Source organism: Lonchura striata, chromosome 5 (assembly GCF_046129695.1).
Source record: "Lonchura striata isolate bLonStr1 chromosome 5, bLonStr1.mat, whole genome shotgun sequence".
In the NCBI taxonomy this organism is placed as follows: Eukaryota; Metazoa; Chordata; class Aves; order Passeriformes; family Estrildidae; genus Lonchura; species Lonchura striata.
In genome coordinates this window covers 23,826,076-23,892,852 of record NC_134607.1, presented here as the reverse complement: position 1 = coordinate 23,892,852, position 66,777 = coordinate 23,826,076, and the positions used below count along the sequence as shown (strand labels likewise).

General features: G+C 49.2%; 6 protein-coding genes across 11 annotated transcripts; 3 read left to right on the top strand and 3 right to left on the bottom strand.

Annotated features, from left to right (window-relative positions):
• The first annotated feature begins 1,107 nt into the window (after positions 1–1,107).
• Positions 1,108–6,778, top strand: LOC110483808 (extracellular serine/threonine protein kinase FAM20C). The gene is made up of 10 exons (XM_021553969.3): positions 1,108–1,899; positions 3,358–3,533; positions 3,621–3,699; positions 4,194–4,286; positions 4,472–4,587; positions 4,883–5,063; positions 5,179–5,288; positions 5,966–6,047; positions 6,163–6,222; positions 6,304–6,778. The coding sequence occupies exons 1-10, from the start codon at positions 1,421–1,423 to the stop codon at positions 6,536–6,538; spliced, it is 1,611 nt and encodes a 536-aa protein (XP_021409644.2). The 5' UTR covers positions 1,108–1,420; the 3' UTR covers positions 6,539–6,778.
• A 1,914-nt stretch (positions 6,779–8,692) lies between these two features.
• On the top strand, positions 8,693–19,834 carry SUN2 (Sad1 and UNC84 domain containing 2). The gene is made up of 18 exons (XM_021554059.3): positions 8,693–8,783; positions 9,169–9,326; positions 9,863–10,035; positions 10,182–10,316; positions 10,507–10,602; positions 10,794–10,887; positions 11,075–11,145; positions 11,401–11,528; positions 11,871–12,092; positions 12,171–12,248; positions 12,336–12,379; positions 13,444–13,609; positions 13,695–13,922; positions 15,286–15,370; positions 15,450–15,565; positions 15,711–15,878; positions 16,276–16,368; positions 16,484–19,834. Exons 2-18 carry the CDS (start codon positions 9,199–9,201, stop codon positions 16,595–16,597), a joined length of 2,139 nt encoding a protein of 712 aa, XP_021409734.2. The 5' UTR covers positions 8,693–8,783; positions 9,169–9,198; the 3' UTR covers positions 16,598–19,834.
• Positions 19,835–21,094: 1,260 nt separating this feature from the next.
• On the bottom strand, positions 21,095–40,191 carry GTPBP1 (GTP binding protein 1). 3 transcript variants are annotated; one of them, XM_021554057.2, is made up of 13 exons: positions 39,979–40,191; positions 34,673–34,784; positions 32,253–32,433; positions 30,852–31,200; positions 30,272–30,395; positions 28,222–28,336; positions 27,619–27,763; positions 27,294–27,476; positions 26,359–26,494; positions 25,653–25,831; positions 24,959–25,156; positions 23,802–23,843; positions 21,095–23,362 (listed from the first exon to the last, which is right to left on the bottom strand). In XM_021554057.2, the coding sequence occupies exons 1-13, from the start codon at positions 40,171–40,173 to the stop codon at positions 23,270–23,272; spliced, it is 2,052 nt and encodes a 683-aa protein (XP_021409732.1). In that variant the 5' UTR covers positions 40,174–40,191; the 3' UTR covers positions 21,095–23,269. The 3 variants fall into 3 exon arrangements, with proteins under 3 accessions (XP_021409732.1, XP_021409731.1, XP_021409733.1); XM_021554056.2 differs by having other exon boundaries at positions 21,095–23,843; XM_021554058.2 differs by lacking the exon at positions 23,802–23,843.
• Positions 40,192–40,871: 680 nt separating this feature from the next.
• On the top strand, positions 40,872–51,454 carry JOSD1 (Josephin domain containing 1). 4 transcript variants are annotated; one of them, XM_021553965.3, is made up of 5 exons: positions 40,872–41,002; positions 41,565–42,359; positions 47,426–47,554; positions 47,665–47,859; positions 49,067–51,454. In XM_021553965.3, the coding sequence occupies exons 2-5, from the start codon at positions 42,175–42,177 to the stop codon at positions 49,164–49,166; spliced, it is 609 nt and encodes a 202-aa protein (XP_021409640.1). In that variant the 5' UTR covers positions 40,872–41,002; positions 41,565–42,174; the 3' UTR covers positions 49,167–51,454. The 4 variants fall into 4 exon arrangements, with proteins under 4 accessions (XP_021409640.1, XP_021409641.1, XP_021409639.1 ...); XM_021553966.3 differs by having other exon boundaries at positions 40,872–41,028; XM_021553964.3 differs by lacking the exon at positions 40,872–41,002 and adding an exon at positions 41,147–41,197.
• A 243-nt stretch (positions 51,455–51,697) lies between these two features.
• On the bottom strand, positions 51,698–53,614 carry TOMM22 (translocase of outer mitochondrial membrane 22). Its single transcript, XM_021553967.2, has 4 exons — positions 53,452–53,614; positions 53,234–53,352; positions 52,818–52,935; positions 51,698–52,406 (listed from the first exon to the last, which is right to left on the bottom strand). The coding sequence occupies exons 1-4, from the start codon at positions 53,560–53,562 to the stop codon at positions 52,332–52,334; spliced, it is 423 nt and encodes a 140-aa protein (XP_021409642.2). The 5' UTR covers positions 53,563–53,614; the 3' UTR covers positions 51,698–52,331.
• A 116-nt stretch (positions 53,615–53,730) lies between these two features.
• Positions 53,731–57,003, bottom strand: CBY1 (chibby 1, beta catenin antagonist). The gene is made up of 5 exons (XM_021553988.2): positions 56,858–57,003; positions 56,115–56,221; positions 55,321–55,426; positions 55,121–55,236; positions 53,731–54,283 (listed from the first exon to the last, which is right to left on the bottom strand). The coding sequence occupies exons 2-5, from the start codon at positions 56,190–56,192 to the stop codon at positions 54,203–54,205; spliced, it is 381 nt and encodes a 126-aa protein (XP_021409663.1). The 5' UTR covers positions 56,193–56,221; positions 56,858–57,003; the 3' UTR covers positions 53,731–54,202.
• Between the last annotated feature and the right edge of the window lie 9,774 nt (positions 57,004–66,777).

The window sequence follows — 66,777 nt, the reverse complement described above, 5'->3', positions numbered from 1 at the left end:
CTGCGGGGCTTGGTGCTCGCCAGCCGGGCTGGAAACTCTCCTCCTCCTCGCTTGCCCCGGCTCTCCTCGGCCCTGTTGCTAGCAGAAGGCTCGGAGCGCGGGGCTGGCTGAATCTGGGGCGGTGATGGTGTCAGCCGGAGGCGGTTTCCAGGCAACTGTCGCGCCTGGGACACGCGAGCCAAGAACACCGGGGACAGCGCGTTCCCTGCGCGCCGCCTGCGAGGGGACCGAGGCACACACGGGAGGAGAGGGCAGCGCAGGGATGGCAGCAGAGGAGGGGGTCTCCAGCATAGCCCCTCCTGCCACTGATCATCATGCCCTCCCTGGCTGGGAGTGAGCATTTCCAAGCTGGCTGCTGGTGCATCTCACGACAAGGAAAAACTACATGATGTATGCGATTTCACATGCCTTCTGCATCCTTTGGAAGGGCAAAGAGAAAATAAACACTGTGCCAGACTGTACCACAGTCCCCAGACTTATTGCAGGTGCTCCTGTGCTTGTCTGTCCCTTATCAAATACAAAGCTCCATCCCTACAAGTCATGGACCATTTTTGTGCACACATCCCAGCTCTGTCCCCCTGGGTGTCACTGCAAAAGTGAATTTCTTGCAAAAAGAAATGCTCTTCCCTAGTCCTCCCCAGTACTTGGTGGGTCCTACTATCCCTCTGTGCTAATGCCCAAGGTAGTATCCCCACTCTTGCCTGCCTGCCTCCCCTACCTGCTTTAGAGGCCCTGGGAACATCCTTGCCCCTGAAACTCACTGGCGTGGTAGCCCTTCCTTACACTGCCAGCCTGGCATTTCCCCTCGCACCCATGTCAATGCTGACATCCCCTTTGTTTTATCCAGTCTGAGTGACTTTTGAAAGGGGGCTTGAGTACAACTGATTTTCAACGGGTCAGGGAGGGTGATAAAATTGATATGGCTGAGCAACGGAAAGAAAATTCTGGATTCTGAGAGTACAGCTATGATGAACATGGTGAATGGGGCTACATAGTGCTTGGCAGGGTGTGTGCTGCAGATGGGCAGGACCATTTGAATGTTCTGTATTCAAGGAAATGTTCTGCAGCCCTGTGCAGGTGACAGCACAGAAAGACAGGACAGTTGGGAGTCATCTGCAGCCATTGCTGTCCCCGAGCCAGCATTGCAGCTATTGATTTGGAGCTTGCCCCATTCACTCTAACCTTGGCAGTGCCAGCTCGACCCTTATCAGCGCTGATAAACCCTGCCACAACCTCCTGTCCCATCCTTGTGGTGATAGATCTTTCCTGCCACTCTGCCCGTGCATCAGTTGGTCTTTTGCTGCAATGCTCTAAATCCTGGAAACCTCTCTCCTATTTTTGCACAGAGGCTGCAGCCACATCAACATTTTTAACCCTGTGTTCATGCCCATCCCTTCCTGAGTGTTTTGTGTGAGGAAGGATGCAGTGGCGGATGCAAATGCTGTTCCAGAGGAAACTTAAAATCCGCTTTCTCTTTCTTCTGTTCTTGGCCCTTCTCGTGCACCTGGTGATGGATTTTGCTCTCCCCACAACCCACAGGTCCTGTGGCTGCGATACTAAAGCATCAAAAGCCATGGGTGTCCTGTCAGGCAGCTCCATGCCAGCCAGCCTCAAAAAGCTGAGCCTGCGAATCCTTCAGGATTTCAGTGGAAGCAACGGTTCCTTGGAGAAAAGTTCCCAGCCAGAGAGAGCGGGGCTGCACCTAAGGGCTGGAGAGCCAGGGGTCCAGCAGCAGCATGAAGAGGCAAATGCAGGGTGGACCAGGGGATCAAAGCTGGCAGCACTCTTCGAGCATCCTCTTTACAACATCCCTGTCCCAGAGGTGACAGAGAAAGACAAGCTGTTTATTGTCAACCCCATGGAGAAGTTCAGTCTGCGCAGCAGCAGGAGTGATGAATGGTGAGGAGCAAGCTTAACCCTAATTTGCAATTGGGGGATATGTGGGTTTCAGGGGACAAGCAGCAGGGACCAAACATAGTTCCCTTCTGTAGATCAACATCCTACACCAGAAGGGCCTTGATTACTGAAGATGCTGTTCTCATATCTCAAATCCTCTCCTAGCCCTGAATTTTTGGGCTGCTACCCATAAGCTTGTAGCACACAGCAAAGCTAAAGCAGACTCTGGAATTATTAATGGTATTATGGATATCTATTAGGTGATCTCCTCAGCTTCTTCCCTTCCCAAATGCAGACTAGCCTGTAGTATCTCTGTCTGTATATGAGAAAGTCTTCCCTCCCTCCAGATTTCTAAGCAGTTTTATCTCCCTCTCTTGGTATGTTGGAGATGCAAAGCCTGAAATGTAGGTACCATTCCTATCCTGCATTTTGCACAATATTGCCTGACCTTGTTAGGTTTGGCTGTATGGTGAGCTCAGAGCTGACAGCTGTCTATTTTAATCTTTGAACTACTAACCTCTAATTAGGAGGGAAGATATTAAAAGCTTTAGCATTGTAACACATAGCAGCTTCCTTACGGAAAGCACACCTTCCAAAAGTGGTGCCTGCTAGAACTGGGAGAGAATAAAAGCTGGCTTAAGAGCTGGTTTCCACAAATGGGCATTTGCCTTGTCTCTGAGGACCAGCTCTGGGTAGCCTTGGGTCTGGTTTGATGAAATCAATGCACAGTCTGTGTTTTCCTAGTGAGAGACATGGATTTGGGTTAGAGATGCCTTGGCCCAACTGTCCCATTGCAGTTCCAATGTGTGCTAGCACACAGGTGGGGCAGATCCCCCCGGGGGCTCCCTTGAATGCCAGCAAACTGCAAATTTGCAGGATGCGCAGAGGCAGGGATAGTGCTAACACAAATCTATCCCCCTGGAGAAACCCACCCAAGGGGAATGGGTTGTTGAGGATGGGAGTTCAGGTCAGTGGTGGGGATGGCTGGGAAGCCCATGTTTCTCCACCCTTGTTCTGTGTACACACGTGTCCCCAGTAAGCACAGGGAGGGATGTAGCAGACTATACTCCTGGGAGCCAACCCCTTAGGTAAAAACAGTGAGATGATCTGTTCCAGCAGGGAAATAAGTGCATGGATGAGAGAAGCAGGATCAACCCAAGGATTTTCCTTGGGGGATGGAGGGAAGACACTGTGTTCAATCCAGCCATGCTGGTGGGTCTTCCTTGCCACCAGCTTTGGGTGGGATCTGCCAGGTGCCAGGAGCCCCGTGGAGACCATATGGGGCAGGCAGTTCTGCAACCATGAAACCTGGAAGCCCTCCAGGGCTTGCTCTGGACTTTCTCCCCACCTCACCCTCCATGCACTGGCTCCCAGGAAGGGCCCGGGGACACAGGACCCATCCTGTCTCAACTAAAAGCTGTTGTCATTGTTGTTGGGGTGGTGGTGGCTGTCGGGCTGCAGGGTCAGCAGCAGTAAAGCCGAGACGCTCCTCCCGACAGGGAAGACAGCCTATGACACCTACCCCACCTGGCTCAAATTCCACATCGGCATCAACCGCTATGAGCTGTACCCCCGCCGGGACCCCCTGTTGCCCACGCTCCTCCAGGACTTGGCCACACAAAGGATCATCAGCTCGGGTACCACCTCCCTGTCTGTACCCCTGTCCACACCCCTACCCTGCTGCCTGCTGCCTGCCTCCCTCATCCCCATGTGCCTCCTTTCAGTCCAGAAGTCCGGCGGGACCCAGCTCAAGCTCATCATGACGTTCCCAAACTATGGGCAGGCCCTCTTCAAGCCCATGAAGTGAGTAGAGCCTGGGAGAACCCTATAAGTCATCCACATGGTCCTCTTAGGTACTGAGGAGTGGCCAGAGGGGACCATGGAGGAAGAAATGGGGAAATGCTTCATGTGCTGCCTCGCTTCAGCACCTCCATACATACCAAACCTGAGGTGAGCAGAATGGTCTGATTTCCCTTTCCTTCCCTGGTGGTGCTTGCTGCAAACTGGATGCAGCTTGTGATGGGGTAGTGACCTCCAGTGGTGGAAAGAAGAAGATGGTTCATGAGGACCATCCAAGAGCCTCCAGTCCATGAGGGCTTCCCCACCCCTTGAGTTGGTGGCAGGTGTTGTGTGGGAGCCTGGATAGGGGGCTTGGAGCCACCCACTCATTAGGAAGTGACTGGAGGAGACTGGGTCTGGCTGTGTCTCCAGTGTCACAAGGGAACACAAGGTGAGTGGTGGTTTGGAGTGACCCCATCCATGATGATTGCCCCTCCCACTGTCCCCTCTCCTTCCAGGCAGACCCGGGACCAGGAGACCCCCATTGATTTCTTCTACTTCTCAGACTTTGAGCGGCACAATGCAGAGATTGCAGCCTTCCACCTGGACAGGTGAGCATAAGTTTTGCATCCAAGCCTGCCCCCCCATACTGGCAAAGCACCGGAGAAACTGCTCCTTCATCCCACCTGTCGCTCCTTGTTGTGAGGGATACCTGTGTCTCCTGTCAGTTTTAATAACTCACTACTATTAAACCAGCTGAGGTCAGTAAGAAATTATTCCAAGTTCTGTGTTTCAGAATCCTGGATTTCCGGCGAATTCCTCCAGTTTCTGGCCGTTTGGTCAACATAACAAAGGAAATTCGGGATATCACCACAGACAAGAAACTGGCCAAGACTTTCTTCATCTCCCCAGGTGAGCTTTCATGCTCTCCGTCCTCTCCTGTGGCCACCTGGATGGAGCTCACCTGGTGCTGGCTGCTGCTGCCCTGGCTCCCCCCGCACTCAGACAAACTATCCCACTGGGGATTGTTCCAGCTCCCATGGGTACCCTGCACAGGCCTTTGCTCCTCACAGCCTCCCTTGCCATTGCTTTGCTGGTGGCACATGGCCAGAGTGCATGGAGCATTCTTCCCTGGCTGTTTGCTGGACCACTCTGCCTGGGGGTACCTTCCTTCTCTTTGTCAACCTTTGTTTTGTCACCTGGCCAGCGGGTAACCTCTGCTTCTACGGGGAGTGCTCCTACTACTGCTCCACCGAGCACGCCCTCTGTGGCAAACCAGACCGGCTGGAGGGCTCCATGGCTGCCCTGCTCCCTGACAAGACCCTGGCCAAGCGCCGCTCCTGGCGCAGCCCCTGGCGCCGCTCCTACCACAAGAGCAAGAAGGCTGAGTGAGATGGGGCATGGGGAGTGTGGGGATGTGGGCCAGCAGAGCCATGGGATGGGAGGGGGCTTCTCCACAGCCACTCTGATGGCCCCCTTGCCCTCCCCGGCCTCTGCCACCAGATGGGAGCTGAACCCCAACTACTGCGCTCAGGTGCGAGAGACACCGCCCTACGACAGCGGCCATCGCCTCCTCGACCTCATCGACATGGCGATCCTCGATTTCCTCATGGGTGAGCCCCTCTGTGCCTGTGCTGAGGGCTGTGGAGGTCCCTCAGGACCTAGAGGCCCAAATGGCTCCGTGTCCCGTGGTACTATGTCCTGTGAGGTTTGTTGTCCAAACTGTTGTTCAGGCTGCAGTGAGCTGCAGTCTTACTTACACTGAGAGCACAGGGCTGTGTCACTAGGGCATTTCCCAGGCAGAAGTCAAAGGTCAAGAGATTCCAGGGAGATGCCTGCTGAATACCCTGGACATGGGAAGCACCTTCCAGCACGCTCTCACATGCAGCCCCGGCAGAACCAGAGGTGGAGATGATGCTAGCCAGAGCTCTTGCTGCCTCTCCTGTCCCTGGGCCATTTCTTCCTCCCTGCGCTGTTCCCTCACCAGCATCTGACTGGGAGAGTTTCCCATCTCCTCATTCCTGACCATCCAGCCATGCCTTTGCCATTACTTCTGCTCCATTTGCCACTGTTGTCCCTCTGTGGGGCTGCTGGGATGAGGAGCCTGGAGGCTGTGGGGTCTCTGCTCAGTTCCCCTGCACGGGCATGGCCACCAGATGGACAAGTTAGAGGTGCCTCCAACCCTTTTCCCTGGGCTCTGGGTTTCAGTCTCACACCAGAGGAGTGCTCTGTGTCTTTGCTCCCATCTTCCAGCCCACAACCTGACGCCAAATTTGTTGGCCCGCCACAGGCAACATGGACCGGCACCACTATGAGACCTTTGAGAAATTTGGGAATGACACTTTCCTGCTCCACCTGGACAATGGTCGCGGGTAAAGCTGGGGATTAGGGGGGAAGCAATCACAGCAGAGGGGTGGGGGGAGACCTCCAGTCTTGCTGAAATGCCACCCTGAAATGCCATCCTTATGGGCTTCTCCCCACCCCCAGCTTCGGCACACACTCACGCGATGAACCGTCCATCCTGGCCCCTCTCCACCAATGCTGCAGGTAAGGGGCTGTCCCCACCCTGGATCTGCTGTTGGGGAGAGGCTCCTCCTATTGAGACCTCTCCCTCCTCATCTCTGGCAGCATCAAGAAGTCGACGTACCTGCGGCTGCAGCTGCTGGCCACCCAGCCCTATCGCCTGAGCGACGTGCTGCGGGAGGCGCTGGCCGCAGATCCACTGGCCCCTGTCCTGGCTGAGCCCCACCTGAAGGCATTAGACCGGCGCCTGGAGAAGGTGCTGGTGGCGGTGGGACATTGCCTGGCCAGGGCAGCCCACCAGGAAAAGGTGCTGGTGGATGATGTGGGGCCATGGGTGTGACGGGGGCTGGTCCCCTGCTGTATTGGGCTGTTTTGGTGTGCTGCCGAGGGTGATGTGGGGGTCCATGTGCAGCTCTGATTCTGTGTAGCATCAGCTTTTGGTGGTGCCAGAGCTGGTGGCGTGATGAACCAGGAAAGCAGGTTGTAAGGATAGGTGGGACAGGGAGGGAATTTAAATAAAAAGGTTGGCCTAGTGAAGAAGACACAAGCTGTGATCTTCCCCACCAAGGCTGCTTTCCCAGCCCTGGCCTGTTCTTGCATGCCTGGACGTGTCACTTCAGCCCTCCAAAGTCTTTTAGGAAAGGGTAGGGATTTTTCCTGCTTTTCACCAGCAAGAACTGCCAAACTGCTGGCAACAGCTGGCAACAACCTCCTTCTGCCCTACCCCCACACCCAGCACGGTGATGCCCTGGTGACCCCCAAAAAGAGAGCTGAGACTCCCCACTGCTGGTGTGGGGAAAATGAGGCAGAAGCTCCCAGCTACACACCACTTATCTTTGCCCCAGTCTTCCCACACCCACTCAAAAACTCCCATGGCTCTGACATCACCACCTCCTCCACAGGACCAGGGATGGAGCAAGGACAGACCCCACTCCCCTCAGAACATCTTCCCAAATCCCCCAGGAACTGCCACTGACTCCCTTCACACCTGAAAAAGTGGCTCCTGAGGGGGGGATGGATTGACCTGGGGCTGTGCACCCTACTTAGTGCCTGGTGGCTCAGCACCCAGCTTATCCCCTGAGCCTCCCAGGGGGGTTAATCCACACAGGGTTACGTCAGCTGGAGCAGGTGCCATTGTGACAGCCACTGCCACTGTGCCCAGGTTGGGACATGGGATTGCCATCTGCATGGCCAGAGATAAAGGTGCCACTGGGGAGGGGAGATGTGCTCTGTCCCAGCCAGACACTTGCAAAGGGATGGGAAGCCATGGGAGGGGGTGAAAAAGGGCAGCTGGCACAGTGGGAGATGGAGCTGGAAAAGCTAGGCAGAGATTTTGGCTGGAACAAAAAAATGGGCTCAAAAGGAAGGAAAAAAAAAGAAAAGGGAGACAAAGAGGATCTGTCTGCGTTACACAACGGGGCTGGGGACACTGAATCAGGGTTTGTTGCAGTGTGCCCCCCCAGTGCTAACAGCACGTCCTCCCGCCACTGCCCTGGCTTGTGCCCCAAAGCCCAGTACATGGAGGAAAAGGTTTCAGGGCTGTTTTGCAATAGGCTCCTTCCCTTCTGTCAGCTTCCTAGTGTTTTTAACTCTTTATATAAATACTTTTTTGCCCTATAAGCAATGCCAGAGGGACCATTCCTGCACCCTGCCCCACAGAAATAGCCTAAACAACCGTGCCCAGACACAGGTGGCCAGTTGCCCTGACTCTCAGAGCTCCCCCAGGCAAATCTTTTTCGGAGACACCGTCAGATTTAAAACGCGAGGTGTGTGTGGGGGGGTGGCTGGTTTTTTTTCAGGCTGGTGAGTTTGCACAAGGTCCGTTCAAGGTCCCATGGGAGCAGCCCGGTTTGGCTCACACGGCCCTGACGAGCCTGCCCAGCCACCCGTGGGGAAGAGCAGTGGCAGCGGGGTGTCTGGGGCCAGTGGCCCGGGGAGCAGCAGAACACGCCTGCCCAGTCGAGGCGGCGTGGGCACACGGGTGTCGAGTGGGGCTGCCCACGCCGCAGGGATGGGTTCGACCGTGTCGCCGTGGCGGGCGCTGCGTGGGGTGCGGGGATTTCTCGCCCCACCAGGACCAGCAAACCAGCCACCCCAGAAAAGCCCAAACGGGGCAGGGGTGGGGTGCAGCCCTGCACTGGGAGCTCCCATTTTGGGCTAGCATCACCCACGCCCTCGGCTGGCAGCGTGGGCTGACGGCTGCCCGTGCTGGGCACGGCTGCGGAACCCCAGGGCTGAGGTGTCAGGGGACCAGGTCCCAGTGGGCAGCAGAGTGCGGATGGACTCTCACCACCGCCCCCACCAAAATGATGAAAATAAAAGAAAATTTAAAAAAAAAGGAATATGGCTGTGGCGGTAATGATAATAAATAGCAACAATGATGATGATAAAGAAGAGCTCCCCAGAGGCCGGGGAAGCGGCGGCTGCCCCCTCTCCGCGGCGGCGGGCGGGGCGGGGCGGCGGCGGGGGGGTCCGGGGGAGGGCGGGAGGAGGGTGCCGCCTTCCCCCGCAAAACAAAAGGGAGCGGCGGCGAGAGCGGCCGGGAAGGACGGCGGGGATCGCTCCCCGCTGCGCGGCACTTGCCGGTGGGTTTGCGAGGGGAGCGGCGGGCGGGCCGGCTCCGTGCCGGGGCCTTGGGGGAAATGTGTCGGGCCGGGGGCGCGGAGGGGCCGGGGGCAGCCGCTCCACGCGCGGGCGGTCCGCGGAGGGGAAAGGAGGCGAAGGGGTTTATCGGCCTGTACGGGGGGGCGGCTCCATCCCGGGCACCCACGGCCGCCAGCTGGGGACGGTGCTCGGCGTGGGCCGGGACCCCTGCCACAGGGGTGGGGTCCCCGCCAGCGGGATCCCGCTGGCTGCGTCCCTCCAGGGACCCTGCCGCTGACACTTCCCTGTCTCCCCCGCCCTCTCCACACCTCCAGGGACCCTGCCGCTGACACTTCCCTGTCTCCCCCGCCCTCTCCCCACCCCCAGGTGAGCCGAGCTCCCCCCCGTGCTGCCGCCATGTCCCGCCGCAGCCAGCGCCTTGTCACCACCCGCTATTACCCCGGGGACGAGGATGCCACGACGAGCGGCAGCAGCACATCCCTGCTGGGTGGGACACAGCTCCCCTTCAAGGAGACCACCGGCAGGTTAGTGGGGAGCACGAGTGGGGGGTTCCCCCTGCCCAGATCTGACAGGGGCGGGGCATTCCATCCCGCATCAGGGACCAGGCACCTTCCTGCGTGGGGCGTGGGAGAGCTCGCAAAAGGGAGCGTGACGGCGAGCCCGACGCGTTCCGGCATGGCCGCCTTGGCACTGGCTGTGCCGCTGCTCCAGCCAAAGCCCCGCGGGCCCGGCACCGAGCCTGCCGCGGGTGGCCGGCTGCCAGATCCCGGCTCCCGGCTGGTGGCGAGAGGAGGCGGGAGGCAGGGAGGGAGGAGGGAGGTGCGCTGCGAGCGCCGGCCGGAAAACCGCAGCGGTGCGAGCGGAAGCGATGCCCGGGACGGGCGGGAGGCCTCGGCGCAGCAGAGCTTGCAGCCTCCGAAAGCTGCCGCCATCCGGTGTGGAGCGAGTGATGCTGATCGAGGGATTGGGGTGAATTCCCCATTTCCCCCCATGAGTGCACTGTGACCCGCCCCATCCCGTAACCACAGGTGTCTGATGAGCCGGTTCTTGCCTCCCGCAGGACGATCAGGAGGAAATCGAGTAGCACAAAGCGCCTCTCTCCCGCCCCCAGCACCCAAACCTCCTACTATAGCGAGTCCATGATGAGCGAGTCCTACCTGGGGGGCAGCCGGGGCCTTCCTGCCCTGGGTCGCTCCATGCTGGATGATGACCTGGACAGCAGCACGTACTGGGGTGAGCCTTCCCACTCTCCTAGGGCAGCTGGGGACCTTCCTGGACACTGGAGAGTGTTGGGGCAGCTGCCCAGGCTGGCTGACTGGGTTGCCCCTTGTGGAAGTGATGGTGGTGATTTTTCAGTGGAACTCTGTGTTTTGGGGCAGGTGGAGAGCTCTCCACCAGGAGAAGAAGAGGCACAGGGGACACCGAGTCCAGTAAGATCAATGGAGTGCTAGAGAGCAAGACGTATGACACCTACACATCTTCATCTGGGTACTCCTCAGAGGATGACTATGCTGGTAGGGATGCACTAGTCTGTCTGCAATGGCAGGAATGCAGGGGAGGCATCCCCAGGGGGACCAGTACAGGGCCTGGCTGTACCCAGTGTGCTGCCAGTCCCCACTAGATGCCACCCCCAGTGCAAAGCCTTTGCTGTGGGCAATGCACTGAGATGCTGTCTGCATTGGTGACTTGGTGCTTCCTTTCCAGGTCACTATTACTCAGGCCAGAGTAGCTCTGGGTCAGGTCTGAGAACTGCAGCCTCCCGGGTGGGCTCCTTCCTCTGGCAGGTCTTCACCTCCCCAGGTGAGTGGAGGGCTGGCAGGGGCACTTCTAGCCAGCGGTGCTCTTGCCAGTCAGCATCCCTACTCTCCAGGTGCTGTGTGTGCTTTCCCCTGCTTGGGTGGAGGGGTTTTATCCCCTTGTGATGCCACCCTTGGGCATGGAGGGGACATGTCTGTCAGGACTCCTCCTGAGGCTTGTTTTTCTCCTCACAGTTCAGTTAATGGGGTGGCTGTTCTCGAGGCTGGCAGGGGCCTGGCGCCGCCTCACTGGCAGAGCTTCCCACCTGGACAACGTCCCCTTCTCCAGGTGAGTGTGCTGGTGGGGGGACACTAGGATGGGGGAAGCATGGGGAAAACCTGCAGGACCCTGGAAAGGGGAGGCATATTTGGGGTGGTGGGTGCTTTGTCATCTTTGTTTTCCCTCTGGCTCCCATGTAAAGGTGATGGAAGGTGGCTACAGTCCTACAGTCACCTCTCTCTTCTCTGTGCTCCAGGCGCTACCCACGTCTGAAGAGGTCCCTGCTGCTGCTGCTGCTCCTCCTGCTCCTTGCTGCTGCTGCCTACGGTGAGCCACCTCCCTTGATGTGCTGCCCTGAGATCTGGGGCAGTGCAGAGCCTCCTACTGCCTTAGCTGGGGGATGGGATGGCCTGGAGCTCAGTGCTCATGGCTTCTCGTAACCTGGTCCGTCTGCATCCACGTGCCAGTGTCTCCTGGTAATCCTTGGAGATGCTGATGGCTGAGCCTCTGCATGTCCACCATGTCCACTACTGTGGCCATTACCAGCCTGTGGTTTTGACCATCTCATCCTTCTGTGCCCAGGAGCTTGGTACTTCTACCCGTATGGGCTGTCGACATTCAGCCTGCCTTCCTTCCCATGGTGGGGAGCTGGAAAGCTTTCCTCCTCTTCTGATCTTCCTGGGGCAGGGGACCTGACCACGCTGGACCAAGTAAGCTTCAGCAAAGGCATGGTGGTGGCCCAGGTGGGATGGGTGCCTTGCAGGGAGAGCTGGGACGGTGTGATCCATAGCTGAACAATTGCTTCCAGGATATGAGGAATAGTGGAGAACGGGGGAGATGATGGCTACACACTGGCTCCCCCACCTTGTGGCCATCTCGCTCTTGGGGTGTCCTGGGGATGGAGCAGGGGGAGCTGCCTTCTCCTGGGAAGCAACAGATGAATAAGATGTCACTGAGTGGGGAATGGGTGGTGAAGGCCCCCTTTCACAGGGGTCCTGTGCAGCAGGCACTTCCCTGGAGGGCTGCATCACACCCTGATTTTGTCACTGCAGGGGGGACACCGACTCCTGGCTCGCTTCCAGTCCCTGGAGAAGCGCTTTGAGGCACTGGAGGCCGAGCTGTCACGGTGGGAGCTGCGTCGTGGGGCAGCAGCAGTGACAGCAGGGGGAGAACCACCCCCGGGGGACATCCTTGCACTGCTGGAGGGGCTGGTGAGCCGCCGGGACGCGGGGCTGAAGGAGCATCTCCACACCGACATGGCCAACCACCTCCAGGTGAGTGACACGGAGAGTGCAGGGAGTGGGGTGGGCAGGGCCAGGCTCTGATATTCCACCCTGTTCCTTGTCCTTCAGGGTGAGCTGGATGTGCTCCGAGCCCAGGTGCAGAGGGATTTAGACGGGCGCCTGGGCAAGATGGCACAAGCTTCCCAGGTAAGCAGATGAGTGTGTGGTGGTACCTGGACAGGACACTCTCAGCAGTGGTGTCACGGGTCTCACCCCTTCCCCTTTTCCTGGTAGGAGATGGAAGCACGCTTGCTGGAGCTGAACTCGGAGTGGCAGAGGTAACACTGGCTTTGGGGCAGGGCCATTGCTCTGCTGGGGACAGCCAGGCTTAGGAGGGATTTACAGGCCTGGCTGGGGACAAAGGAGAGCTCAAGAGGCATAGTCTGGGGGGGAAAGGATGGATGGATGGATGGATGGATGGATGGATGGATGGATGGATGGATACCTATGTGGGTGTCTGTGGGAGCCAGCACTGTGCCCTTCTAGCCAAAAGGGCCAGTGGTATCCTAGGTTGCATTAGGAAGGGCATTGTCAGTAGGTTGAGGGAGGTGATCTTGTCCCTCTGCCCAGCCTTAGTGAGGCCACCTCTGGAGTGCTGTGTCCAGTTGTGGGCTCCTCAGGACAAGAGAGACATGGAGCCCCTAGAGCAGGTACAGGGGAGGGCTGTGGGGATGATGGAGCGACTGGGGAATCTCTTCTTTGGAGAAGGGCTGCCCTGAGAAGAGATAACTGAGAGGGGACTTCATCAATGTCAGTGGCTGAAGGGAGCATGACAAGAGGTTGGAGCTAGGCTCTTCTCAGTGTTGCCAAGCAATAAGATAAAAGGCAATAGCCAGAAACTGATGCACAGGAAGTTCCACCTGAATGTGAGGAAGAACTTCTTTACTGTGGAATGACCACACGCTAGAACAGATTGCCCAGAGACGTTGTGGAGTTTCCGTCGCTGGAGATAGTCCAGAACTGTCTGGATACAGTTCTGTGCCATGTGCTCTGGGATGATCCTGCTAGAGGAGGGAGGTTGGACCAAATGACCCACTGTGGTCTGTTCCAACCTGACCCATTCTGTGATTCTGTGGCTGGTGGCAGGGCTCCAAGAGCAATGGCAGCAAATGACCTTTGCCACTGTTGTTTTGCATCACTGTGAATGTGGTCCTTCAGCTGAGGGGTGAGCTGAGGATGCTTTCCCATGGGATGCAATAGAAGAGGTCATTGCCACTGGAATTAAAACTATATCTGGAGATGGGATTGACCATAGGTGATGTGGGATGAACCTCTTCCTCCAGTTTGCAGAGGGGAACTGGGCCTCTTGGCTCGAGGTTTTGTTACCTTTCTCTTGGCACAGCTCGGTACAGGAGAGCCTGCGAGGGACCTTCCAGCAGGAGGTGGGCAAGCTGGAGCAGGAGGTGGCAGCGCTAAGGAGGGAGCTGGCAAGCCTCAAGTCAGACCAGGAGGTGATGGGGAAGCATGTGAAGGGGATACTGGAGCAGCTGAAGACAGTGCGGGCTGATGTGAGTCCCTGGTCCCCAGCCTGTTTGGCAGAAAGGCCAGCAAGGGTCCCTGCTTGGGGGCTGAGCCCTGTCCGCACCGTTCCAGGTGGAAGCGCAGTTCCCAGTGTGGATTGGTAGGTTCCTGTCACAGTCCCAGCAGGATGGTGCTGCTGCCTTCATCCTCCAGCGGGAAGACTTGCAAGCAGAGCTCCAGGCTCTGGAGCGCAAGATCCTTGCAAAAGTCCTGGAGGACCGGAGGCTGTCAGCACGGGATGCTCAGGCTGGTATTGGAGTGGCTCTGCGGCAAGGAGGGACTGCAGGAGTGACAGAGGAGGTGAGTACTGGCCTGAGCCCCAGGGACATGAGGTGACCACAGGGCTGGGCACTGTGCCCCACTTTGTGTGTTGAGGGGCTGGCAAGTGTGCCTGGCAGATGGCAGAGACATTGGGACAGCCCCTACAGCTGGGATATTAATCCTGGGCTCACAGAATGCAAGAGCACCCTTGAAACTCCTTCTCTGCCACTCCCTTCTCAGTTTGTGCTTGCTCTGTGCTCTGGAAGGGGTCACAGGTGGTAATACCTGCAGCCCTGCAAGGCCCTCACTTGTCGCTGCTGTATTGAGGACAGGTGAATAAAGCGACACGGCTCCTGTGTCTTCTCAGAAGGCAAAAGCTGTGTTTATTAGAAACCACACATTTCTTTTTATAGACAGATACGATAAAGATGAACTTGCTTGGTACTTAATCAATATTCCTTACACCATTGGCTAATTAGGAACAACACCCTTCTTGTAAACATCTTACAATTAACAACAAGTTCAAAACACTGGCTGCAGGATTGTTTTAATTCTTTCTCTGAACTTTCTCAAAACTTGCCAGAGGAGTGTCTGATAAAGTTTATCTGACTTTCTTCTCTGACCAGTTCTCAGCATTCACACTTACTCTGTTAAAATCAAAGCTTCTGCTTGTGCATCCTTCACCCAGAACATGGGAGAGGTGCCAACAAGGCTTCCGTGGGTGGAGTACCTTGCTTATCCCCATTCTTCAGCCGTGCTGCGGAGTTGTTTGGTGCAAAGCATTTCAGCAGAATGACACCAAGGGGAAAAAATGAGCCTGCTTGCTTTGGAAAGAGTTGCTGGCAATTCCCTGTGGAGGTAGTGGAGAAATCAATCTGGGATTAGCAGTCCCCATAGTCTGTGTGAGCTTTGTGCACTCCATGAAGTTCAGACCCAAAGTGGTGCTGCAGGGTCCTAGCTCCTTAGGCTGGCTTTGGCTCCAGATGGGTGTTCCAGACATCTCCTCCTTTTCTGGATGGGGAGAGCTCCCATCAGACCTGTAGGACAGGGCAGGAGGGACCAGCTGATTATTCTGGGTGGTCTGTCAGGTTGTGTCTGGTGCTAGCTCTCCTCCCTCTGAGCCAGCCCCTCTGGGGACAGGCAAGTGCAGCATGCCTGGGTGCTGCCCCTTCACTGCACAGCTCCTCTCCCCTGCAGTATTTTTAGCAACCTCTAACGATGTTTCCCAGCCAAATGCGCGTGCTCTTATTTTTGCCTCGGTGATTCATCTCCTGGCTGTTCTATGCCGTGGCTGTTTTGCGGGAAGGTTCTTGCACTCTCTGTCCCTGCAGGGGCAGGTGGGTGGGGGGCAGGATGCCTGCCTCAGTTTGTCACCCTCCTGTGCCCTCTGCTCCCACTGCAGCAAGTGCATCTCATCGTGGGCCAGGCCCTGAAGCGCTACAGCGAGGACCGTGTGGGGATGGTTGACTATGCCCTTGAGTCAGCAGGTAAGGTGGTTGGGACGAGCTTGGGGAGGTGACACAGGGGCTGGCCTGCAGCTCACCTGCTGCCATCCCCTCATGCCAGGGGCCAGTGTCATCAACACTCGCTGCTCAGAGACCTACGAGACACGGACAGCACTGCTGAGCTTGTTCGGCATCCCCCTGTGGTACCACTCGCAGTCCCCCCGTGTCATCCTGCAGGTGGGCCCTGAGTGGGAGGGCTGGGCTGGTTCTCATGGGGGTTTTATTGGGCTTTGACTGTTGCTCCAAGCCAGCAGCCAGGCTGGTGGGAGAAAAATGATCTGATGGTGGTAACATTGCTGGTGTCTCACTTCCATGCTCATAGCCAGATGTCAACCCTGGGAACTGCTGGGCATTTCGTGGCTCCCAGGGCTTTGCTGTCATCCGCCTCTCTGGCATTATCCGCCCCACGGCCGTGACACTGGAGCACATCCCAAAAGCCCTCTCACCGCAGGGGACCATCCCCAGTGCCCCCAAGGACTTTGCTGTCTATGTGAGTGCCCTTACCCAGACCTGAGGGGGGCGGGGGGGAACACAGTGGGAGGGCGTTGGAAGGGAGGCTAACAAACCCCATACCTGACTGTGTGGTGCTCTGGGGGGGTTGGTCTTACCCTGAGGAAGATGAAGGAGCAATATTGGTGGGGAGAGGGGCAGTACCGGGTTTTAGAAAGAGTTTTGGGGGACAAAGGGGCTTGAGTAGGTATAACTTTTGGTCTTCCCCCCTTCATCCTTCCCCACTGGTCCCTGTTCCCATTTGTCTATTTTGACCTGGAAGAGCAGGAGTGGGGGCCAAGCACACTTTGGTCTCACTCTCCCTCTTCTGCCCTGCCTCTGGTCTCCCTCTCTGATGACCCCTGGTTCTCCCTTTCTGCCTCCCTGCCCTTCCATAGGGTTTAAAGGAAGAAGGAGAGGAGGAGGGCCTTCTCCTTGGACAGTTCACCTACAACCATGATGGTGACCCCATCCAAACATTTTACTTGGAGGTAAATACTTTGCCCCTGGAGCACCTGATCCCCGAGAAGAAAATGGGGCCTCTGAGGTCTCTGAGCCATAGAGAGCCCTCAAGGTCTCAGGTTTTTCTTTTCCCTCCTCCCCAAGGGTGACTCCATGGGCACATACCAGCTGGTGGAGCTCCGGGTGCTGAGCAATTGGGGCCACCCCGAATACACCTGCATCTATCGCTTCCGTGTGCACGGGGAGCCGGCGCACTGACCCCCGGCCCACGCGGGATGAGGATGCTGCCGGGCTGACAGCAGGAGGGATGCATCTGGTTCACTGCTTCGCACGTAGAAATCCTGGCATGTGCCAGCAGCCGCCCCTGGAAGCTGCTCCCCTGGCGGGAGGAGAAGAGCTGGTGTTGAAGGGGTGAGGCTTTCACTCTTCTAAGGACCAGGGTGGTGAGGCAAGAGCGTCCCACGTGGTCCTAGCGCAGCCTGGCTTGTTTTCAGTGTGTATGGGACGTTTTAACTTTTTAAGCTAACTTTGTATCAGGTTTGCGCTGCTCCTCTTCCCTGTTGTTCCACTCCTTTCTAGCATGGCCAGGGCTTGGGAAAGAGGTGTGTCATTTTGTGATGTGCTTCATGCGGGCTTGGGTGTAGGAGATTGGTGTGTGGGACCACGGTGCCTGACTCAGTGCTGCCAGAGTAAGTGGGAGCCACTGGTCGTGGCCACCAGGTCCCCTCCAAACAGGGTCACTTCTCTTGCCTTGGTGTTGGTTTCGGTAAAGATCTCCAGCCCTCCAATGCTGGGCTGGCAGAGAGGAAATAAGACAGTATTAATGAAGTATTAACATAAAACTAATGGTTTGGAGCAGCAGGAGGAGAGGAATGTGGCACATGTTGGTGGCAGAGCCCACCTTGGTGCTGCCGTCCATCCACTCAAGCCCTCCTGCTGACAGTAGCTGAGTTGGGTCTTACCGATGCTGTTGGCCTCCCTGGCTGGCTGCCTCCCAGTGTTAAGCTTGATGATGCTATTGAAAATTCCTGTTGCCTGCTTTTCCTTTGGGGTTTGTTCTGATATTTTTTTTAAAAGAGGGGTGGGGAGGGAAGCTATTTTCCAGTTGGGGTGTTGAGGTTGGTTTTTTTGTCGTGGGGGGGTTTGTAGTAACAAAGGGAAAAAATACTTTTTCCATGCAATTTGTACTTAACCAGAGAATGTTTCATGGTTCCACTTGGATAAGTGGCTTAGATGTGGAGAGGGCTAGAGCTTTGTTTAGTAGAATAGCATACACAGTAGGATAAGCTAGAATAAGATGAGCAGAGCTGTTTAAAATGTGGGCCTCCCATTGTTGGTGGCTTGGTAGCTGGAGTGCTCTGTGCACTGCTGCTGGTGGGATGCTGGAGGCATTCCTGCCTTCCTTGCTCTGGATGTCCTCTGAGACTGCAATGCGTGGCTGTGGCCTCTTGCCCATGGCTGCATCTGTATATACTTGATGGTTAGCAGCAAGTGGAGCTGCTGCCCCCGGGCTCTGCAGGGCTCCTGGGGGGAGATGGGGCAATTGCCAGGGCTTGCCAGCATGCAGAGCCACCCCCCGCCTGCTCCCTCAGCTCTCGGTCCTCGAGACTGGTGCGGGCTGACCTCCTTTCTCTTGGAAGGGCTCCCTTTTCCTCCTACCTCTCCTTACTGGCATTGCACTGTTCTCTGAGCCCTGGATGTGGGAGGACTGGGCTGGAGCAGGAGGGGGAGCTCTGCCTGCAGTGGGCATGTAAATCTTACCTGCACTGTTGGCATGGGTGGAGGTACGGCAGGGGTTTGCAGGAAAGATGCACAGGGACCTTCCCCAGGCTGAGGGGTGCTAGGGCTATCTGGCCCCTCCACCTCCTCTGCCTGCATCACACTGTTTGGCTTATGTTATTGGATGGTGTTAACAGCCTCCAGGTTTGTGTTGTGTTTCATTGAAAGAAAAGCTTAAGGGTTCATGGTCAGTGTTTCAGCCCTGTCCAATGCTGATACCATCCTTCCCCTGGCACAATGTATTGATTCCCACTCTGGTAGTCTCTGCTTGGAGCACTGTAGGCATAGAGAAGGAGAACAAGGGGCTGAAGAAGTGTCTCCTTTCAGCACCAGGCAGAGTTGCTGAGCCTTGACTCCCCCCATGCCAGCTTGGGAGGGTGAGGGTGGTGGCAGCACACCCCTTCTTGGAGCAAGGGGTCTCCTTGCTCCAAGCAGGGGAAGTGAGCTCAGAGGGTGAAGCCCTGTCCCCAACAGGTTAAAATTACCCTCCGGAGCCTCTTGCAGAGCTGGGAGGCTCTGCTGCAGGGAGAAAGCTGACCTGGAGCCAGAGCCAGGGACTATAAATTCTCTCCTATATTGAGCATAGTCTTAATTCTTGGCATCCACAGCCAAAGTTATTTTAAACTTGTCTACAGCTGCCTGCTTGCCTTGGAGTCATGTCCATGAGTGCACTAAGCACATGGAGCTGTGCTTTTATGAATGCCTAGACCTGTTCTGGGTTTGACAGACCAGTTCCTGTATTTATTTGAATCAGAAAGAGAAAGCAGAGATGAGGCTCTCCCTTTTTCTCACCTTTCTATGGCTGCTGGAACAAGAGCTATAAACCATGAGCCTGGGAAAACCCCTTTTCTTATGTTCATTCTGGCTCCCTGGTCCCTGGCTTGGACTGTAAGAACAGACAAGGTCTTTGCCCAAGAAAAAAAGGATTTTGTGGTAAATCAGGCATGCTGATGAGAGGCAGGAAAGGTGACCTCTTCCCCTGAAAAGGGAGTGGTAGTGGGATCTCTGCTCCTTCTGTGTGGGTGTTAACTGCTGTGTCTGGGTTAGGGAGCACTTAGCTTTACAGTGCAAGCTTGCCCTGTCCTTTGGACATGAAAATCTTTGCTCCCTGGAGCTACCAGTGAGAGCTCATCCTGGGGTTTCATGGTCTTTTCTAGCTGGTTTTAGAGGCCTCACCATGCCATCTGTGTGAGGATCTCCAGGAACATATGCAGAGGCTACATGTGGGTTTTCAGCCTCCAAATTCAGCATCAGGGCTGGGCTGCAGCCCGAGCACTTGTGCCAGAAGCCACTACCTCTCGAGATTGGAGCTTGCAGGTTTTCTGCGGCACTTCCCAGAGCTGCAAAAGAAGAGAGGGCACAGAAAAGTGCTACTTCAGCATGTGCTTCTCTTCCCATGGGTATTTAATCCTAGAACTGATGCTGAAGATGTGCCTGGTGAGGCAGGAGAAATGCAGAACAGCTGTGGGAGCAGATTTCTCTTATTTACTCCATCCTCTATTCTCCCTCCTTCTCAGTTTGCCCTATACATGTGTTACAAATTAGCCCTGCTGAAACAGATGGTTACAGACAGGAGTTTGTGTTTGATGCCGTAGCCTGTTGCAAATGCTGCACTGTTTTGTTTCTTTTATTTTTTAATCAACAGATTGTAATTTATGCCTATGCAAGAAAAAAAAACAAAAAAAAAAACAAGACATAAATTATATCAAAACTGCCCGGAGTGGTTTGGATGTTTTGTAACTGAGTTTGCTGTTGGGAATGGTGCAGAGCTAGTAGATAGACAAAGCTATTCTTGGAGCTCTTCTTCTATGTAGTTTTATGGCAAATCTTTATTTTCCAGCCTGATGTACTAACTCTAGGGCCAGTTAAAGTTATCACCTTGTCATTGAGCAGGCTTGAGGATGAAAAACTCCTTGAAACAATGCTGAAAACAATACTTATTCCTAAATTCTCTAATTCCTTGGGACTAAAAACTTCTAGTAGACTTAAGTCTGTGATATCATAGCTGTCCTCATTCTGCAGTCACCTCCCAAGCCCTCCCATCCTCTGCCTTACCATGAACAGAGTCCAGCTTAGCCCTAAGGAGCAGCAAGTGAGGCTGGGTTATCAGGGACAAAGCCTGACACAAAGCCTAATTCAGGGGATCTGCTTACTTCTCTTTTCCTTCACATGGGCTAACTACCCATCAGCTATAAAGCAAGCAGAAAGGAAATAACTTCCTCGCACTAAGGAAAATTAACTTAGTGCATAAAAAAGGCTGAAAAATGGGAAATTTAACTGGCTTGAGGAGGGTCACAACCTTGTCTGCTTAACCTAGGCTTGGAGGAAGGCTTATATTGAGGAATACTCATGCATCACCTCCCCGACCACGCTAGGGCCAGGCTTGCTCTCTGCTTGCCCTGGACCAGCCCTTTCAAGGAAAAGGGCTGTGCGGGCCTCTGGCTGCCACAGCCCAACACTTACCTATGAAAGGGCTGTGCAGAGCAGAAAAAGCCTTTGCGAATCTCTGAGATCAACTGAGGAGACAGAAAAAGGCTCCTTGCAAACCCTGGAGAGTCCCACTGTATTTGCAGAAACAGATGAGGTGCATGTCCCAGGAAGCACAGTAGGCAGGCACTACAAGTACAGTGTTAATGCTGCATCTTCTAGCAGAGTTTCTCTCCTGGGGCTGGCCCCAAGTGATTTGCTAGAGATGCTCTTCACACCCACTCACTCACATCTCACACTGCACAGCTCTCACCACACCCGTGTTCTCATTTTACCACTCTGCCACCATGGTGCACTTCATTTTGGCCAGCTATCAGGGCTGTGCAGAGGCTCAGCAGCAGCTCTCCTGTGCTGTGCCATGCCCTGCCCTGCTGTCACTATGAGTACAGCCTCCTCTTCCTTCCAGCAAAGGAACGTGGTGCCAGGCAAACCAGCTTCCTCTGGATTTCAGCCTGGTTTTCCAGAGGGACAAAAATCAAGAAGACGCACTTTTACTTGGAACAAACTTTTTTAAAATTTATTTTATAGATCACACCAGCCTGAGTGATCTGTAAATGCTGGTCACAAAAGAGAGATCACACCACCTCCTTTGCACAAATTGAAGTGAACCTTCTTTCAGTCTCGGCAGTCTCCTTCATTTGGAGCACAAGGAATGGAGAAAGAGAAAACCGCCTGGAGCTCCCTGCTCCCCTCGGAAGCAGAGAGCAGTGAAATCAGATGCAGTTTGATGCTGCTACAGGGCCATAAGACAAACAAGCCAGGCCCTCGTGCCCTGCTTAGCCACACCTCACACCCCCTCAACAATGCGGGTGCTATTAGTGTTGTAGCCGCCTATAGTTCCTCCCTCGCCAGGAGAGTGCTGGTATTTAGGCACATAGCTTGGAAAAGGACTGTCTGACCTCCCGCTTCCACCCACTGCAGTCTCTAAGGCAAAGGACCCTGGTCTCCAAACCATGTTTCACCTCTCCCGTGCTGCTTAATGCTCTTGGAGTGCTGGTGTTGGCAGCGGGAGATGCGCTCTGCCACTCAGCCGGCCTGGAAGCCTACCCTGAGTCACAAGGTAAGCTGCAATGAACTCCACACAGGTGACACAGTGGAGGAACAGGAACAGCCCACTAAGGAGGGACAGAAAATTTGCAGTCTCTCTCTGATTAAAACAGAAGTCCTTCATTGGAGGAGGAAGCCCTCAGAGAAACCGAGCCTGACCACTCCTGCTGGGGGGAGCCATGATTTGCTGAGGCTGCCGCCTCCTCCTCAAAATGCTGCCATGCTCCCAGAGCTCACCATAAACTGGCAGAGGATCATTCCTGTCCTCACCAAAGCCAAGGGAGGAGGCAGGGTTAGAAGAAAAGAGATCAAAATAAGCAGGGAATCAATCACTTGAAAAACTGATTAAATGGTTAAAAAAACCATTCTAACAGTAATTTGTAAACTGTCCTTGCAGGGCCTTCTTGGAGAAGCCAGAATTTCTCAGTAAGAAAAATAAAATCTTAAAAAAAAATAAGTGAAAGTCAGAAAAATTACCATGTACTTCCAACGTTGAAAGCACTTCTATAAATTTGGTACCAATTTGTCACTGCCCTCTTTGGCCAAGAGGGGGGAAGACAAATCCTGCATCTGCCATGGCAAAGTTTGGCCAGTGAGTTCCAAAAAGGTTTTGGATATCTTGGAGTAAACAAAATCAAGGGGAGGTCATGTTAGCCTGATGTCTCTGTTCCAAAGGTATCTTACCACCTGTGACCTCTGTCCGTCGAGGTGAGAAGGCTTTCTCTGGCTCAAGGGACGGACTGAGTGCTCCTGCACTGTTCTTAATACTGTCAGTGGAGCTGCTGCAGCCTTGGGAGGCAGGTTAGATGTGCTCCAATGTGCACTGAACAAACACTAGGAAAAGCAGCACGGTGGGAAGGGGAACTGGGTGGGTAAATGCCTGCCCATTTAACTCTGTTGCTAGTTAAAATTTTAAGTGCTTTCAACATTATTTGAGGATATTGAGCATAGGATCCCTGAACTTAACATCAACAACTGCTTTCCAATTTGTTTCCCTCTTAGATATCTTACTAAAGAACTTTCTCACCATCTCCTTCAAACTTCAGTCATTACAACATTAAATTAAATCCACTTAGAAATAGTTTAAAAGGGAGGGAATCCAAACCATGTTTGGCACAAGGCCACAGTGATGATGAAACAATGCTCCATGGAGCCATCCTAAACAACCTGTTTTAACCTATGCAAGTCTGAAATTTCAGGCATCTGATAATCCCTGGATCTGAGACAGCAAATAGGGGAGAGCAGCAAGTCCTGTGGACAGAAAGGGGTGAGGGAGGAGGGAGGCAACTAACTGGCTCTTCGCAGCTCTATCCAGACTCCCCTCTCATCTTCATGCACACAAAATATAATAAAAACTAATAAGAATAAAAACTAAGCCCATGATGTACAAAAATGTGTCGACAGGGGGAGGAGGAAGGTGTCAGTTACTCAGTTCTGTCTTACCACCTTCATTAGCTTATAAATTATGCTCCTCTCCATTGCTTCGTGCAGGGAGGAGGGACGATTCTTCTGCAGCCAATCTGCTGGGATGGGTTTTGGTTTACGCTGCTCTGGATGTTTTGGATAAGAAATGAAGGGATGGGGAGGAATTCTTCAGAGAGAGGAGAAATAAGAAATTCAGCAGCCACTGGCAGGAGTCACACAGGCTCCCTGAGATTTCACTTTATGGCGCTGACCCCCACGTCGACGGCCTCCTCCTCCGACTTTTGACTGAAAAACAAGACCGACTTTAGTGCAAAGCAACCCCTCTGTTGGGACATCAAAACAGCAGGAATTCAGATGGATCACACACACATTCAGACAGCAGCAGGGCAGCTGTGACTGATCAGCTTTCTACCACTGCAGGAAGGAGATAAGGCAGGAGGGAGACAGACACACCATGAGGGAAGGAGGAGAGACAGATGCACCAGGAAGTTTTGCCCTTCGAGCTGGGAAGAATTTGATTTCCCAAGTTTCTAAATGCTTCACTCTCATGAGAGCCAGCAAGTGCCATGGGGCTCAGCATACAGGAAATCAAAGCCTCAGGCTCCCTTGACTTTGTACAGAATTGAAGGAGAGCCCCCCACCCCCTACCATGGCTCTCAGGCTCGCCTGACTCTTTTCCCAACCTCAGCAAACCCACTGTTTCTCTTTGAGAGCAGCCAAATACCTTATTGCCCTCACGGATGTGGGGCTCTTCATCCAGTGCAGGCTGAGGGGATGCAGCAAGGAGAGAGAGGAAGATGTAAGCAAGAACAAAAGCAACCCAGGGCCTTAGAGGAGAGGGATGAAGCAAAGAATGAGCTGGGACCACTACTTACAACCACAGTGACGCTACAAAAAGACAAGGACAGGATAGAGGACTGGTGTGAAGCCCTAGGGATATGCAGAGGGAGAGAACCCCTGCCAAGGGGGCCTCCTTTGATGAGCAGTCTGGCTCAAGAGGGTGAGATTTGACCATGGCAACTAATATAGCTAGAATTAAGAAGGGGAACACTGTCACTTGATGGTTGGTTCCTGAACCCTTCACTTCCCGAGGAAGGAACAAGGAGGGGACCTTTCTTCTATCAGTAATAAAACTGATCAGCAGTTTTATTACTGATAGAAAAATTGCTGTGAGAATTGAGTTTCCATTCCCTTCAGGCCAGAAAGGCTAGGTATCTTCCATGGACAAGCTGAACTGAGAAGTCCTAACCAAAAAAACAACCTGGATGCATTTCTCTAAAGATAAATTTAAAGCCTTTCCTTCTTCTTGGATGTCCCCATCCTTATTTTTCGACACAGTACATGACCTGTGCCTAATACTTAGGTTGTAATTTTTCTAGTGTAGGGATATTCTACCTCTCATTCAGATACTGAAGACTTGTTCTATGACTGGTTGTTGTATGTTTCACTAGTTCAGCTACTGGGTATATAGAGACACTTGCTTCACTGTGCACATTGTCAAAGCAGTGAAACAGGTTGCCAAGGGAGGTTGTGCAGTCTTCCCCCTTGGGAGGTTTTTAAGTCACGACTGGATAAAACCCTGAACAACCTGGTCTGACCTCACAGCTAATCCTATTTAGAGAAGGAGGTTAGACTATATATTTCCTGAGGTCCAACCTGAATTGTCCCAGTACCCTGAACTGCAGTCTGTTGAAGGTCAGCCATGGGAGTCATCCAGTCATCAGAGAATTATGATTCCTGCTGTAAGAGTACTTACATTTCTATTTGTTCCTGTGGCAAGGTGAGTTCGAGATATGAGGGGATAATACTTGTGCCCTTCCTCCAACAGGTGAAACCATGACACAAATAGCTAGGACAGACATGGTTATTTTCTTCACTTACCAATGGTTGCAGGGCAGTAGGTGTCAGTGGTGCTGCAGCTGTTGAGGGGGCCTCATCCCCAGCTGCTGGGCCTCCAGCTGCCATCCCAGCAGCAGGAACACCATCCTCTCGTTTCGTAACAGCTCCCTTCTTTGTTGACTGCATCTTGATTTGCTGTGGTTTGGAGTTCATTGGTGAGTTATTGGTGGTCTGGAGTAGCTACAAATTGCAAAGGGAGAGGCCAAACTCAGCATTGAAATAGCTGGCTGATCTGGCAAGGTTCAGTGTTGCTTTTTATAAAAAGCCTCAGGAGAATTTGTAAAAATAACCATAAGGACAAGAATGCAGCAGCAGCAGCTGTTTGAAGAAACCTAGACCTCTGATCTTCTACCCTTGGAAAGGACCACTTGGCTGAGGTGACTAACCTCCACAACATGTTTCAAATGGACCAGCTACAAGATGTCAGAAAGAGACTGAGCCTTAAGAACCAGCAGCATATGGCTCAGCCCCTCCCTTTACATTCCCTCATTCACACCAGCTAAAGACCCACCACATGACAAAGCACACTGGTCATCCTTGACCCATGTCAGGCCTGATGCTTGTGGTTGAAGCACAGCCTCTTCCCTCAATCTTTCAGAGCTATCTTGATTCTCCTGGCTTCGCAGTGCAAGAAGTAGCTAATGGGCAAAAGCAAGTGGGACTCGGCAGCCTTTACCTTAGTGATGGTACCCACAGCTTTGGTGCGGCCTTCCCGGAAGACCAGCCGCTGGTCTATATGTAAATATTCCGGGGTTTTGATGAAGCGGAAGTGCACCGTGGCTTTGTCCCCTGTCCGCAGGCAGTCCTTGTCCATGCTGAGAATCGTGGCCGTCTGACGGATGCTGCCACAATGCACTGTGAACATAAAGCACAGAGGCTTTCAGCAGCCAGGCCCATTATGGAACAAGCTTCAGAGACATCTGAGCAGCTCCTCACCCTACAGCAAAGTTTGTATGGGTCACACAGCTGCCTTTGTTCCATCCCAAAAAGAACATGCATATAAGCTAGAACAGCTGCCTTCAAATCCTGCCTGTCCTGAAGCACCCTCAACAGAATCCTACACACCAAGCAGCTGGGCTAGAGGGCAGGACCCAAAATGAGCATCAGCCCTTTCCACCAACATTTGAAAGTGGAGAATCTTTGCACCATGGAGATACAGCACAGGCAGACTCCAGGTACATTTGAGAGCACACATCTCCTTTTTACCTTATAGCCCCCACAACTCTCCTCTGTAAGCTCCCTTCCACAATGCTGGGAAAGGCAAAACTAGGAACTGTGACATATATTCAGGTTGGCAGAGACATCAGGAGCAAAATTATATTGTGCTAGATCTGATACAAAATGCTACCACTGGGAAACAAAGACAACACTGACACACATACCCATGGCCTGGTATCGTGGGCTGATGGTGGTGGGGTGATGGAGCACCAGAATCTCTGCTTCAAACTCCCACGATGCTTGTGGATTCAGGCGTGGTGATACCATTACCATGCCTTTCCGTATAGAAGAACGCTTGATCTGAAAAGCAGAGACACAAAAAATCTTAGCATAATTCTCTAGAGAAGAAATCTACTGCTCTGGCTGATTGCATCCAGCAGAATCCTAAGGGATTTCAGAGATACTACCTCATGCCCAGCAAAAGGCAAAGCAAGAGCTGCATAGCTGTATGTTATGTATAGGATATTATGTAAAGGTTGCAAAAATCAAATTCAGTTGAAGTTTATAAAGAAGCTTTAAGGCACTGGAAATGCTGGACACATTTACCTCACTGATCCTTTAAAAGCAAAACAAACATCCTGGTTGCACATTATCCAAGAAAACAATCTCTCCTAAATAATGAGATCTGTTAATATAACATGATAAACCCGGACACATGAAGTATGGTGTAGCTTAAAATATATCCCCTTAAAATCAGTGCAGCTTCTATTGACAGAAACCTTTTGCAAGAAGAGTCGTATCAAATTTTGCTGATTTTTAAATCCCAAATCATGCAGCTGGTCCTACAAGCAAGAGGAGTAGCATAAATACACTGTGCAGGCTACTAATGCAGTTCCAGCACAAAAGGAGACTTTTCTTGCAATGCCTCCACTTTCTTAGCTATCTCCAACATCATTATCTAGTGGCATTGCTATCCCCTGGCAGTTCCTCGGAGGAAAAACTTGGATGTGGAACCACAAAGGTTCTATGGGATTCCATTCAACTGCAACATGAGGAAGCTGATGTTTGTAGAAACAGCCTTACTGCAGCTGAACTCCAAGAATACGTGAAAATTAAGAGAGCAGTTCCTGTTCTGGGGGTCTAGAGGAGATCATCTCACCTTCTTCAAGGCAAAGGAGGCAGTCTGGCCTCCCCGCACCTCCTTGACGGGCATCCTCTTGCGGTGGATGGACTTGACAGCAATAGGGAGGAAGTTGCCAAGGGGATCTGGCCCCAGCAGCAGAGTGTCATTTAGCTTGATCAGCCCTCTCAGTGTCGTCCCAGAGACAACTGTTCCTACACCCTATACCAAGAAAGAAAAACCAGTAATTGTGGTTACTCTACCAGGCCAGCAGAAGAGTTCTAGAACTCTCCTCTCTAGAGAAGATACCTTCTTCAGCCTAAAAGAAGGAACAGAATATTCTTCCAAATACTAGGCCCCTTACCGGGACAGAGTAAGTATCGTCTATCTGGAATTCTGCTGGTTCTTCTTCCCTGTAACTGGTCCGTGGAGACAAGAGATTAAGAAACATCTTCAGCAAATCTAGATTCTCCCCAGTAACATTTGAAATCTGGAAAATTGGGCACATCCTGTAAAGGAAAATTGATGAAAATTGAGTTAGTTCACCTTCCTACCTGGCTTTCTACATGTAGGGAGACATCCAAAATCTTGGGACTAATTCAATATACTGTGCTAGAAAGGGAGAGCCTGGCAAGCAGTCAGATGCACAACACCCCATGTTTGAAAGCCTGCAACATTGCCTCTGCCTTCCAATGACATTTGGGAAAAGGTGTAAGGTTCTGAAGAAAGGATTGCAGGAAGCTGAATGCCCTGCTGTCTTCTGCAGACTGCCCAGGAGTAGCCTCTCATTTCTGCCTCAGAGAGGGGAATACAAGCAGGTCAGCCTCAAAATCAACACACTCTTATGGAACACACTCCACATGGCAGATGCAACCTTCACACATCTAGACAATGGGACTCTCTAAATCTCCTCACCCAGTCTCCACATAGGATTGAAAGAGAAATGATTCTCCTCTACTCCCGTTACCTCTCTGAGCTGAAGTTGGAGGCTGTTACAATGACATCATCCTTGCTCTGAACCAGCACGGGAATCTTCCTGCACCCTGGGGACTTCAGCAGTCGCTGTAACAGCTTCAGGGTTTCTTAAAGGGTGAAATGAATATTGTTAGGGCAGCATCTCCCCTCTTTACAAATCACTTTTGTGGGGTCTCTCCCCAAAGGGAGATGGGTGCTCTGGCCACAGATAAGACAGGAGAAGATGGCTAAAGGTGAGACTGTGAGTTTGCTGCAGTCTAGGTAGGACTTAGGAGCCATTCCATCTTCCACTTCACGCCAGCTAGCCTGCTGCCAAGCAACACTATACACGAACAGACAGACAAGTTTGCAATGCTGTGAAGTAGGCATTTTGTAGCTGTCTATTAGTAGCTTTAAGCAGTCTTTCTAGAAAGGATTTTTCATAGTGAATTAATTGAAAATCAGGACTCAGTGACAGAAATATTTGAGATTATGCAAATTGCAAATCTATTCTGACCAAACACATCTCAATACATTTTTCCTGGCAGTCAACTTGCCATAAGAGGCTGGAGAAGCATGAAAGAGGTAAAGATTATAATCATAGACTAGAACACTGTACGTGGACCATATTCAGAAATCAGTGTTTTAGGATAAATCTCATGGCTCCAATTTTCAGCTTTTGCCTCTTTATAACTTATTTCCTAGGCCTCATATCCAGCAGCCAGCAGAGGCATTACCTGATGCACTAGTATCAACCTCCTACAAAGTGCCTGACAATAAATAAAGAAAAAACAGAAAAGGGTAATAAGGGCTTAAAAGAGCAAATAATTACTGTTCGACAATTGTCATCCAATTAGACTAGTTTTTGTAAACAAGTGATTGCCTATGGGAAAGTAATGTTTTGGATACAGAAACACAAACATCTAATCAGGCCACCTGCTCTTCACAGATATACGTGAGTCAAATCTTGAGTCTATTTACTTTAAACAGAGCATGTCACGGGAGTAGCTTCTCCCAAGAGCAGCTCTTCTCTCCTCACGCTGAGCCAAAGGCTCTCCTTCCTTCCCAGTTATTATCTTATGGTCAGGCCTTACATTTATTTGCCAAACATCTAGTATAGAGAGATACAGATTATCTTCTGATCACATGCATCTATTTGCCTGAAACATATTTAGGATTTTTATAGTAATGCATTGAACTACAAACAGTACTAGGAGAATTCACTTCCCTGATTCTTAGGACTGATTATTTAAAAAACCTCATTGCTCCAATTAACCACAGCATGTTTCTGAAGGCATGAGAAATGCTTCAAGACAATTTAAAAAATGAGGAATAGGTCACAGACTGAAAAAACATCATGCATGGGTTAATGGGACACTGCTGGGGTTAGAGGTGCTTCTTTAACTCTGCTGAGAAAAAAATCACTAGCCCATGCTACTTGTTGCCATCCCTGTTTGTGTCTAGTCCTGCCTCCCATCCTGCTACCATAGCCTACATATGTAGCTGCTTCAAACCATGATTTGCTAAGTGTTGGTTAGTTGTTCAGACAAGAGGAAGGAGCTGCTGTAGTTATGCCAGCATACCTGAGAAGTGCCCAGGTGAGCAGGAGGTAACAAGCAGCTGCCCCTTCAGTAACAGCAGGGGGAGATCAAGTCCAATCACAGCTTAAAATCACACTCAAACTGTGGGCCAGGAGGAAGGCAGCTTTCAAAAGAACTTCCAGACTTTTCCTCCAGCTTTAAATATTCCGTGAGAAAGCAAAGCCCAAACCCCAACTGTATGCTGCTCCTCTTAGAGCTCAATTAAACAAACACTTTACTACAAAAGTGTAGCAAACACTTTTTGGGCTGCTGAGTCCCCAGGGTGGGTAATTTTGACAGTGAGTGTAAGTCAACCATCTGCAAAATGAGCAAGGGAAAATGGTAGATTTCTGGACGGTGTTTAGGATGCAATCAGAACCAGATTAAGCAGCTTTCTTCCAGCAGTAATTCCTGAACCCAAGCAGAGGACAGCAACACATACAGAGGTAAGAAACAGCCCTGGAGAGAGCCTGTAAGACTCACCTTGCAGGATATTGGCAGGGCACATGTCAATCTTGGTCACCACAACAAAGACAGGAACGTTAAGTGCAAGTGCCAGGCCTAAGTGCTCCTTGGTCATTCCAACAATCCCAGCATTACTCCCAACCTACACCAGGGATATAAAATACATGGATGTCAATGTTCCTTCTGCAGTAAGCTGGAATACAGAGAAGGTCTTGTGTCAGACATGCAGTAGACTGTGGTTAGGTTGTAGATGTGCCACTGGGGCCATATGATCAGACCCAGCTCATCTCAGATGCCACTGGACACTGGCAGAGGACTGACTCATTTCTCCCCAGTTTTAACAAGGTTTTCTAAAATTCAGAAATCTTTCCATTTTCAAGAATCACAAACCTTGGGTTTGTCTGGGACTAACAGTCCTGGGGCACATGCCTCACAGTACAGGACAGATAGCCACAGAGGCTTCTGCTCTCCTATACTGTGAGATGCTGCCTCCCTCCAAAACCCCACAGGTACTTTGCAACAGGAAAAAAGGCTAAGGCTGCTAAAGCTGTGAACAACCCCACTCCAGCTGGTATGGTCCATCTTTCTTGCTACCTACCATAAGCATGCAGAAGTCAGGTAAGTGGCCGGTCATGCCAAACACGGTGGTTTTCAGGTATTTTTCGTGACCAGCCAGATCAATGAAAGTAATGACCTTGGTGGATTTCTCACAGATCTTTGTCCATTCCAAGCTGCCACCGTGGCTGTCAGGTTTGTTCACCACGTTGCCCTCGCTGTCGAAGCCCAGAATGTCATTGCCCACACTGCTGGTGCGACCTGACTCAATCTCGTGCTTGTGGCGGAAGAGCTTTTGCCGAGCAAAGCCCCGGCCATTGTCTAACTCGCCGTGAGTCAAGACACCCAGCAAGGTGCTCTTCCCTGCGTCCACATTGCCAACCACTGCTACCCTGCAGGGGAAAGGAAAAGAAGCCCAGTAAAATATGGTACCTGAAGAAATGAACAAGTGATCCAAAAAACCCAAACATCACTGCTCTTGAAAACAACTGACTTTTGCTCCCTATCCTTCAAACAGAGACTAGAGAATGTTAGAGCTTCGCAAACAGAGATTCTTTTACAGTTATTAACTAATAGTGGAGATCCCAGACTCTGGGGACCAGGATTTGGAAGACTGTGGAAACATGTCACTGGTGTCCAAAACATAGTCAACTGAATGTGATGCTGCTTGATGCCACACAAAGTGTTTCTATTCCAACTCCTTGTCTCTGCAATCCAACATAAACACTGTGGCAACTCAAAAGGAAGACTAAATTCCAACTTGGTCTAGAACACCTCTGCCTTTCTCACATTTCTTATGCTGCAACAGCACCAAGTGCTAAAAAGAGCACAAAAATTAAAACTGTTGTTCCCAGAAACGGATAAGCTCAAAAAAAAAGTGAAATACTTTAGGAGGAAGTCATGTCCTATAGCAAGTTCTTTCTTTGATGAATGTGGCTATTATGGCTGTTGGCAAATGTTGGAAATCCTCTCCATCCGGGTCTGGGCAGACTCTCAAGTCACGTTATATAAGCTAGTATATGTCTATTAAAAGGTGACTTGGATCATCACAGTCTTGGAACAGAACTGAATCCTCTGTCAAAAGTATTGTCTTCCAGTAGTGTGCATATATACACATACATACAGCCACATGTGCACACGTGACTCTCCTCTGGCAACAAAGCATACTAAAAGATGCCCTCAACTGTGAGGCTGTCACCCAGAGAGCAACAGCCCTCTGCTAAACACAGGCAAATTTCCACCAACAGTTTGCTCACAAAGGAGACAGCAACATCAACAAAAAGGCAATTTCATCAGCAAGGAGTGGTCAAGCACGACTCCCTTTGTGGGGTAGCTCCAACACCCAGACCCGAAGCGGCGTTGCTGGCTCAGCACCCACGCACTGCTCACACGGTAAAAATGCAGCTGAGCTGCTGACTAACACTGTCTCCACCCGGCTCCTCACCTGACCTCCAGGAAGTCGTTGTCACCCACACGTTTCCGAACGAGGTAGTCGCGCACCTTGCCCCCGGCCTCCTGGTGCTCCCTCAGGAGGATCACATCTGCCTCAATCTGCTCTGCCATGCTCTTCAACGTGGCATAGGACGCCTCCATGTCTGCCTCACTCAGCCCGTACTCAGTCCCATCTGGTGTGGTGTGGAAGAGACAAAGGGCAGTTAGTGAGCAGCACCTTGCAGCAGGCAGCAGCACTGTCATCCTGCCTGGGACCTTCGTACCCATCGGGATTTATATGTGGACTGGAGATGTCAGCCATGTACACGGAGTAAACGCGCTTGGCCCAAAATAAAAAGGGGTGGTCTTCACTCTGATTCTTAAAAGACACTAGAAAACCACCATCTTTCATCTAGATGAAACTAGAGGAGTTTTCTTCATAATTTTTACAAGCAAATACATAGGGATTGGCAAGAAAGTCACATTTCTGTCTCATTCCCTTACTTCACATGCTGATGGTATTTTATGTCCTTCAGTCAGATAAAGTATCTCTTACATTGCAAGAAGAGGTAAAGCAATAAAAAAAGAAAAGCTCTGAGTGAATCATCACCACAATTAGCCAGTAAATGTGGCATTGCTTCCTCTGAGCAGCTCACCCAGGCAAAAGAGCTGACAGTCAGAGCATGCCAGTGGGTAACTATCTAGACAAGGTCAAGGCCATCACTGTCTTTTTCCTAATCCAGGTGCTGGGAAGGCGCACAGATTTGACCCCAGAATCTCCTCTGTGGGTAAAAAATTCCCACAAAACAACAAACAAAGGTGGAGAGCCACACTGCACCCAGATGACCAAAGTTATTGCCATGTGTACGTGATCATAATCATGGCTGACTCATTGGCTGGTAAGCAGGAACTGCAGTTTGCATGAACTTATCAGCATTTTAATTACTGCCCAGCTCCAAAACTAGCAGAGTTACTGGGTGGTTTCCAACCTTGCTCCTAAGCTGGCTGAAATGGAGGAAATCTAAAACAAGCCTTGGGTTATAGGAGGGGTTATAGGAGGGGAACGAGAAGTAGGGAACAGGAGATGGCAAGACCCAAGGGAGAAAGGGAAAGGTCACTACTTCATCTTCCTATGGCAATCTTCAATTGCTTCTCAGTCAGCTCAGAGTTGGATATCTGGGATTATCAAAATCACAGATGCTAAAAAGGGGATGGAGAAGGAGCAACAGTGGCTAGGGATACCAAAATCTTTTCTCTGTTGAAAATATCCCCATCTTCCTCGACTACACTGCAACCCAAAAAGAAGTCAGAAGTTTAGCCTCATATTTTAAGAAACAAATGCCTACTTCTAAGTAAATAATTGCAACAACCACCAGTTAATACTCTCACAAGGTATCCTAGAAGAAAAAGCAGGTACTAGCCTGTCTAGCTAGATCTCCACTGCAGATGTGCTTATCCCAAGCACCAAGGATACAGTCTACATGTGGGAAGCTTGCTTGGAGGAAAGAGCATAATCCCTGACTGCATGAACACAGGCTATTTAATTATAACTTTTCCTCTATGTTGGCTGCTTCACGAAACTCCAAGAAAACCCAAAAAGCACACAGTTCTGAGGTTACACAGCCCCATCCCTCCATTATTTCAGCCAATCCTGGCAGGGTTTCATATTTTTCCTCAAACACAGCAAATGCCTGATCATGACAACTTCATATTCAGCAGATATCCAGTATACTTGAAACACGCCTTTCACTTTATGATAACCATAGACAATTATTTTATATTCAGAAATTTCTATTTCAAAGCAAGGGCATGTTTTGCCCTTTACCAGCATCAGATGCAAATACTTAAATTGTCAAAAAGAACAAAAATGCAATCCATGCTAACTGCTAAAATCTGCAAAGGCTGCAGTCACACTCAAATTAATATGACAATAAAGGTCTCATGCTGAGCAAAGGAAAACCTTTCCCTCTATAGCAGACACATACTAACACAAAGTCAGCAGCATATATTTTAGCTATGTGAAGTATCTATAATAAATTCCTGTGGGGTAAAAATATGTTATTTCCAACAGAGCAGTGAACAAAATCAGACAGAACAAGACCTTCACAGACATTGAGGACATCTGTACTAAAGCTGTTATTGTAATTTTAGATTCTTTGTCTTTTCCTGGTGTGCTCAGACAAGGTATGTCTTATTTCCAAAAAAGAACTTGCATGATTATAAAAAAAATATGTTTAGCTCCACTACATGAGATAGTTGTTGGCAGGAATAAAATAAAAGAATCTGTCCCACATATTCTGCTATGTTTTATAGACATTTTCAAGTTATTCTGGAAAAATAAGCACTACCTGCAGCAGCAGTCTAGTTAGATGAACTAGGTTTTTCTTATAATTTTAAGATTTTTTGTTGTTTTCCTGGAGAAGCTATACTCACCTGATCCTTGTCCAATGACATAGATGGTCTCCCCACATCCCTCATCAATCCTCTCTGACATCTGCTGGAGCAAACTGTCATACTGCTCTGAAGTTGGACTCACCATCACCAGCTGGAAAAAAAGATTGAATATCCATTTGCAGATGTCAGGCAAACAATTTCAAATCCAGCTTCAGTTACAAGCACAATCAATCTATGTGTTTTACTGAAAGAGAAGTACTCTTTTTCCAGGACCGCTTTGTGGTGGTTTTGTTTTCTTTTTTACACCAGTTTTGCTGACAGCTATTTCCTTGTGCCATGGCACAAGGTTGTTTGTCTGAACTCAGAGTTCATTTATGCAGGAAAATACACTTCAAAGCAAGTAAGAATACCAAGCATCTCATTTTGATGTAACCAATGTTTAAAAGCCACATTTAAGTGAACACTCCAATATGTTTTCATTCAACGAAAACAGAAAGGGGAGCAGATATTTTCTCCACAGAAATTCCTTAGCTGGATACTCCACAGCCTCTGCTGTGAAGAGTGCTGCTGCTTCTCTGAAACATGACTGGACAGCCAGAGAAAGCCAACCAGACCTCACTGCAGAGAACACCTGGGCACCAAAATCCAGAGCATCTTTTAAGTCTTTCACATATTTGATGTCCCCTTCTGTTTTCTGAGGGGGCAGAAGGAAAGGAGAGAACACGAATAAACATTATTTTCAAATTTTAGGTACTTTACACAACAGTGCTGAGGGGCAGACATGCAAAGCAATTTATATGAGCACATCTGGAGGTTTCAGCAGTGGAGAGCTGCAGTTTTGTAGGCCGGCAGCTGTGCTACCAACAAACTTTGACTGCAGCCATTGTAATAATCAAACTTCCTTTGCCCTTCCCTGCAGCAACATCAAGAGAATGAAAAAATAAAACAGAAATAAAGCAGGAAATGAGGACAAGAGAGTGCTTCAGGAATTCTTTTCCTAGAATGGAATAGCACCATTTCTGGCAGAAACCTGCACTGCTCACACAGTACAGCTGAGAAAACTTCCACAGAGCAGCCACAATGGTGGCATGGCAGTGACAGACCAAGCAGACCTCCATCAGCCACTCTACCTGTTCTCTGGCTGCCTCCATGGTTACAAATCTGTTGGTGGCTGAGCATCCCAGTACAGCAGCCTGACAGCTGTAGCAATTGAGATCTACATTTCTGTGAAAAAGGCACTCTTAGTAACAGTTATTAAAGGCTGACACCCACCAAGAGCCCTAAGGGTAGGCACACCTGTGCCAACACTCAGTGACATCCACAGTTGTCCCTACATACACGTCCCAAAATCATACCCAGAAAGAAGCACTTCCCTTCACTAAGCACTGAGACAGAAAGCTATGCTAAATTAGATGTTTGCCTAAAACATATGGTTTAGAGCAGTTGACGATAACATCCTCAAGTCTGCCCAACATTCACTAACACAGCCTGGCTTGCTTAGCACAGTTAACGCAATGTTCAAGGAGAAACTATCTTTACCACCACCATTACACACTTGATGAATGCCTTTTTTGGAAATCTAGAATGTAAAAGAACCCAACCCCCCACAAATAACGTTTAAGCAGCTTCCAAAACCATAGTGACGCGTGCTGGGACACTGAAGCACAGACAGCAGGTGCTGGTTAGAAGATTTTAAGGCTGCCAAAGCAACTTTTTCCACAGATGTTAAGGGTCCTAGACAGCAGGGATGTGTCTGCAAGGGCCAGACAGCTATAAGAGATACAATCACCTTCACGTGCCCCTTTTGGACATATGCCCTACCTAAGCCTTACAACTACTTGGCATGGTCTGCAAAGTGTACCAAAGCACTCTGCTCTGCAAGGTCACAGTCTTTCTATTTCATGCTATAAAATAATGAGTTTTGCTTTTATTAGTTTTCCTTTCAGTTCTGTTTTCCTTTTAGTTTCATTTTCTTCTTGAGGGAAACCACTGGATGTAAATGCACTGACAGTGAAATCAGCAACTGTAGAGAGGTTCAATCCGGGCAGGAATGTATGGCTGTATTTTGATGTGTAGGGTTCATTTTGCCCTGCAAGTACTTTCAGTAATACCTGGATGCACAGCAGACAAGCTCACTCTATAGGACAGTGCACCAGCACAAGCCAGAGACTCAGGAATATCTATTAAACAGGCTGTAACACACACAAAGATCAATAAAATAGCAGGGGCCACCAGCACAGGGCAAATTAACTTCAGTTTCTTCAAGTCTCATCACCAGCTTTGTTTTTCTGAGTCCAAGTGCTTCAGCAGTGTGAGCAGGCAGGGTGTTGTAACAAGTACCAAGGCAGCCAGCAGCTCATTGTACCCTTTCGTCATGTTGCCAGGCAGGAGGGCTGGGGGCCTCAAACAGCACAGGCTCTCTCACATCAGCCCACAACACTGTTCCCCCACACTGCTGCTTTCACTGCCATGCAAAGGTGCTCCTGAAGGGTGTTCCAGTAGCAGACTGCCTCCAAAGTTTACTCCACAGCTGATGAAGCTCATATGACATAGTAGGACATCAAGAGAAGTATCTGTAGATAAAACAGCCGCTTTCATGGATCACACCTTCCAATACCACTCAGTGTTTCTGACAACTGTTTCTGCAGTTGCAGCCTCAGCCGTTGTGTAGTTTCCTGCACCACTGCAAGATGTGACACGCTGCTTTGAAGATCTCTTTAACTTCCTGGATGGAGAGAGCCTGTCCTCTGCCATCTCCTTGGTTGAAGAGAAGCCGTCCATTTTGGCTCCTCTGCTTTTTTTTTTGCTTCTCACCTTTGAGCAAGCCCTCCATGCCTGCACTATGAATGCATGTTTTTAAGAGGCTTTCATGAAGTCAAAAATGTTCACTTTTGTTCTTTCCACTTTGTCAGGCACTGAGCAGTTACCACTAGGAGCCATGAGGGTATAGCAAACTCAGGTTTCCTATAAGGCAAAAAAGTGACAACCAGTTATTGTTTTATTCTTAAGACAGTGGAAAGAAACATCTCACAAGTTTGAAATGCCATCTCTCAAGTCCCCTCCCAGTCTCTGCGGAGAGGTGGTTTTGCCTGCCTCCATGAAGCAGACAAACTGTAAGTATTAAAGACAAACCAAATACTATGTGGTACATAGTGCTGCTCTTTACTAGAAAAACAGAGCTTGATATTTGCACAGCTGGAAAGCCACCATCAGCCATTGAATAGCTGGGGTAGAGGTACCTTCTGTGGTGTCATATTTTGTTTTCTATGCCCTGTAGACATACATTGTTCAGGTGCTATTATGTTCTGTTGTCAATGTAGATCTAATATAAGTATCAGCTTCACTAATAGCCTTGTGTGCTATGGTTTTTGACCTGAAAGTTGATTACTGCTGCAGTGTGCTGGCACTGAAGGGAAAACAAGCACCCATTAAGATCAACATGGTAATGAATTTGTGCTGATGAATGGAACTGTTTCCCTGACCAGCTGACTAGGTGCACTTGATAAGAGAATCCCAAAGTGTTCCCCTCTAAGAAGAGCTCACCTTACGCACAGGAAAGGACTGAGGGAAAAGTATTAACACAGCCATGGGGTGGGTCAGAAGGACCAGGACAGAACTAGCAACTGTCAAACAAATTGATTGCAGTGGGTGTCCCCATTTTAAGTAGGGACTGGAGTGGAATAATTCAACTGGAGAAAAGATGGAGGGGGTGGTGGGGATGGGGTGGGGAGGTCAGGGAGGCACAGGTTAGCTACTGTATTCTCACCCTATGGGATTGCTGTTTTGAGCACACAGTGGGAGATTAACTAAAAGACGGAGCAGAGCTCACAGTTTCAGCTCTCATCCAAGGTGGGGATGAATGAAAAGTCCAGGGAAAAGACAGCAGCTGCACAATGCTGTATAGAAAAGTAAATTATAATAAAGATCAAAAAATTGCTTACCTACCACCTCCACAGCACCTCCAGATTTCTAGGAATGGAAGATAGACTGACACCACAAATGGGAGTTTGTGGGAGAAAAGCACTCTTCGTTCTTTGCTGGAGTTTTGGTCAGGTTCCTGGCTGTCAAGAATCAGTGATGCAGTCCTTGGCATCCTCCCTGGCCCTCTTCCACAGCAGTCACATCCAAGACAAAGCACAGATCAATACTGGCATCCTGTACAAAAATCTTGTCCAGCTCATTAAGGCACGATCAATAGATACTACAGGTTTGATTTGTGTTCTTTACTATCTTACAAGACATCTTCGTAACATTTGTTTTAATACAGTACCATAGTGTAAAATAGCCATTAAAAATAAAAAGGTTTCCATGTACACAGATACATTTCCTCTTTCCTTCTCTGTGTATAGAGGGCAAGAAAGTTCAGGACTCTGGAACAACTTCAGCTGGAAGCATGAAGAGGAGGTATGACAGAAAACAAGGAGGAAACAACAGCTATGCTGACTTCTGGATCACATAATTACAAGCAAACCAAATGAAGTTTTCAGGAGACGTTAGAGTGGGAGATAGCACCACGTACACCAAACCCGTGGCAGCAAAAGGTATACAGTTAAAGAGATCAGCCAGTTAGGAAAAGAAAATAGAAGACAGTGACAGAAGGCAACTAAGGTAGTCTGTAGCAGGCTCTGGCACACACATATTACTACAATGTACCTTCCTACAGGATGGAAGCGACAACTGATTCTGACAGAAATAAGGCCACCACACAGTTTTGTCCCTGGGATCCTAGAAAGGAACTGCACAAGGCGAACAAGCTTTTCTGCGTTGACTTAACCCTGTTTGCAAGAGCAAGGCACCCTTGTCACTAGGCTCTTGTGCTCAAAAGTTACAAGCTCTGACGTCCTTTTAAGATTGTGGAGAAAGTCCCAGGAACTAGTACAACTGGCAGCAGAGATAACTACAGAGACCCAGCGCGGAGGGGGGACGTTGCAGCAGCTGACAGCTCCAAACCCTTCGCTTCCTGAGGCTGCTACACCGGCTGCGGGCTGGCGTTGCCCCCGAGCAGCCGAGGCGGGGAAGGCGCAGGGCGGAGCAGCCTGCCAGCACTCTCCTGTCCCGGCCAGAGTACGGGACAACTTTACTGCGCCTCTCCCGGCCGCCTCGACACGGCACCTCCGGTTCTGCTGCCCGCCCAGGTGATGCTGGGGCCCGGGGAGCGCTCAGGGGAGCCTCCCGTCCCGGCGGAGGCAGGCGGGCCCCAGCCCCCCGCTCTCCTGCGAGAGGTGCGGGGCAGCGGTCAGGTTCGGGGGCAGCCCGCCGCGCACGGCCGAGCGGCGGGGAGGAGAGCAGCGGGGGCCTGGCGGGGTGATGGCGCTCGCCGCCGCCCGCCCCCCCGCCGGGCCTACCTTACTGGTGAGGTCGATCTCCGGCTCGCCGTTGAGCGCCTCGCCGTCCTCGCCATCGAAGGCTGCGCGGAGGGGACAGGCGGCCGCCGCCACGCGAGGCCGTCCGCCCGGGGAGCCGGGCTCCGGGGCGAACATACAGGCCGGCACCGGGGACCCCCCGGGAACCGGGGATCTGCTCCGCTCCGCCGCCGCCATCTTCCCTTCCCTGCCCGGCTCTCCGCCCCGGCACCGCCCCCGGGCCCGCCAAGGCGGCGCCCGCCAATCACCGGCGGCGCAGCGGCTCATTTGCATGTTGCCATGGCGACAGCGGGTGGAGTAATGGTTATTCATGAGAGAGGCCACGCCCCCTCGAAGCGCGCGGAGCCAATGGGAGCAGCACTGCCAGCTCGGCTTGTTTTCTACACATACACACACACACAGCCCAGCCCTCTCGACGTGCGCGGGGCCGGCTGTCCAATAGGAGAGCTGGGCTTCCTGACAAACAACCTTGGCAGCCAATCGAATAAGGGATCTCAAAGGCCTGGGTGGGACTAAGTGCTGCCACAGAGCCCGCCCTAGTGGGAGGGCATTCTCTCGGGATTGCCAGTGAGAAAGAGGCGATTTTTTACTGATAATTGTGTCAGCCAATGGAACAGGGTGGGAGTGCGCCTGGTGTCCCTGCAGTCCGAGGGCCCTCCTGTCTCGGCGCGTCGTGCCGCCAGCTCCTGGGGTTTGCAAAGGATCCCGCCGCACCTACCGCCTCGGGCTCCCTACAGAAAAGCCCTACGCCTGGTCGCCATGCGAGCCCACAGTGTTCAGACCGCCGGCGGGGGCCGCCAGGCAGGACTCCAGCGCCAAGGAGGAAACGCCTCTGGCTGAGGGGCTCTGCGGACGGGCAGGTGACTCCTGCAGAGCGGCGGGGAAAGCTGCCTGTCCTGCTGCTCTGCCTAGCCACACGCACGCTTGTGGCACCACGGCCGCAGACGCCAACCTGTGGCACAGAACGAAGCCGGGGGAGGATTCACGTTTGTTTATTCAGCGGGCGGTGAGACCGCTTTCGCTTCTGTGTCGGTTCGTCTTGCCGCTGACGTCAGAGCGGGCGGGGCCGGCGCCGGCGCGTGCGGGGGGCGCGCGCGCGCGCGCGTGTGTGTTTTGCGCGCGTGCGCGCGCGAGAGTGGCGCGAGCGGGGCCCGGCGCGCGCGTGCGCCGGCGCGGGGCGGCCCGAGGGGCCGAGCGGGCGGTGAGGAGCGGGGCGGCGGCGCCCGACCGGCCCGGCCCGGCCCCGCCGGCGCTGCCGAGGGGAGGGGCGGGCGCCTCGGCACAGCAGCGAGCCCCAGGGGCTGGGCGGGGGTTAGACGGGGGCGTCTCCTCAGCGCGGTGGGCTGCGGGGGTCGCTGGGCCTTGGCCCTGGGAAGCGGCTCCCGCCTGGGTGGCTGTTGTTGTTGTTGTTGTTGTTGCTTTGGTGGTGGTGAGCGGGTAGGGTGGAGGGGCGGGGTGGAAAGGTGCGAGGCAGGCCGTGGGGGTGGTCCCGCCTGCTCTACCCTCGCTCCCACGGGCTTTGAGCTGCCTCTGGTTGCTAACGGAGACTTCCCTTTGTCGGAGAGCAGGGTGACCTGTGAGGAATCGCCTTCCCCGCAGCCTGGACTTGGGTTTCTCGTGGCCTAGCACGAAGTGGTTTTCTTTCCCGAGCTGTTGGCATCTTTCTGCCGGGATTCAGTCGTTCCCAAAGGAATGGAGGAATGCAGCTGATAAGTGCTTAACCGCCCTGTGCTCCTATAGGCAGTACCAGTACCAGGCGCTGGCTTCATCTTCCCTTTGGCACTTCGGGGCTGGGCCTTACCTTGTTACCTGGTCTGGGTACTTTTTTTAGTGGCACTGTAGACCAAAGGAGATGGAAGAAAAGGAGCGATGTGATGAATTCCAGCTGATACCTTGACACTAAGGAGAATTGTATGTTTTGACATTTTAAATTTTTTTTCTGTGGAGGGGGGGAAATACTACATTTTAAGGGGTATGGGAGGAGGGAGGTTGCGGATCTTCATGTGGTTTTTAAAACCAGCTGTCAGAGGCAATTACTGAATAAACTGAAGCACAAGAAGAGGATTTGTAAGCTGGAAGCAGCGCTAGCCCACAAAAGAAAGGAGCACTGACTGTCTAGGCAGAAACTTTAGCCTCCTTCATTTTTCACCATCTACTCCCCATCTGCCCATCGAGAAAATGAGTTGTGTGCCATGGAAAGGTGACAAGACCAAATCGGAGTTGCCAGAGCCATCCCAGCTACCGCCACAGCACATTTACCATGAGAAGCAACGTAGAGAGCTGTGTGCCCTCCATGCCCTCAACAATGTCTTCCAGGACAGCAACGCCTTCACTAGGGAAACCCTGCAGGAGATTTTCCAGAGGTAGGATGCTTTTTCTTCTGGCATTAGCTTCCTCTTGGTCTCTGTTGGTTGGAGGAATTTTTGGGTGTTATCTGGGGGAAATAGAAAGAAAGGGAAGGATTCTGTGCCACTGCTTTGAATAGAATGTATCTTGTCTTTTTAACCCCAGCCTTTTTTTTTTTTTCCCTCCATGCAGAAATTCTTTCTCATTTTACTTGTTTCCTAGCCTGTACTGGCTGCCATCTTTGGGTCCAAGGGTTTTATTGCTGATGCTGTCATTTGGCTGGAGTGCTGTATTCCTCTCTGCTCACCTTAATGCCTCTTCTACCTCTCTTCCATATTTTTACCCCTGCTGTGTGTAGATAAATTACCTAGATGTTAATAATGGATTAGAGGATTGTCTTTGGAGAATGAAGGTGGCAGGAATGACTTACTAACTTAGTACTGCAACACTTGCAAATTTTTTAGAAAGAAGGTGTTTTGCAAAATGAGTGATTCTTTATTCAAGAGGTTCAGTGAAGTTCTTCAAATATTTTGAGCTTTTTTTTTCCCATGCAGCAAGATTCTGTACTCTCTCAAGCTGGTTTTAAATTCAGTAGCTGGATGCCTGTTTCCTGTGGCACTGCTAAATATTTCCCAGGAGCTTCAGATAATTAATAAAGTGGGTTTGAGTTTTACAGGAATGAATATAAATTATCAATGTGGCCTGTGCAATAGCTCATATTTATCTCGGTGTTTATTTTAACACTGTTTAAATAAACACTGAGCAAAATAAGCACTGTTTATTTCTAGTGTTTTGATGCTTTATGAAAATTCTTCTGTTTGAGCCTTTATTTGTTCTGGTAACCCACCACTGATGAGCCTAAGTGGTGATAAAGGAAATAATGGAAAAGGGCTCTTCTCTGATACTCAACCTGCAGATGCTGTAAACATCGTGTAAGTTATGGTTGAAATCTTGTTACCAGCAGTTGCCAGCATCTTGTGTTTGTGACAAGCAGGAGACCCCACATCATGGCAGCAGATGCTGTGGGATGGGGCAGTCGTGGTACCCTGTGCTGATGAGCAGGCAGCTTGTGGGCCTGTTGCTGTTCCCCTGAAAACTGGCAAATTTATGAAACTGGTGCTTGACTCATCAAACTCATGCCTGTCTTTGGCAAACAAATGTGTTGAAGGACAATAACAAGTATCAGATTGAAATGCTATTTATTGTAGCATTGCAGATAAAACTCCTGCTGGTGGAGTGGAGCTGGTCTGTGGCAGGCTCAAGGCACTCTTTGTCCAGTGTAAACACACTGTGGTTTTGTTCCAGTGCAGCAATTGTCAGAATCTTAATCACAGCTGGATTGCTTTTGGCCTGAAGCAAACAAAGGCAGTACATGTGGTAGAAGGAGTGTGGTGATCTAATTAGTTTGCTGTGATTGTGTTTGGTGAGACAGAATTAGTGTGCAGCATGAAACCTCTCAGAAAAAAGACTGGATATTAATTTTGTTGGACCTCTTTCCCTAGAAGGGAGAGTTTGTCTTTTATTCCAACTTGGAGTTGTTCCATCCTAATATTAGATCAAGATACACAGATTGATTCAGCCCCATGGTAGTATGGAAACACACATGGATATTCCTCTTGGTAATGGATGAGCTATAAGTCATACATAAGAATTTCCACTGCCTTTCTATTTCTGGTGGGTGACTACCTGTGTGTAGCTCTTTGACTTGCCTTTAAGAAATGTGAATTTAGTTGCCCTTTTTATGTCACTTGTCTTTTTCTGTATCTACTCCTATTCAGTGTGTTGATAAAGGATGGATGAGTATTTTAAAAAATCTGCAAAAATGTTGAGGGCTTATTTTTAAACCTGGTGTTGACAAGGTAACAAAATCACAAATAAACTTAAGCTTTCTAGCTTTTACCACATTCCTTGGAGAATGATTGAACCAGATTGCTTAATCATTAGCTTCCCTTTTGCTGCATCCTATTGTGTAAGGCCCGGGTAGTCTGATGATTATCATCTCAAGCATATGCCAAAACTTGGTCTGGGCACCCTTCTGATTGTGTAGTCTTTCCCTCTTCTTTCCTCTAAAACAAGAAATAGCTTTTTGATGTTTGTCTGGTTTTTCTTGAGGAAGTATGTTCCAAGTGTTGCATGGAGATACAAACAAAATCTCTGTGCTTCACTGGAGTCTGCATATTGAGACCTGATTAGGAAAGACAACAGCATGCAGGAATCTTGGTGCTCCTTATGTTAGGACAACATGCTGATGAAAGTTTCTGATAGAAAGATCAGGAGGATTATTTACCTGGATTTCTGTCCAGCTTGGTCAGTCTTCCTCAGCTCAGTCTCTAGATAAGAAGTACTGAAACAGCAATTTAATTCCTTGCCTAGTCAGAATCCTTCAGCTGATGATTGTGGACCCTACTTAGGTTTGTGTGGGTCAGGATGTTGAGGTGGTTCTTAGGGCAAGTTTGCTCACAGATGCCAGTTTTTTGTTGCTCATGCTGGTCACCTCGTTGCATTTCTGGGGCTCTGGAAGTTATGTGAAGGAACAAAGATAAATGTGTTCTTTCAGCTCTTGAATAAACTTGTCTGGAAAATGGTGCCATGAGAGCATGCTTCTGCAGCCCAAAGGGCTCTCTGAATTGTGAGGTTTTCCTTGCTCACTCACTTGTGCTTAGGAGAGTTGGTAGGTTGAAGCAATGATCTTGAGGAATTAGGCATAGCCAAGTGATCTTTCTTAATGGAGATGCTGAAAGAGTTGTGACAAGCTGCAGGTTCTATCTGTGATTAGTAAAATACACCCCCATGGTGGATATTAACAACTTTTCCTCTTACCATGGTATTGTGGACTCTTCTCCCTTTTGTAGTGAACACACTTCCCAGACAGTTCTGCTGCAGACTGCTCCACTGCAGAAAAACTCACAGCTGAAGACAAAGGCTACCTATCTGTAGCCTCTCCAGCCTTGGTTGCTCTGAAATTCCCTACTCAGTCCACTGCTTTCTTGTCAAATGCCTTATGCTGTCAGGGTGTCACTGAAAACTGGGAAATAAACTCTCCACAGCTGGTTAAGTAAGAAAGCTGAGATTACTTTATTCAGTGTGCTGGGTGCATGGGGATCGCTCCATCTAACATGTGCACCCAGCAGTTTACTAATCATACAACCAGACCAGGTTATATGCATGAAGCCAGTATATATTCACTGCATTTCTATTACAAATATTTCCTGAATACATGCATGTATGTTAACTGTTTCCATGGATTTATTTTGGTATTGGTAGGGGTCTTCTGAGGGTCTTCAGTGATCATTTGGGATCATCCTCTTCCCCAGATTTTCCATTTATGGTTCTGGATCATCTAATTAATCTTTTCACCTTGAGACTATCTCAAGTATGTTGTTAGGTCACCATGCACTTCTCTTATCATTCTTTGCTCTGGCACTCTATCTTTGTTCTCAAAACTGAGACATCTGCTAGTACATCCTAATGGCTAATATAGGTAAATAAGGAAGCAGTAACTGATACAAGACTATTAGTCACAGATGTAGGGAGCTGACACAAAGCCACATTAATCTCTGGCATTTGTACAAGGTGCTGTATGGTACAAAACTAAGCATTAATCACAGATATAGGGATCAAACACCATTGTGCTAAAGTTAAAAAGAATTTTCCACATCTTCTGCCACTGCTGTATGGACACCTTTTTAAAGAAATACAATTTGCTGTGTAAGAAGGGTGGGAATGCAGAAGGGCTGAAGGATTTCCATGATGAAATATGCCTGCAGAATATTCAGCTGAGCAAAAAACTTGCAGGAGCACTAAAAGTTTTGGAGATAGAGTTGACAGGAGGAGGAGGCAGGTAAAATACAGATGTTTGGATGATATGAAATCTGAACTTTGCACTAGCAGAATTAATGGAGTCCTTACCAATGGAAAGATCAACTCATCACAACAGAACTCATCTGAGGCTTGACTTTCTTTGGATTGGCATTACGTGACTTTGTTGTTCTCTGCTCCCATTTACCCTGGGCTTGCTTTTCCTGAAATCATCTTCATAATAGTACATCCTGTTTTTTCCCTCCTTACAAAATTTCTTAGGCAGAGGGGGGAAACATAAAACTATAAAAGCAGCTAACAGACTTTTTTGCCACAAATCTCCATGTTATGTCTCACATCCATTATCTGAACTTGTGCAAAGGCAGTTAGATATTTTTGGCCTGTAACCTCATAGCAGCCCACAGCTTCCTCACAAGAGGAGGTGGAGGAGCAGGCATTGATCTCTCCTCTCTGGTGACCAGTAACAGGACCTGAAGGAATGGCATGAGGCACTGTCAGAAGAGGTTTAGTTTGGATATTAGGAAAAGGTTCTTCACCCAGAGGGTAGTTGGGCACTGGAACAATCTCCCCAGGGAAGTGGTCACAGCATCAAGCCTGACAGAGTTCAAGAGGAGTTTGGACAATGCTGTCAAGCACCTGGTGTGATCCTTGGCGCTGTCCTGTCTGGGACCAGGAGTTGGATTCCATGTGGATCCCTTCCATCTGAGGATATTCTGCAATTATCTGAACATGATGAACCATGGTTCTGCATTTTTATATGCTGTAGTAATGCAAAGGATGTCTAAGCAAACTTGCAGGTCAAAGCTGAAGAGATTTCTTTGCATCAGGATTATCTGTTTAGTTACCTACAGAAACTGATATTTTTTTTTTGTCATCTAGCAACAGCTTTGGAAAGCTTCCAACTCCAAGTATCTTCACAGCTTTGTGTCTGAATACTTCTTTCATTTACCAGTGGAGGAGGAAGAACAACCTTTCCTGCAGCCAAGGCACTTTTTCTCATCCAGTCTTCAAGACTGGGTGATGACTGTTGGACTCCTGAAATTGTAATAACCGCTGTCCTAAATAGCCAACTGGCATTTACTCCAACTCTAAATTGAGAAAAAAACATAACTGAAACATCCTTTAGAAATACCAGTTCAAGGGGTCAGCTTTGTGATTTCTTTTTCAACAAAGGCAGGATTTTTGGATTTTCAGGTTACATAGCAGGTTGTGCAATACAGGTTTAGCAAACATCTGCTAGAGCAGTCTCCTCTTCTGTTTGCAGGCTGTCTCCCAACACCATGGTGACCCCCCACAAGAAGAGCATGCTGGGGAATGGTAACTATGATGTGAACGTGATCATGGCAGCACTTCAGACCAAAGGCTATGAGGCAGTTTGGTGGGATAAACGCAGGTATGGAGAAGTTGTGTAATTCTGGAGGTGCTGCTGTTTGTGAAAATTAAGAAAGATACTGAAGTGAAAGCACCAGAACATAATCTGGTTGATGTTCTGCACTCTTTCAGGGATGTTAATGCCATTGCCCTGTCTAATGTGATGGGCTTTATCATGAATCTGCCCTCCAGCCTTTGCTGGGGCCCATTGAAGCTCCCCCTCAAGCGACAGCACTGGATCTGTGTCCGGGAGGTGGGAGGCACCTACTACAACCTCGACTCCAAGCTCAAGGTGCCCGAGTGGATTGGAGGTGAAAGTGAGCTCAGGTAGGATTTCCTCTAATCCTTCCCTGTTGGAGGTTAGAAGTCTGTCTTTAAACAGTTGGTGATTGAAACATGTATGGCTGATCTTCAATAGTAAAAATTTGAGAGTCATAAGGTTCTGCCTCCACTTGGATTTTTGCCCCATTTGTGCAAAGCTAGGGAAATGCTTTTGGCAGTGGTGTCTCTATCAGTTCAGGAGAGCTTGACTTGGCCTCTTACGTGTCTGGCTCTGTCTGTGGCAAAGGTAGAGGCCATCTCTGGTATTACAGGTTGACACCTGCAACATGATGTGCTGTGCCCTCGCTCCCTCCTCAAACACAACAGTATCAGCATTCTTTGCCTCTTTAGTAACAATCTGTATGTCTCCAACAAAAGGCTTTCCAGACTAAAAATGCAGCCTTACACCTGACAGCAGTAAGAGCTGTTTGTTAGGAGTCACTTTTCCTATGTAAGCATACGCTGCCCTTCTGGCTTGGCTCCCCTTCCCTCTTCAACCTTAACACAAAAAGGTCATTGTAAATACTTTGTAAAGTTGCACCTGCTCTTGATTGTTGTTTAGCTTCCATTCCATTATGCCATAAATCCTACTAGCAGCTTTGCTTCTTTGATTAGTCTTGTTCTGAGATAGGGATTGCACGTGTGCAGTTGTTTGCAGAGCCAGTCATGACATTGAAGTTTTGGTAAATTTCTGGGGTAAAGTAACTCTCTTGTGAAACTACTGTGCAAACGTTCTTGTGGATTTTATCCTAGGCATATCGTTCTTCAGCAATAAATAAGGGCTTTCTCTACTGGGAGTTTTGGAAATCTGGACCAAAAGATATTGAAGAAAATGTTGATTTTTCGTATTTATTGGAAGTAATCAAAGTTTAGTATTAGAAGAAGCTTACATGCAGGAAAGGGCTAAAAAAAACCATGTAAAATGACCAAGTAGTACACTGCTGCTAAGGACATCTATATGATGTCCTTTTCTACAATAAAAATATTTTTTCCCCCAGATTTTTTGGAATTATTTAAAGTTAAGGTGGGATTCTTGTCTTGGAAATATTAAGAAACTAAAATTGAGGTTAATTTTGTTTTTCTTACCTTGGAAAGTAAGAAAGCGGCATCTGTATAGAGTCATCTCTGCTGCGGTAAGATAATATTTAATTGTTGTTGTAGATGATGAAGTTCTACATTCAATAGCACTTGTTTCTATTTCTCTTTATGATAGGAAATTTTTGAAACACCAGCTGAGAGGAAAGAACTGTGAACTCCTATTGGTGGTGCCAGAGGAAGTGGAAGCACATCAGACCTGGAGAGCTGATGTGTGACCAGGGCCAACTCTGTCCTCCTACTACAGTTCTTCCCCTTTACCAAACTCCTGATGTCCTAAAACCTGGAAAGTGGGTGCCCTGACTCTTTTCGTCTGGAATTTTCTTTGTTAGGCTATTCTCTTCCTTCCTTGGTGCAATAGGGCAATGGCACAGGACATTGGGGGTGGTGGCTGGGGAAGAACTGAAGGCAGAGCAGAGGAAACTGGAAGCCAATCACTTTAATAGCAAGATGGATGAGCTGCAGTGCCCTTTGGCCAGCTGGAAGGCATCACACTCGTGAAGAACTGGGCTAGGGAGCAAGAGTGCCTGAAAACCCTGGGCCTTCACTTCCCCACGTGGTTCAAGGCTGTGTGTGGTGGGACGCTGTTCCCTGCGGGGCTTGTCAGGAAGGAGCAGGGACTGAGCATGCTGCCACCTCTTTACAGTTCTCTGCCTCCAAAACAAGTTGTTGTGAAGACATTTGCAATTCCTAAGGGTCTCTCAGGACACTCAAAACACTAGGAATGGTACGGTGCTCAGCACGACCCTCTGTTTCTTAGGGCTGGTTTGTGCCAGGAATTAGGAAACAATAAAACCAGAGTTGTCCAAGTAATTCTTTGGGTAGCTAGAGGATTCTTCCCCAGGGTCTCCAAGGATTTATGTATGTGGTGAGTTGTTGTTTGGCAGTGTGTGTCTGGCTAAGGTGACATGGAAACAGCAAGCACAGGATGACTGAGGGGAATCAAGTTTCTGGACTGGAGAGAGGCCACAGTCTGCTTGGGTTTCTTTGTGCTATGGTGGGGTTTTTTTTCACTATTTTTTATCAGTTATTTTGGTTTTCTGCATGGTCACCCAGTAGTTTAGGGGTTCCTTGGAGACAGGAATAAAGCTGAAAAGGTTTTCAAAGAAATTAACTCCCTTTTATTTTCCTCTCTCCAGAAGTCCAGCCCACAATCACAGATGTAATGTGAAATGAAAGAGGTCAAGTTATAAAATAAAAATGGGCTGAGGAAGGGAAGCCATTATAGTAGTCAGTTTTGCCCTTTTATTGCTACTATCTGCTGGTGTGGGAGCTGCAGAGGGTCCACCAGAACTTTCAGGCATTGGAGACACCCCAGCTTGGTAGCTGAACCAACCTCTCCTTTAGCATTGGCCAACAAACATTCCATTAATGGGTGACTTGCTTTTTTCTGCCTTCCATGGGGAAGAGAGACTAGACACGGAGACACTAAGAGGAATCTCTGCCGGCTGTTTCCCAGTCACCCAGGAGAGCTGTAGCTCAGCCATGCCTTCCATGGCAGGAGGAGGAAATGCTGAATCTGGAACTGACTTTGTTGTGTTTAGCACTCCTGGCTGAGCTGCTGGTTGCTTCCATCTTTAACATGACTTGGTTAACAGCAACCTCTGGGATCTGATGGAGCTCAAAGGGTCCTGTTCCATCGCGCAGGAAACTCTCATTACTGATGTTTGAGCTGGTGAAAGGAGGGATTGTAATGACTTTTTCTCAGTTATTCTTCTCTCTTCAGAGCTCTGCAAATGCATGAGCAGGTGCTCAAACCTCAGAGACCACCAAAGTGGCACCCGTCAGAACAGAGGCCACATGACGACAGGACAATGGTGTTTGCTGACCCCTGGACATCTAGCAAGCACTTTTGCAGTCCTTTGAGCACAGCCTCCCACAGTCAAGGGCAAATAGCTCTTACATTTTAAAAAGTCCTATTTCGTAACACATTCCAATGACCGATACCAGCTGGCAGAGTTTTTAAACACTTTCCAGGCAGGATGTTCAGCCTGCAGGCATTCTGCTCCTGACTTGAAGCCATTTCTTCAAGAGGGGAAAATATAAATCTCAACAGCAACATTTTCTATGCTGAAGTTGCACTTTGGAGAAAAACCCTGTTTGCATGGAAACTGCAAGCCAATGGATCAGTGCACAATATGCAAAGATATTTTAAAACTTTGGGGCTGCTTTCCCAGGGGAGAAACAGTGTGATCCAGCTGCTCAGGTAAAGGGAAAGTGTATGATCACACCCCTGTGGGAGGTGAGGCTGCTGTGCCGGGGGTGGGTGAGCTGGTCCAGTCCCACTGCTCGGGAGCGGGAAGCCCCTCTTTGTTTTCTTGCTTGTTTGGTTTTATTAGAGCATTGTCTTGGGTTTGTTTACAGAGATGTATTTTGTTTAACCAAATATTAAAAATGGAAAAAAAAGTTTCCATATAAATGTCCTATCACTTCTGTATGTTCAATTGAATTGTTCTGTAACAAAGTATGTAAAGGATAAATAAATTTTTTTTCTTTGGTTATAAAACCACCACGTTTCTGTGCATTAAGAACCTTGAACGGTAGACACTGGTGCTGAGATAGGATCACCTCCCAGAGAATGCCCTTACGCCATACAAGGCTTCCCCACCCCTCTGAAGGTGACAAGGCCATGTCGGTCCCTTCCACACTGCCAGGCTGTGCATGAAATGGAGAGATCCTACCCAGCAATCCCCTGGCAGCTCTGAAAGGACTGAGCCTCCCTCAAGGACATCTATTAAAACCACACTGCTCAGGTTTGATTTATTTAATATTCCATACAAAAAAATACGCAGCTGATGTCTGTTCTACTTTATGAGGCAGAGAATCTGCGTGGATGTGATAGTCTCAAACCTGGCCTGCTGCTCCCTCGGTTCTCGCACACACACAGCTGCAGTGAAAGTGTTTCTGCAGATGCATCTTCCCAAAGAGTATTTTCCATAGGGTATTGATTGCCACCGGCACCCCTCCTTCCTCTGCTGGGAAAGTCATGCTTCCTGCCACCACTGTCCTTCAGCTCCAAATCAGGCAGGAAAGCATTTGTTGTGTCTGCCTGCTGCTTTTCAAAGCCTGACCTGTGCCCCAGGGTGTTTTGTGGGGGCAAGAAGCTGGCAGAGGAGCTCCCCCGGTCCAAGTCTGGAACTGGTTATGGCATAGTGATTGAATAAAAGGAAATACTCATGATTTCTAAATGAGAGGGGGATGCAGACAGGAGCCATCATCAGGTCCATAGGGGGGCTTCCCTCCCTCGTTATGAACAGGTCAATGTCCCAAAGGAGAACCAAAAATAAAAAGAAAAAATGCCCTGGCCCAACAAATCAACAGTTCAATATATCATAATTGCAAGGTCTTCCCACTTGATATGAATCCAACTCAGCTTCTGCAAATTAGATTTTTCCAGTCAGCGGAGGCAGGGCCCCTGGCATTCCCCCTGAGAGCCCTGTGTTGGGTCCGAGGAGGATCTGGAAAGAAAACAATTGATTGAGGGGTTTCAAGGACACCAGATGTCTTACCATGCTGTGCACAGTCCCACAGGTATTTGTGGCACTTTGCAGCACCAGTCCCATGCCTGCTACAACAGCCAAGGTCAGTGCTCGACCACAGCCCCTATTTCAGCCCCTCACAATATTTTTTGGCCGGTAAAAGCCAGGTTGTGCTTGCCAGGCAATGCCACTAGCCTGACACTGGCAATCAGCAGGATTGTCCAATTAGAACATCCAGCCAGAGGATCGGTGGGATAAGTGAGGCCACAGCGTACAACAGAGATCACCCTTCTGCCCAGGCTCCCCCAGCAGCTGCTCACAGCGGGAGGTGCAGGCACTCCCAGCCGGCTCTGCAGGGCCGGGAGAGGCGGCTGGGCCCTCCTGCCTCACCTGTCGCTGCTGCAGTTGCTGCTGTTGCTCCATCTGCAGTTTTTCGGTTTCAAAGACGACAGGAAGAACCAGAATCATAAAGGAGGTGGTCCCAATCCACAGAGCTGCCCTAGAGAATCTATCAAGGATAAAGAACCCTAGGAATCAGTTCTTATTGGCACAATCCCGCGTTTCCCTTCCGTGCCTCAATCATAAGCCTGCCTCCAAATTCAACCCCGAGCTCCGCGGTGTCCCCTTACCCCCTCCCTTCCCAAGCCGCCCATAAACAAAAGCCGTGGCTCTGCCGCTCCCGCAGGCCCCGCACTGCGCTACCAGCGGCCGAAGCCACCGCGAAAGCCGGCGGAGCCGCTCCGCGCCCCCGCTCTGCCCGCCGGGCCCGCTGCGAGGGGCTCCGGCCCGGCCCGCCGCCCCCTCACCTGTACATCTTCTGCGCTACCGTCAGCGACAGGTCGAACGTAGCCCCGGCCGCAGACCGGACGCTCTCGGGGAACATCTCCGTGAGTCCCCACAGCCGCTCCGCCAGCGTCTCGTCCAGCTGCGGGCGGCACCACCGCGTCAGGCCCCGCCGCACGGCCCTGCGCGCCCCGCGGGGTCACCGCGCCCGCCTGGCCTTCCCCTTCGCCTGCCCCGGTACCTCCTCGTCGTCCTCCTCCTCCTCCTCGAGCTCGTCCTCCAGCTCCTCAGCCTTGCCCGCGCCGCCCTTGGGCAGCAGCTCCTCCGGGGACAGGGACGCCGCGGCCGCCATCGCCACCAGACAGGACGGGCGGAGCGGCGGGCGGAGCGCCGCCGGAAGCGCGGCCGCCCCCGCTCCAGCCCGGGCGAGGCAGCGGCCCCTGGCGGCCGGGAGGAGCACCGCCGCCCCGCCCTGCGGCCCCCCGGCACGGCGCCGCGCGTCACAAACACCCTCAGCACCGGGCTTTAATTGCAAGGTTTTATATAAAATATGCAAAACTCTCGAGAACGAGCAACCGCAGCGTCCTGCTCGCCCAAGGCAGACGGTAAGGCTTGTACAAGCGGGCTCCCCAGAGGGAGCGGCAGTCTCCCCGATTCGGTAAGCGGAGAAGGCGAGCAGCAGCCCTCATGGAGATGGATCGTCCCACCGCCTGCTGCCCGGCTGCCTTAGAGAAGAGGGTACCAATGCTGGGCTGCGGTGAGGAAACGCAGCAAGGTAAAGTGCTCTGAGGAAAATCGTGTTAATTAACAGCGCTGTGGTGCCAAACCAGCCATTAGCAGTACCCACAGCACCACACAGCGCTGGAGGCATCTTGGCACTCGTGGTCCCGTGAAATGAAGTACCTCCACACAGTACCGACACGGCTGGGAGGCCCAAGCCAGCCCCAGCATCCCGAGGGCCAAGGCCCAGAACCAGCCTGGCCATCTCTTGTTCACTTCTTCCTCCGGCTGTGCTGCTTCAGCTCCTCCAGCTCCTTCTCCATGAGGTGGGACTCGGCAGTGGTCTCAGAGAGCTGGAACACACAGCAAACAACAACAGGAGGGAGTTAAAAGCTCGTGAGGCTTTTCCAACTTCACAGCACAACAAAGATTTACAAGCCACAAGCCAGGTCCTGCGGGAGGCAATTTGTTCCTGTTGAGCAAGGGGGAAGCTGCCATGTCACGTTTCACTGAGATCGCCTGGAAAACCTGGAGAGCAGCTAGTGCTTCTGCTAAGTGTTCCAGCCACAAAAACCATTTTCCAATTTTAAAATACATGAAGATTAACAAAAGAAAATATTTGTTCAGAGTGACATAAAGGCTAAATCACTTACTTACTGAGAATAGATGTGTGTTCTATTTTACTCAATGTCTCTCCATATTTTAAGCATGAAAGCTGTGATTTCTGGGTAAGGTTGAATTTTGGTTTATTTACTGGAAATTCTTTCATCCACAGTTTTACACAGAGGACAGATGTCTCACCCCTCATGACAGCAGATGGAAGCTTTAGTCTTCTGTGACCAAAAACAGTGGCTGTAACTCAGTTTCTTAGCTGGGGCAGAGGACAGAGTGGCAAGAAAAATGCCATATTCTGTGCAGAAGGGGAAACAGGAGACATGGCACTTGCAGGGGCTTCTCTCCTTTCAGTCACAGTGTTCACAACAAGCTCTGACATGGGGAGAACCTTCCCCTCATTTCACAGAGGGGATCAGGCTTTACTCCCACAGTCACTTTGCCATTACACCCGTGTTGCACAACAGGGTAAAGCAGAAAGTGGGGTGCCCTGAGAACAGCCTTTTTCAGGGGACCCAGAACCCTTTGCTCAGGCATCCCCACTGCTACGGGCAAGCAGGAGCTGGGCAAAGGCTCACCATGTCCAGCAGAATGTCCACTTTGAGCCGAAGCAGGTTGTTTTCTTCCTCTAGCTGCTGGTTTCGTTTGCGCAAGCGTTGCAGTTCCCTGCGATCCCCCAGGAAGCCTCCTGATTCTTGGAGGAAAGAAGGAGGTCAAAATACAGATTGTCAGCCAACTGTGGCTACTTCAGACCAGAGCAAGCTGAGCTGTACTCTACCTGAAACCCAGTGGCCATTTTCGAACTTCAGGCTCTGGCCAGCAAGGTTCATTGTGGGGGTGCCGTATTCCAGGCCCAGCTCAACCTCACGGGTGGATCTATCCAGCTGCAGGGAAAAGATCACACTCAAGAGTTTCACAGAATTCCAGAGCCACCCCCTGCTCTCTCACTTCTTAGTGACTGGCATTCTAGTGGAAGATACTGGTGCAAATGGCCCTGGAGCCTGGAACCCTACTTTGGTCATGTACTGCTGCAGTAGAGCACTGGCTCCTCTCACTGCCATCCCTGCACTTTCTCCCACCTACACACTCATCTCCCTGCACTTGGAGACCACTGATGAGTTTTCAGTGACACAGTTCTGGACTGCAGGTGGGGTGATGATGATTCTTCCCTGAGCTATTCCATTTCTAGCTTCATGGACAGTCACAGTAATCAGGAATGGTGCTGCACTGCAGGAAGAAAGCAACACAGTTGGAATAACAGAATATACTGAGTTGGAAAGAACCCACAAGGATCACTGAATCCAACTCCTGGCCCTGTACAGAACTGTCCCAAGAGCTGCACTATGTGTCTGAGAGTACTGTTCAAACACTCCCTGAACTATCAGGCTTGGTGCTGTGACCACTGCCCTGGGAAGTCTGTTCCAGAGCCAAATCACCTCTGGGGGAAGAACTTTTTTGTGCCCCAGCAGCAGCTGGGAGCCCTTGTAAGGATTATAGCACTCACAGCAGGAGCCACCCACCTCTGCCACCAAGGCAGCGCTGCTGCAGCAAACTGCAGGTGCTGGGACTCACCAGGTGCAGGTTGGACAGCGAGGCCCATTTCCTGGGGGGGGTCTTCTTCGGGCTGAAGGAGTTCCCAAAGAGGGGCATCGCACGCTGCTGGCCAGGCCTATTGGCTCCTGAAGGAGCAAGAGAGACACAGCGGGTCTGGGGCTGTGGGCCAAGGGCAGTGATGTTCTCCCCAGGCAGGCTGTCCCGAGGCAGAGCCCCTCATTCTCTCCAATGACGTTATCCCCAGGCAGAGCCCCCCAGCTCTCAGGCCAAGATAGAGATTTTGAGTGAGGGGCGGTCCTGGCCGCCCCCCTGCCACTGGCACCAGGCAGCACCAGCCCTCCACGGGCACGTCCCTCGCACCTCCAGCGCCACGTGGCCGAGCCGGGCGGGGGACAGGAGGGACGGTGCGAGGTGCCGGCCCCTTCCCCCGGCCCTCCCGCCCCCGGCCGGCACCCCCAGCGCCGCGCGGCCGGCACCTCGGCGGGGGCACGGGCCGTACCACCCTAGGGCACGCCGAGGAGCTGGAAGGGGAGCCCCGCGGGGCGCTATTCCCTGCACGGACCACCACCGGGATGCTCCTTTGTTCTGCTCCACCCCCCCCCTCCCCTCCGGCATCTCACTGGCAAGAGCGGAGCCGATGAAGAACGCCCCGCAGCCCCCATTCCCCCCGCGCCGCAGTGGTAGGGTCAGCCCCGCGGTGCGGGGGCGGTTGGGCCGGGCTGTTCCATCGAGCTTCGCCTTAATTCCGGGGGGGGCCGCACCTCTCCGTCGGGCCGCGCCCGCTCCGGTCCGCCGCCGGTGGGATCCGCCGCGTGTCCCGGGAGCGGTTTGCGGCCGCCGCGTTGCCGTGGCGACGGGATCCGCGGCTCCGCTCCGCCTCCCTGGTGGAGGTAGACGGGGGCGGAGTGCCGGCAATAGGCTCGGGGGTCGGGCTGTGCTCGCGGGCTGCGTCAAGCTGGGGCCGTGCTGGCCGCGCTTTCTTTAACACCTTCCCGAAAATGATCGAATCGCCTGGGAGAGTTGTTAGCAATGTTTTTGGTGGGGATTGTTTGTTTATTTTTTCAGATATGTAACTAAACGGCCATTAGGCAGAGAATATCCTGAACTGGAGGAACCCATCCGCACTGAAATTAATGCTTATCCGATAAATTGAGATTTTCAGCGTACTATGCAAGCAGCTATTAATTAGTTATTGCAAATATCTTCCCTTGCTTGGGAACGTTGGAGAAGTGGAGGAGGTCTGTCGTCCTGGACTGCACGAGTTCAGGGGATGATGGGTGAGGAGCTGGAGAGAGCAGAACCGTACAGAATCACAAAATCACTTCAGTTGGAAAAGATCTCTGAGATCATCAAGTCCTGTCTTTGGCCAAACACTGCTATGTGAACGTGACCGTGACACTAAGCGCCATGCCCAGTCTTTTCTCAAACACCTCCAAGGGCAGTGACTCCACAGCAGCAGCTCCTCACATGCCTTCCTTTGAAGCATCCTGATTTTCTGTGCACATTGCAAAGTCCTCCCTTTCAGCAAATGAGGGATAAATTTAGATTCCTTGTGTTACTTGCTGGCTTGTATTCCATGGAGGTGGCAGTGGCAGTTGGTTTGGATATTTTGAATGAATGGCATGGGTATGTAACACATATCACCAGCACTTTTTATGTTACAGAGGCAAAATTCCACTCCTAAAGCATAAAATAATTCTGCAATATGTTAGAATAGCAATCTGAAGTTACTTCCTTCATTGTTAAAAAAGCTTGTGTTGAGGACTTCCTGGAGCTTTCCTGAAAAATTTTGAATTAATGAGGTACTAAGATGCTGACTTTAGTTAAATAGGAACAATAAAGACAAGAAGAAAAAAAAATGGGGCAGGCAGATAAAAGAAGAAGAAGAAAATAAGAGAATCACCAACATTTTGATTTGGTTTGTACATGCATTAGTACTCCAGGAAAAAAAAATATATATCTAACAGACTTTCATTCCCAGACTACTTAATTGGCACCCTGCCTTAAATGAACCAGAAAATTGCTCACTTGGAATGGAAATTGGAAAAATAGCACAGTTAAATCCAATGACTTGAGACAAGAAAAATCTCTGGTGCTGCTGTATCTTTTGGTAGTCCAGTTAACCAGTCTCTGGTTCTTGCAGGACATATGCTATAAAAACAGTTGCTTTCAGACCCAGTATACCAGAGTCTGTGCACTGGAAAGCAGTGATTTTTGCAGTAAGAAAAGTGATTTTAATGGGGGGGGGGGGGGGGGGGGGGAGTAAACACCCTTAAAAGTAGAATAAAAACTTGCTGTTCAGAGCAAGATCTTTGTGAAGTAGTTGTGGCTTCTATTACCATTTAATACCTATATGTGTGTGCATATATCGCATAAGAATGATGAAAGGAAGGTCCAGATAAATGAGGACAAGAACTGTGGAAGAAAAGCTGAGAGCATGTAGAATTATAGTTTTGAAATGAGAAAATAAAGGCAGCTCACCTGGGTGCTGATAAGAGCCAAAGACCATACAGGATAGTGAGGGACTGTGCTCACTTTGGTTGGGGTGTTTTTTTCAGCAATGTTCACCTTCCTAGAAGAAGCCTGTATGTTTCAGCACAGTTGTTGTTTGACTTCTTGTGCTGAGCAGGATGAGTATTGTAGAAATACACTGTAATTATTGTAAAACTAAACTGTCTCATGCATCTGGGGTCTCAGAGTGATTCTCTTACTGCTTCTTCTGTGGAGCAGAGACTTGGAAAAAGCCAGGCAGCTCATCCCCACTGCCTTGGCATGTGAGGTGAATGCTTCCTTCTGTGCTGGGTTGCTGTGCCCATGGTGAATAATACCTGTGTGAATGGTCTCATAGTTGGTAGGGCTTGTCAACAAGAGTTCAGAAATCTTCCCCTGGAGAGTAAGAGGAGGAGACTCAGTGTCTTGATTTCTGCTATGATTTGTTTCAGGAATCTTACTTCTGCATGGTTTCATTTCTTGCCAGACACCATTTCTGTGAAAAATGCTATGGAATTTCCTTGCTGCACCAACCTCCCAGGGTATTTTGGCAGCAGCTTTTCATCATTGTTTCTCCACCTACATCAGGTAGATACCGAGACAAGAACTGACTGTTGTTGTTTCTAGCATTGTCTCTCACTATATTGCAAATACATACATACATACATATATTTATATATAGTTTGACATACGATTTTCGGCTATGTTAAGAGCATTATGGTGTAGTAGTGTGCATCCTTCTGTTCCTGTCGCTCTGTGGGGAAAAGAACACCTAGCACACACTCTTTCTCCCAGGACAATAACTATCACTTAGGAACTGCAAAAGCCCATTAAATGGTGAAGAAGCTGTATGTTGCAGTCATTGTGTAAGGAAGCTGCCTATGTTCCCAGGAAGACATCTTTGAGAACACTGGTGGAAAGCTAAAAGATTGACAGGATGAAGATAGGGCTGTAGCACATGGCAGTGTGGAAATTTTGGAATAGACCCAAGCTGTTCTTGGTAGCCTAATTTGGAGCATCTTCTTCAGCTTTTTTGGCTCAAAAGTGATAGAGAATCTATAGCTTAGATGTTCTCAGAGCTGCTTTTAACTCCACAGTGTTTCTCTTGCTTTGTTTCATATATGCTGCAGGATTATTATTGTTCTCGGTTATATCAATAATTACAGGGAAACCCCATTGACTGGCCAATTCAGTAGATTTACTCTAGGCCTACTCTGACATCAAAGAATGTATTTATTTTAGTTTTTGTATTGAAAGTTGCTACATTGCCTGGTTGTTATGGATAGGTAAGGCTTTATAAAGCCTTACCTATCGGTAACACCTGGTCGACTAAATGAGACTGAGTTTAAAACCTGTAAACTAAAACTTTTTTGGCATATTGAAATTAATTCCCTGCCCCAATAAATTTTTTCAGCAGTGAGGTAATTCTTGTTGCTTCAGTGCTGTGCAGTTAAAGATGTCCTTTCTTTTAGAATCCTAGATATTAAATACCTCACCTATATTTTCTTGACAAAGCCGACACTTATTTTTCTCTCTCTGCTTCTTTATTTCATTATAGCTAACTTAAGAGATAAAAGAACAGCCGTTTCACTGCTTTGTTAAGAAATGTGTTTTCCTCCCTTCTTCACTGTCACAGATTCCACCACCAGGAGGCCCTCATTCCAGTGCTTATAGCTAGGCAAAGGAAAAACAAGGAGAGTGAACTGGAGAAACCCATCCGCACGAAAGTAATCTGAAATTAATGCTTATCCTATAAACTGAGATTTTCAGAGTACTGTGCAAGCAGCTATTAATTATTGCAAATATCCTAATATCCAACTATCATGGATGCCATGACTTTTGGAGATAATGGAGTGTCTGTCACACCCTTCATTGAATAGCTGAGTGATAACCAGGGCAGTTCATGTTTGTCTTCTGGATGGATCTTAGTAACCTAAAAAAATAATAAAATGCAGTAAAGCACAGGTTATATTTCTCATCCCTCATGTGTGCCCTCTATCAGCCAACAAATATTCCTTAGCCTACTTTGCCTTTGCCTTCTCTCTTTTCGTTACTTAATTATTCACAAGTTCTTAATTCTCTTTCACTTTTCACAGCTGGCTTTTATAGTGTCCTAAAAGTTCTAAATAGCTGCACTAACACTCTTTCTGATCGTGCTATTTTGCTAACCAGACCTTTAAATAAAGGAGGAAGGAGAAATGTTTTTATCCTTATTCTTTTGCCAAATCATGTACTTCTTCCCTACTGGCTTTTCAAAGCTGCAGTCGTTCCTTTGGCTAAAATGTAGACTTTGTTATTCAAAAGAACACTGTGTACATGATATCTTGACTAAAAAGGATGTAGAGTTGCCATTATTTTTTCCTTAAACCCTATTTATTTTTCTCTTCACTGCTGAGTCAAGCTTTGCATACTGGCTTCTGTGCTTGTTTCCCGTGGTCATGTTTCAGTACTGATGAGTGCAAGACACAGCTTTGCAATGCAATTTGAGAATGGATGATAGGTGAGAACATTTTTGCTCCTGTCAGGAAATGCAGGTCCTGCAAGCTGTAAGTTACCCTCAGTTGCAAACTGAGTTACCCCTTGTCTTTCAAACTCAGTTCCTGCCCTCCTTCCCTGGATTCACACATACATACAACATGTTTAAATTTGTGTTCTTTGGCCTCTCTAATATGTACTAACATGTAAAACATGTATCCTCTGCTCTAAGAAGCAGAAAAAGTGTAAATGAAGCCATGCATTAAATATGCAAAGTTCCCAGGCCTCTAAGAAGGTTTTCCAATCATTGCTCACCATTCTGGCCACACTGTTCACTTGAAAGAATTTACACAAATACACAGGCAGTTGAGCCACTCACATGCTCTGGAGAGAATCCATTGCTTCCTGACAGACTTTGCCATGAGGCTGACCTTGGTGACTGGAAGACCAAAGGTTCAGAGAGTATGTGCAGCCCACATAGCAGTGAAAGCTCGTGTTAAGCTTTATTTCACTCTGTTCCTATTACCTGGATACTCTTTGCTTGCTTCCACATTTGCCACATTTTCATGAATGAAAAAAAATTTCATTATTTTCCTTGTCTCTTACTTTCATAGTCATCTGTTTCCATGGCTCGCTTAAGATGTCCTTTCCAGGAAATGCTGAAACTTAAGCCTCCAGTCTGTATGTTCCTGATGACCAGATTCTGGAAAAGGGAATACCAAGGAAAGGGTCTCAAGCATCTCTCTGTGTGGGTTGGTGTTTGGTGCTGTTGTAACCTTTCACCACTGGCAGCTGCTGGAGACAAGATGTTTGGCCTTTGGACTGCACTGCTGTGTTGTTTATAAGGGAGAGCAAACAGGGCCTGGATTCTAAATTCCCTGCCAAGGTGGTTTCATCTCAGGCCTCAGAAAATCATCAGCTGTGCTTTGCCTGTACAAACAGGCACACTTGTGTATCATGAACTGCACGATGAGATTCTGTGAAGCTCAGTGTGTATAGCATGCCCATGAAGGTAGAAGTGCTAAGTATTCTTTCCCCGTCCATGTTCTTTCAGCATTCCTTCTGTACTTTCACTTAGACACACTGCAAGAAGCTCCACTAACTGGGACTATTCCCAGTAGGAACCAGAAAAATTCAAGATTAACAAACTGCCGTCACCAAAGAGAGTCATGAGAACACTGAGGTAAGCATTTTCCCTAGACCCTGCTAATCAAATAAGAATTTTATATCTAACCTGGGTGGTCTTTTTACCCCCGCAGGATGCCTTGATCTATAGGTTACTCTACACTAATTCTTTATGTTAGAAAGGTATACCTGTGGATGGCCTCTTACCAAATGCAAAAATTGGAAGTAATATGGTCTTTAGATTATGTGGAGTCTCCAATAACATGACAATGGACTGTGTGGCCCAGAAAGTCCTTTTGGATATCTGCTGCCAGCTCATATGCAGATGACATGGCTTTTCAGGCATTTGAGGAATGCAGATGACAGCTCACCAATGGTCTGCACTAGTCCAGGATGCAAATTTAGAACCCACTTCTATGAGACCTGTGAAAGCAAGGTACAGGAGTATTTACAGCAATAAATGGGAGATCCGGTTCATTTTGGTTTCTTGTTCTGTGTTGTTCCCTGGGGTATAAAGGGATGCAAATATGAGACATATTAGGACCAGGCAGAAGATGATCTTGGTAGGTCAACAACTGTCATACAAGTAGCTGCACAGTGTCAAGTGCGTTCACCAGCACTAAAGCTCATTGGTTCACAAGGGAAAGCGAACTCTGAAAGTATAAATTTTGAATTTGCATTAAATACCCAAACCAAATAAGCCATAATGGAGGGCACTCTCTCTCTGAAACTGAAAATAAAACATAAACTAAGTATTGGATTCTAAACTTAGGAACTGTGTTTTTCATTCTGCCTTCCTTCCCCAGATTCCTTCAAGATGAGAAGCAGTTCAGAGAAGACTGGTAAGACTGGTAGGAATGCAGGACAAAAATATATTCACAAATATGTGCGGCCTGCAAGTGGATGTGTCACAGAAGCTCAGGCTTTCATTTAAAGTATTCATTACTCTTAATGAAATTTTCCTTGTCTGACCATCCAGAAGCCACTCTGTCAGTCACCCTGGGACTGAAGCTCTTTCTCAGTGGGCAGTTCCAGTGACCCAGCAGGTGCCTCACTTGACTCCCTACACCCTCCCCACTCCCACAGTCAGACCAGGTTTCCTTACTGGCTCAAGCTGAGATTTCCCTTAGTAGAGTCTCAGACATTTGGATCCTTAAAATAATTTAACCATGGCTCAAGCTAGGTGCCTCCAAGAAGGGACCCCAAAGAAAGCTCTGAGTTTTTACCTCCTCCCAGTCTCTGTGTGACAAAGTCCTGGCTCTTCCTGCTGAGTCCTTGGCTCCTGCTGTGTCTCAGTGTCCGGTCACCCGGCTGTGCCACAGGTCCTGTGCCCACCAGGGTCAGCGGCAGTTCCTGGCCTCTTCCCTGGGGCTCTCTGGCCTCTCTGGGGCTTGCCAGAGCCCAACCTGTGGTTGACACTGCAGCTGCACACCAAGCTACTAGCACTGAATGTGTTTCTTAACACTCTTCATCTTGTTACTGTAACTGAAAAGGTTGTCAGTTTGGGTTTGTTGGATTTTTGGGGTTATTTTGTTCATCAGTTTGTCAGATTACATAAAACAGGAGTTGTTCCGTAACCATTCAGAAAGATTTTCTTTAAGTCCTTGGCAGAGGTTCTATCACCCTAATTTCAAACACATGACCACAAGCACCTTTTCCACTTCCTTTGCTGTTCAGGGATTCTTATTTGTTGCAGGTCATCATTCCCCAAGCAACACTCACTGCCTATTTTGTACTCACTGGCCAAGATCCAAGATACAGCAGATATTTCCTTTAGAAAAGAAATAAGGGAAGACTGTGGTACAGGGAAAATTATACTTAACTTTGAATTATGCACCAAGTGCTTAAATATTGTAAAGAATCTCATCTTTTTAATGGGAGGGAAGGCATGGCATATTTAGAAACTGGTTCCCAGCTCATACATCTGTGTAATTTGATTCATTTCGGAAATAAAAGCAAATGAAAATCTGAGTATCTGAAGGTTTAAATCTTGTCGCTCTGAAAGAAAGGGAAATTGTTTTCATGGGTCAGCAGGCAGGCTGTTCTCACAATTCATTCATTCATTTACAGTTGAAGTAATGTGCTACTTCAGTTCCAAGATTAAACAACTGGTAGTGATAATTTGTTGCCAGGGATCATGTTAAGCATGTCAAGCCTGGTGTAAAACACGGGAAAGCTTGTAATCAAAATCGGGACAGGTGAGCCAGTGCACAGTGGGCTGCAAAAAAAGGATAATCTACCAGTAAAAAATGGGGATTGCAATATTCAAAATAAATTTGATATTTAGTCCTATTTGATATTAGTCCTAATTTGATACTTAGTCACCTAGGTAAGTAGTGACACTTTCCAAAATGCTCCATAATAAGCACTTATTTTGCAGTCAATGGGAACTGCAGGTGCCCACCACTAAAATTTTACTGCTTAATTATGAGGCCCTGATTTAATTCCTTGTTTGGTATCTTGAGACCTGAATAATCTGGATGATGTAGCATAATGCAACAGCATGACTACTGTAGCTGGGTAGAGAGTAGCAAATTACTTTGAAATGTCTAACAGAAAACCATGGGAATTTTTGACATGTTTTTAGTTAGTGTTTTAGGAAAAAGGAAAAATGCTTATTTATCACACAAAAAATGGAAAAGCTCTAAGCACTGGGAGCAAAGAGAGTAAGGGAGAAGGAAAAAAAGCAAGGGAAGGATATTTGGGCAAAGCAGCATGGAAGAAAGTATAAACAGTGGAAGGAATGGTAGTGGTAAATGCACACAGGCTGCATTGAGTCAGAGGCTGGGAACACTGAACCGGATACAGAAGCCTGTGAGGATATTCAAAGCTGGTGTTCATAGAGTCAGACATGTGTTTCACTACAAATGCTTAGGAATGAAACTGAATTATATTGCTCTTAAATAGAAGTTAAGAACAATACCTACATTGCTACACACTTTGTGAATTCTCCTGTATTGTACATTGAAGCAGGGAGGAGAGGTGGGGTCAGAAGTAAGAGGTGATCACTCACAAGTCTGTCTGCTCTGTTAAAATCCAGAGCCCTTGAAAACAAGCTGGCAGGAGAGCAAGCTATTCTCCTTAAAATCTGAAATTAGATATAAACATTTTCTTTTCTATTTACTCATGCTGCCAATTTCTTCTCTCATCATAACACACAATTTACTCAGTTTTTAACTTGCTGACTTCTACATATTTTTGTAATGAAAGTTTGTGTTGCCACATGTCTGTCAACAAGTGGAAGCAAAATCTTTGGCTTCTCTTGACCAAGCTGAATTGAGCTTGGTTTATTTTTTCTCTTTAAATAGTCACTATGAGAGCAATGCTGATGGAATCCAGGTCACTTTTTATTTTTTTGAATCCCTGTCCTTGCTTATGTTTAAGTATCATCCCAGTGATACTGCCATGCTAGCCACATTCCTCTTGCCACAGGCAGGACATTGCCATCACAGCATGTTAGAAAAAGCCCTTTAACTTGTGCTGCTTTGTCACCGTGGAGTGGCAAGTGGGAAACATATTTCACTATGAAATTATGCAGGGAGTGGAATTGGGGAGAAATTAGTTTGCTTATAAAACTGTCGTAGAAAAATACAGTAACTATTTGATGTTAGTCTAAATTTCTATCCAGGCTGACAGACTGAAACACACAAGTGTGTTGTGATGCGTTAATTTTGTGAAAGAAGTTTATGGAGTCAGTAAATCTTGAAGGAAGAAACATTCCAAACTCATTTCTGTTGGAGACAGCTGACTCGGATGTGAGCTTTGTGGACTAATTCCATCAGTTGCCTTTTACTAAATAAGGACATTCCCTGGTGTCCTGGCTATTTTGCAAGACTACAGTTGCCTTCTATGACCCTGAAATTTCTCCTGCCATTTCAACAGAAGAGAATGCTTTTATTCCTTTTCCCATGACTGCAGCATGGTGCTGCTAGCACTAGTGCTGCTGTATTTTACCCGAGACATAGCTGTGTTTCACTTGGGGTTGGGCCAGATTTTTTAAAGAGAATGCATGAGAAATAAGGCATTAATCCTAACAATATGGTAAATTACTGAAATTCTTTCTGGCCTTCATTTCTCTTGAAGGAACTGAGACATGGACAAGCTTCTAGCAAGTACCATCCTCATCAAACAAGCAAATCTTCTAAGTCCAAACAAGTAAAATACAAGCCTGTGACTTTTCCAGGTATATAATGCAAAGCTTGAAAGGATAAGAAGGAAAGCATTTGGAAACTGTCTCAACATATGTTTGAAGCTAGAGGACTAAAAATAGCACCTTGTCCTAGAGAGGCCTGCTGACATAGCTGATTTGTTGGCACCTATATACACCCTGTAATTAAAAAAAAAAAAAAAAAAAAAAAAAAAAGATTCTTAAGGGCAGTTGCTCATGTAAAGGCAGTGTAGGCAGTGTGGAAGTGGGATTGCTTTGCACATTTTAGTGTTGCTTTTTTTCAGTTTTTCTCGCAGATTCTGCCCCTAAGCCAGTAAGGTCCATACCCATTACCACTTAAACCCTTTTGTCTTCCTGAGAAGAATGGGTGAAAAGATATTACTCCTTTCTTTGGAAGCAGATCCCCTAGCCTTTCAAAGATAC

Coding starts and splice junctions, on each gene's coding strand:
- LOC110483808 (XM_021553969.3), top strand. CDS start 1,421: ATGCAGTGGCGGATGCAAATGCTGTTCCAGAGGAAACTTAAAATCCGC. Junction 1,900..3,357: donor AGCAGCAGGAGTGATGAATG/GTGAGGAGCAAG, acceptor GTCGGGCTGCAG/GGTCAGCAGCAGTAAAGCCG. Junction 3,700..4,193: donor GCCCTCTTCAAGCCCATGAA/GTGAGTAGAGCC, acceptor CTCTCCTTCCAG/GCAGACCCGGGACCAGGAGA.
- SUN2 (XM_021554059.3), top strand. CDS start 9,199: ATGTCCCGCCGCAGCCAGCGCCTTGTCACCACCCGCTATTACCCCGGG. Junction 10,888..11,074: donor GACAACGTCCCCTTCTCCAG/GTGAGTGTGCTG, acceptor TCTGTGCTCCAG/GCGCTACCCACGTCTGAAGA. Junction 11,146..11,400: donor CCTTGCTGCTGCTGCCTACG/GTGAGCCACCTC, acceptor TTCTGTGCCCAG/GAGCTTGGTACTTCTACCCG.
- GTPBP1 (XM_021554056.2), bottom strand. CDS start 40,173: ATGGCGGCGGCGGAGCGGAGCAGATCCCCGGTTCCCGGGGGGTCCCCG. Junction 32,434..34,672: donor TGTCATTGGACAAGGATCAG/GTGAGTATAGCT, acceptor ACACCACACCAG/ATGGGACTGAGTACGGGCTG. Junction 30,396..30,851: donor CTGACTTCTGCATGCTTATG/GTAGGTAGCAAG, acceptor TCCCTGGTGTAG/GTTGGGAGTAATGCTGGGAT.
- JOSD1 (XM_021553965.3), top strand. CDS start 42,175: ATGAGTTGTGTGCCATGGAAAGGTGACAAGACCAAATCGGAGTTGCCA. Junction 42,360..47,425: donor CTGCAGGAGATTTTCCAGAG/GTAGGATGCTTT, acceptor TTCTGTTTGCAG/GCTGTCTCCCAACACCATGG. Junction 47,555..47,664: donor GTTTGGTGGGATAAACGCAG/GTATGGAGAAGT, acceptor GCACTCTTTCAG/GGATGTTAATGCCATTGCCC.
- TOMM22 (XM_021553967.2), bottom strand. CDS start 53,562: ATGGCGGCCGCGGCGTCCCTGTCCCCGGAGGAGCTGCTGCCCAAGGGC. Junction 52,936..53,233: donor GTAGCGCAGAAGATGTACAG/GTGAGGGGGCGG, acceptor TATCCTTGATAG/ATTCTCTAGGGCAGCTCTGT. Junction 52,407..52,817: donor AGCAACTGCAGCAGCGACAG/GTGAGGCAGGAG, acceptor TTTTCTTTCCAG/ATCCTCCTCGGACCCAACAC.
- CBY1 (XM_021553988.2), bottom strand. CDS start 56,192: ATGCCCCTCTTTGGGAACTCCTTCAGCCCGAAGAAGACCCCCCCCAGG. Junction 55,427..56,114: donor CGCTGTCCAACCTGCACCTG/GTGAGTCCCAGC, acceptor TTTTCCCTGCAG/CTGGATAGATCCACCCGTGA. Junction 55,237..55,320: donor AAATGGCCACTGGGTTTCAG/GTAGAGTACAGC, acceptor CTTTCCTCCAAG/AATCAGGAGGCTTCCTGGGG.